This window comes from Anarhichas minor, unplaced genomic scaffold (assembly GCF_050575085.1).
Source record: "Anarhichas minor isolate MPS153535 unplaced genomic scaffold, ASM5057508v1 ptg000007l, whole genome shotgun sequence".
Taxonomy (NCBI): domain Eukaryota; kingdom Metazoa; phylum Chordata; class Actinopteri; order Perciformes; family Anarhichadidae; genus Anarhichas; species Anarhichas minor.
Genome location: NW_027466453.1, coordinates 17439622 through 17495122, shown reverse-complemented (window position 1 = coordinate 17495122; position 55501 = coordinate 17439622). Strand labels below are relative to the sequence as shown.

At 41.8% G+C, this 55501-nt stretch overlaps 1 protein-coding gene across 1 annotated transcript; it reads right to left on the bottom strand.

The window, feature by feature from the left end:
* Positions 1-6143: 6143 nt before the first annotated feature.
* mybpc2a (myosin binding protein Ca) lies at positions 6144-39464 on the bottom strand. Its single transcript, XM_076086719.1, has 30 exons — positions 39359-39464; positions 38457-38492; positions 38250-38258; positions 38091-38111; positions 30565-30648; positions 30274-30422; positions 29237-29354; positions 28953-29001; positions 25982-26038; positions 25735-25904; positions 25352-25484; positions 21884-22008; positions 19535-19640; positions 18690-18859; positions 17485-17650; positions 16914-17020; positions 16796-16825; positions 16009-16148; positions 15674-15833; positions 15065-15169; positions 14722-14910; positions 14448-14582; positions 14024-14191; positions 13733-13821; positions 11949-12144; positions 10798-10937; positions 9553-9712; positions 8104-8240; positions 6455-6641; positions 6144-6178 (listed from the first exon to the last, which is right to left on the bottom strand). The coding sequence occupies exons 1-30, from the start codon at positions 39462-39464 to the stop codon at positions 6144-6146; spliced, it is 3477 nt and encodes a 1158-aa protein (XP_075942834.1).
* Between the last annotated feature and the right edge of the window lie 16037 nt (positions 39465-55501).

The following is a 55501-nucleotide window of genomic DNA, read 5'->3' as shown; positions in this document are numbered from 1 at the left end:
ACATAATTTTGATAATATATTTCTGCTACTAGATTACACTGGACATTTAAGCTCAATTTCAACCATTTATTACTTGTAGTTAACTATTTCATCACTGTTAACGAACTACAGTATTTTAACCATTACTTTCTGCTCACTCGCTAAGTCGGCCTCGTTTACACACACTCTCAATTGCAACACTGGTCAGGTGTTAAAGCTGAGCAGGATCATTTTAAAATAATATTTTCCATTTGTTCAAATTATTTGAGCTCTACCACAATCTCTCAGAGTAGGTTAACCCCTGCTGGTAACTGCGGTAGAACCTGGTTGCGAATCACTGGTGTATAGCATCACATCATCTGAGCCTTTCCTGACTGCGAGACAATCCACATTGGAAGAATACAAACGCTCTATGATATGTGATCACAGATTGGGTCACTGTTTATATACTCTGAACCAATCTGTGATCATACATCATGACAGGTTGGGTCACGTTATATTCACAAAGTTTCACCGTGCATTTGCCTCGTGCAGCTGTGTGTATGGAGTGTGGAGACATCGTGATGGAGCAGTGTTTGTACCCGAGGCTGCATCTGCCATTTGAAATGGCCTCATAGTCCTTGTCTGTTACATGACCATGCAGATCAATCATTAGACATTTATAATGCCAGTGCATGACTGACCATAGTTGCTACAGATCCACCGTCATGTCCCACAGTGGGCAACTGAGACCGGGCTGAAGGCCTTCTTAGAAAAAGAGAAATTACAACTAATTACATTATTTGGTATGTTGGTTCTGTTGTCAGCCATCTTTCTTTTTCATTCTGGAGTTGTGTAAAGCTCAATGTTTCGCTTCTTTGAGACTGCTGTTATTCAGGAGTTAAATGTTTGGTCGTTTTTGTAGTTTTGCATCATCTAGCAACCTTTCTTTTAGGTTTTAGGTCTTCACCACTTTTTTGTCTCCATCAGTGCAGTTTGTCAGTGTTTTGCATATGTTTTCAAGATTCTCCAGACCGTTTCCTTTCACACTTTGCAGATGGATTTACATACACAATATGTGGCTCATTTGTGTGTGCCAACATATTAAACACCTACACATGCATGTGTATGTGTGTGTGTGTGTGTGTGTGTGTGCACCCACACACGTTGCTAATGAGAACCTTCTGTCGGCTATATTTATTCCCTAAAACGGTATTCTCACCGCTACCTAGCAACTTCAAACTACAAAGGGTTAACTTACTTCAATTCCTGAATCCAGTCCTAACTCTAACATTCTTCTCTGCCCTTTTCTATCATATTAATCAATTCTGAACAAAATTTCCAATTCAGCAGACATGTTCATTACAGTGAGAGCAATCAATATACCAGATGAGACATTTTTGAGAGCAGCCTGTGAAGACTAAGGAGCAGTGAGGAACGAGGAGCTCTATCTCAAATCTACTGGGGAGACTTTGGTAAAAATAGTCTGACATCTTACCAGTGTATTACTGTGAAGGTTGTGACATGTCGCCATTCTCTCTCACTTTTCTTGAAGTGTCCAGTTTGGTTCATTCTTGTAAGATAAGATGAGTGTAGATTTCGTCTCCCCATCACTTAATTTTGTAGGAATTTCTATATGGCCATTATGGAAAGGAGGAATTATTACAGCACCCAGTAACCATTCACGAAAATATCATATATTTTTTTCAGTATCTGCTGAGACAAAACAAAATAGAAAACCGATGGATTGCTTTCTTCTGGTGAAGGAGTTTTAGTGTGTCATTGTGTGGACTGTCATTACGAAGAGGGAACTGATACAGAAGGCAAAGCCGTGGATTTACAAGTCAAACTCTCACCTTTGATCACGATCTCTGACCAGTCAACAAGACAAGAGAATGGATACAAGTGGTTAATATGAGTTGCCTTCCTTGGAGTCTGGGCTCAGTCTTTAAGGACTCCCTCAGATTTCCTTGAGAAAAGATCTCGGTGAAGAACTTCTGCTCTTTGACTGTGATTATGGCATCTTATCTGGATGCCTCACTGTAAGGTGTTCTGGATGTGTCCAAACGAGTGGAGATTCCTGAAAATACACAGTACACATTAAAGGGATTATGTGCCCCATCTGGCCTGAGAATGACTTGAGATACACGGGGACCACCAGGAGTTTGAGGACGTGGCTGGGGAGAAGGGTGTCTGGGCTAAATTGGTTAGCTTGCATCCCTCGTGACCTGGACCATGTTAAGTGTTGGGAAACTGTTTGATACACAAAAAAAAAGGAAGTGAAAGAAATGCTAACTCATTTCCAGGTTTTGGGGCTCACTCCTGCAGTACTCGTGTCAAAGTTGAATAAAGCGGTAACACACGCAAATTGTAAGCATATGTTGACTGCTTGAATTTACTGTATATTGAATTTCATAAATTTTCAAAACAGTTGAAAAAGTCAAATTTCTTCTTTAATTTGACTACAACTTCTGTTTTTGTTCTATACCAAAAAGTCTATGTCAACAGTATATATGGAATCTACAAAAATATTCACAAATCCACACAAAATTAATGATTTACGACTATATTTACTGTGATTTGCTGACTTGCAAAACATAGACTTTGTGCCTCTTACTTCCACCTTAACTCTAAACCCTACGACCCTAACCAGCCCTGTATGAAGAAAAGAGACCCAGCCCAGATGTCCTCACTTCGGATGATTCTCATATAGACATAAGCTCAGTGTAGACAAAGCTGTCTGCTTCTGTCAGCCACATGCGGTCATGAAGTTGTCATTATTCTTGTGAAATGTGAGGGCAGCTCTCTCCTTTACACCTCCACCCCCCAGATACATTGTGCTCATTATATGGGTTGTGAGCTCAGGGAGGGTTTGGGCTCTTTAATCATTGAACACGATGACACGGGGCATAAGTCACACTGGTATTCAATAGAGCATAGCATGGGCAACAGAGGAAGACAAAAAGCCCATGTGCTTACAGTACGGTGGTCAGGAGGTGGATGGACATTGTGTGTGGTGCAGAAAAACAGGTGGACGGTCCTATATGATATATACGTGTGTTCTCCCTCTCTTTCATTTAGTTCTTATACAGTAATTACATGGATGAGACTCACTGCAAGGCTCTTTCGCTCCAGTGCTCTTCCTCTCTCTCTCCAAGTCTGTGATTTCATGTATAATTACTTGCATAATTATAGTTCCCTCAATCCTACTGTTTCAGGAGGTCTGTTTCTGTCTCTCTGGTATCTCTTTCTTTTTCCTTCAACACGCAGCCATAACAGTGCTCACACCCTACCGATACTGCCTCCCTCTTGCCTGGTGGAAAGGCTTGTCTTGTCACTCTCTTTTGTTTCGTCTTCGTCGTCTGAGGCAGGCCTGTTCTAATATTGGAAAGACAGCAAAGCAGATACAGTGTGCAGGAAGAAGCCGACTGTGTACTCCTGGGCTGTCATGTTTCCTCATGAATTATTCATTCAGACATCACAAATTTAAAGAGCCTTAAGGTGTGTCATTGGGAATGAGGGGGAAAACAAAATGCTCTATTTTTTTCTTGCTTACTACTTAAAGCTTTCTGTGTGAGAAGCATTGTAAACCTGCACCTTCTCATGTTTTTGAAAGTTTCATAAGGCTCGCGGATGAAGCCAGTAGATACAATTAGTTTGATTGCTTAGCAACTGAACATCACTTTTTGAGAGCGGGAGCAGAGGGTAAACCTCAGGTGGAGTATCGAGGTTACACGCTGTTTGTCAGAAGAATCTGTTTTTCCCAAAACTTCCACGCAAAGTAGCATGCGGTGTATCTTCAGCGCCGCTTTCATGTGTCAATCAGCGGAGTAACACACCACACTGTGTCTCAGGTTAACTAACAATGAAATCATATCAACACCACACATATTCCACACACACACACGCGCTGGCAGAGTCATTTACTGCTCGACAGGGGTTCAAAATTTAAGCTTTGCGCTGCACTGCAGGTCTACTGTGCGACCAATCGTGGCCTACTTTCAGGTATCTGGAGGATTTTCCCTGCTTCATCTGGGCTTTTATGCCCTCGCCCTGTTTCAACTCATCTCTAACAACATGCTGCAACGTAAAAGGAGGAAATGCAATCTATTGTGCTTAGAGGTGCTGATTGTTTTAAAGTGAGTGCCAAGAGTCAGGATTAGGCTGGCATGTTTTGGAAGGCGTCAGGTTTGCAGCTTTTGTCAGAGACGCATCGGTAATGTAATAGTTCTTAATAACCTGCCACTCACGATTACCCCTGAGACCCTGGTGATGGTCATCGTGGTCTTTGTCACTGTGCTCTAACCCCCTCTGCTGGACAGACAGGAGACCAGGACCTGATGCAGTCAGTGGTGGGACAGGCCTGGAGAGTAAAGTACCCTCACATCTCCAGAGGAGGGTGATGTATTTATTCTGCAGTGAGCAACTCCACAAACTTTTTTTGTTTTGTTGCCATGTTGATCTTTCTTCCTCTGTCAGATGGTGGAATTAGGGGTGTGTATGTAGGGGAGGGCGGGGTCACTTGTGACGGTGGTCTGGGTTGCAGCACATCGGTGAGGCTTTAATTTGGTGTGCGAGGCGAGCCGCGGCGGACTCTCCCAGCAGAGACGGTGCCGTGTTTGTTTTGCGGGTGTGTAAATTAGCGGTAATTCGTTTGCTCAATAATGACGTGGGAGAGCTAATTAGGGCAGTGTTGATGGGTGCATTAATTAGTCTCTAGTGTGTGATGCTAATGAGACCCTGATTCAGAGTTTGTGTTTGCATGTGCATGAGTGTAAGCCATGTATCTGTAGAGGCCTACCACTATAGGTCATGCCATGAAGAATGGAGTAAGGCAGCATGTGGGAATGGGTGAAGAGTGCCTTTCTCATTTATTTTCAAACTCATGGTGTCCTCGCTTCTCCCTCTTTTCCGGCTTGTTCCCCGGAAATTGTTCTCAGCGCTCCATCTTGAAGGACGTCCCAAATCCTAAAATGCATCTTGGGGAGCCAGGTGGCTTGCCGGAGGAGTTGCAAGCAAGGAAACACCGGTGAATCTTTTCTTGAAATTCTGTTCAGCACCTCATCTATCTATCTATCTATATAAATGTAAATAGTAAATATTCAAGTTGTAATGATCACTGTTATGCTCATCTGACAGATCATTATGTACAGCAGTATAACAAAACAATGGACAGATGATGCAGCTGTGCCACGCTTCATATTTAATTGACCGCTCATTAAAATGATGAGGCTCTGTGGCAACGATGTCTTCCTTGCCTCCTCCGTTTGCATCTCCCATGGGCCGGATCATTGTTCACACAACAAGCAAGCCAAAAAAAGCCGCCGGCGTTGTCAGCTACATCGTCTGCGAGTCGGCATTGAAGTGTTGGTCATTTGCTCTTTACTCTTTATGTCGTTAAATAGCACTAGGAACGACATTGATTTAAGACCACATGGAACACGATTGAACATGACTCGTAGCCTGTTGCTCTTTTGCTCGTAGTGTGAGCACAGCATAAGACACGAGGAGAGGAGGCAAGAAGGAATCAAGGATATTCAAAACTGGGAAGTGAGAAAGGTCCTGTGTCTCTGACTCAACGTGTGTGTGTGTGTGTGTGTAAGCATGAAGGACGCTGCAGGTCTATATCTATATCTGTGTATAAGAACCCCTTTAATCCTGGTGGCTCCATGATGTCGGCCATGCCTTGCTGAATAGTGATCCCTCCATTCAACCATCACAGGGCTGCTCTCTCACACCGAGCACCAGGAGGTGTGCAGCCGGTCGGTCACACTGCAGAGGTTTCAGTGCTACAGCTGCATCACAATCATAAATTCATCCCACCCTATAAAAACATCCCGGACACACAACAGACAACACAGGGAGCCGTAATGGATGGAAGGCTGTTTTATAAGTGCGTTCAGTGACAGGTCCACTTCACAGATAAGAAGGATCCATCTGTGTGTGGTCACAGCGGGGCAGTGCTACTACACTACTCCCAGTCAGGACGTGACAAGGTGGCAGCTTGCTGTAAGAATTCATGGCATATTACTGATGTGGCATTCGTCACAGCAGCGGTGAGAGGCAAGCGTATAGGAAGAGGGGGGGTTGATCTATTTTAATCATATTTATTCATGACTATCCCATTATACATAATCCATTACTATTCCTGTTCGACTGTATCCTCTGCTGTTTCGCGCTGTCGCTCATTTCTTCGCCTCCACTCCTTTCTCTTGTACAACTGGGGAGAAAAAGAGAAATTTAAATCAGCATGAGAGGCCAGTAGATCATCCTGTTTAAAGAAACTACAGCACTCAGAGTCATCTGTGGCTCCGAAACTTTAACTGACATATTCAATAAGGTGATTTATTTTTAGCGCAAGCGGCTACAATTTCAACTGAAGTTTCAGAAGAAGAGATCAGTCAAAGGACTGAGGAGATGGAGATTTGTCACGCTGAGCTTTATTAAAGAGTCGCTGCTTTGAAAACTGGTGTTATGGAAGAGAAGATCAGCATACCTCGAACCTCCAGCTTGCACTCCACCTCATCTTCCCCGAGATCATTGATGGCCCTGCAGGAGTATTTGCCCCCATCAAACGTGCTTGGCCTGCGGATATTCAGAGTCAACACGCCCTGGTTGTTCTGCATCAGGAACTTGGGGTCTTCACCGATGATCATGTTGTTCTTCATCCAAATGATCTTTGGCTGAAGCACAGCGTGTTGGAGGAGGAGGAGGAGGAGGCACATTTGGCGGGATAGAGGAGAGGAGAGGAGAGGAGAGGAGAGGAGAGGAGAGGAGAGGAGGAGGGAGCGAGGCATGTTGGGAGGGTAGGAGAGCAGAGGGAGAGGTGAAATTAGGTCAACATTTCGGCTTGACAAATCTTTGCTGATTCCGAGGGATGAAAAATAAAAGTGTGAAAGATCTTTTTGCTCCAGCTTCTGTTCTTGCGTCAGACATAAAAATACATTCCTGCTGCAAAGGCATCAAAATCCTGTCTGACTGTTCTACACTGGCTGCTTGACACTCAAGACTTGTATGCTCCCTCTAGAAACACAAAGCATGAGATCTATCAGCAGCCAACACAGCTAGGATGGTGGTGCTGCAGCGCTGTAATGTATAGTTTACTCATTTGCAAGTTACAGTCGGGACATTGCCTATATTCCACAGATTTCTATGCTAAATGACAGTCAATGCTGATAAAAGAGTAGGTTTTAGCTATGGCTGAAGCATTTTCTGCCTATAAAATTGTTGTGATGGGGGTGGCGGGAGTATATTAGGGTTGTCCGAGGAACCTGGCACGTATTATGCCAGTAACAGAAACGGAAGGAAGTTGTCAAGATGAGGGAGAAAAGTCAAATGAGTAACTGGCAATCAGTATCGCTAATGAAACAGCAGCTTGGCTCAGTGGATGGGATGGTCAGCTAAAGGAGGTGAGGTCATGGACTGTATATAACAAGTAGTCACAGTGACGTCACCCATCAGTTTGTTGGCTGCTGTTAAGAAGCTTCAAGTTCGCCATCTTGGCTTTTTGTAACCAAGTGACACGAGAGGGTGGAGCTAAGTACAACCGAACGCTGAATAAGAAATTTTCATGCTACAAAAATGTTACAATTTTACAAACAAGAAAACTTTCATGACACGAAAACACACTGTGAAAGGGTTAAAGTTAAAGACCAGACAACAACGTGGTGGCAACCTGTCAATCACAAGTTAGAAACATACCCGGCTTTATCGTCTATTTTACTCTAAATGGGTCCATAATTTACTATGTGAACATCATGCTGTATTATCATGCTGTACTGACTTGAACTCATGTTTACTGAGGTAATAAATCAAGAGAGAAGTAGAGTTATTCCCTCATAGACTTCCATACAATCAACCAGAGGAGTCGCCCCCTGATTGCCATTAGAAAGAGTGCAAGTTGAAGGAACTTCAGCATTGGCTTCACTTTTCAGACCGCTAAAGTCTCTATGAATTTCAGCACTAATTGTTAGAGGTAGCTTGAGTTTGTTGCAGAAACAACGCTGGGAGCGAATTAGAAGAGTATAGTGTGATGTGTAGTCCTGCTGCTGAACCTCAGCTTTGACAATCTCCAACTGAATAATATATAATTAAAAAAAGAGTTGCAGTGACACACACACTTGTTAATGGTAAATTAGTAAATACCTTGGGGTAGCCACGGACAGAGCAGCTGATGGCTGCAGCATAACCTGCAACCACACATCTGTCCACCAGGGGCGCTGTGAACTTGGGAGAGTGGTTCACATCCTTCTCTTTGAAAGGTGGACGGTTACGGGACAAACCTGGGCAGGTGGAGAAGTGTAACATGCCTCAATTTATTTCTTACTTTGAAATCGCACACACAGCGAGGTTCAGACCAGTGTGAGCTTCAGGGCCATTTTGATTAAAACTCTCCAGTACAGAATGCTTTATTCACCAAACACTTCTAGTCACCCTGCCTTCATTAGGGTGGCGTCGGAGGACGTTTCTAGTTTCCTTACATGAGGTAAATTTGTTCCATGGTATTACAAATGCATATTCAACCCTTTAACCCATTGATGGGTTGTGATGAAAGATTGTATTTGCTCAAGAATATTCTGAAAATAAGGTTCTCATTTCCCAATTTTGTACATCCTTGGTACTTTCCATCGGAGATGCGAGTGGAGGATGCATGGAAGAGTCGCAAGGACAGAGGAGTCGAGGCAGGTGTTTAACAAATGAGACGTAGTAAAATGTCATTTTAAAGCGACGTCAATTAAGTATGAAGATGCAACAGTGGCATCAGCTGTCCATTGTTCTGTTACTGCTGGATTTCATGATCTCGATCTCGATCCTCGAGATGAGGAGGCACACAATTGAGAAATGAGAAAGTCCCATGGTGTCCTGTTTTGATGGACATGTCTCCATTTAACCCCTTACCAAATCATTTGGCTCGTTGGTGTCACCCTTTTAAGGTCAAATCTGTTGAAGGATTTGTGTAAAACATCCAGCGAGATGCTTCATCAGTGACCAACTGTTGTGTCTTTCCACTGCTTTGGGATTGTTTTGCCTTTTATTACCACATGCTGACACACGAGCAAAAATTTCAATTTGCAGATTACTAACTTGTGTTTCATTATGATGTCAGGTGGGTACTATAATCAATGATCCTCACAATTTTTATAGGCCAGACTAGTGCCTGGAACACAAAAGAGTTGTGTCTGGTTGGCTGCCACATTTTCTGGTGGAGTAAGCAAAGGCAACAACAGCATTTGGCTGGTGGCAGGTGTTCATTTCCCAGCCTAGTTGCTTTCATAATCCACGGCCAGTATTAAATGTTATGTAACACTCTGTCAAAGAATATTTCTGTTAAATATAATCAGCGTCAATTAATCTTCATAAAAATGATGTCCAAGTAACTAATCACAGCCAAAAACAGTTCTAAAGTTATTCCTGTGTTCTATAGTTGAAAATCATATTAGTTTGTGCTTTTATTAATATTTGCTTGTGTAATCCTGACCACAATACCTTTCTCTTTTCTGCAATATAATGCTTGTTTTATGTTTGAACTGAAGCCCACATCAGAAGCAATGCTCTCACGTTACAGAGTGCGTTGCCCTGTGGGGATTACCTTACCTTCTTTGTTAACGATGGCGGTGTTCTTGCTGATGCCAGGCTCGACGCTGAGGCCACAGATGTTTTCGCTGAACACTCGAAAGAAATACTCGTTCCCCATGACCAGGTCAGACACAGTGCAGCTGGGCCTGCGGTTTTGCTCCAGGACCGTGAACCAATCCTGATGTGAGAGAGAGAGACAGGCAGACAGACAGACAGACAGACAGGGGAGAAGCAGAGGTTGAAAGAGGCTTATAGCTGAGGTTGAGAACTATATAAGCTGAAAAATGTCCTATCCCCAGCATCCTTGTTCTTCTGGTCCAACTTCCTGTCCATTCATACAACATAATGACCATGACGGTAGAGTGAGGCTTTGCAGTTTGTGACTAATCTTCTAGCAGCCGTGACTCGACCAATCATGGAGGTACACTGGACGCTTTCTGCCCCAAAACACTACACCAATCTGTGCCACAAAAACATGATCCACACTCATTCCTGTCTTCACTGAAGATTGCAGTTTTAAAGGGTAACTTTGGTATTTTTCGACCTGGATTTACTCACGATTTTATCTCTACCTGACTAATGACAGTAACAACTTGGTCCAGTAATGAGGGAGAACGCTGTAGCTACTTAAGGGCTGCAACGTAATCCATTGGGGCAAGCCGGCACCGTCATTCACGTCCACTAGAAGTTCTTCTTTTTGCCACGACAGGCTCCGATTGCTTTCATAAGTGTGCGACATTTCTCACACTCAAGAAGGAATCTCATTCTGAAATCTCGGCTGAGTTTGTTGGAGTAAAAAAAGCATGGCTTAGAGATTTTCAATGTCATGGCTGAATATTTAGACGATTTCAACAATGTGGATGAGGTCTTAGATGGCCGTCCGTCACCTATTTATCTGAGCCACAGTATTCAGATATTGACATTTCACAATTAGACTTCTCCTTGAGCGGATCTTGGCCACCTTATCAAACAGACCGTTTTATTTCTCTGTAGGTTTCTTTACATAATGTCGGACATTTATAACACAAATCTGAGCCTACCAGTGTCAAAAACAAGCACTTTTAGTGAAAGTAATGTTACACTGACAACCTTTAACACCCTTTAACATAAACGTATCCGTTTTATTACCTGGATTATTGTATTATTCTTGTTAATGCTAAATGTAGTAAACGAGCATGTCATGCTGAGCAGATACTCGTGACAACAAACCATCAGAAAAACCTTTCTGTACGCTCCTGTACTCTTCTTCCCTGCCATGCGTACCTTAGTCTTCATGTCAGCCTTCTGAATAGTGTAGCCGATAATCTCGCAGTTGCCGTCGTCTTTGGGCGGCTTCCACTCCAGCGCAGCATTGAAACCCCAGACATCTGCGACATGCACAGCAACGGGAGGACCGGGCTTTTCTGGTGGGTTTGTGAGACGAGACAGAGATAGAGTAGGAGGATGTTGTTATATAGCTGGTTGAGATAACTAACATGTCTTCCCTTCCTGTGTAGATGTAGGCAAGCTTTTAGATGGACAGATTCATAAACTGGAGCAGGAAAGTCCCACAGAGAGAAAGAAATCAACATTCGCAGGGGTCGAGACTTGGCAAAAGATTGACAGATTAGCAGAGCAAAAGACAAAGGTTCAAGGAAAGGTGGGGGTGCATACATTACTAGAAAAAACTGTGTTGGTATAGAACTGCCAAACGGAGAAATAGTACAGAGCAGCAGTGTGTTTATCATCGATCTTTCTGTGTGGCCTGCGCTGTACAGAACTACTGTACAACATAGTAATGTACTTGTCATTAATCTTGCTCTGCGCGCTCTCCTCTGTGGAGTACAGTACAAGAATTGAGCAGCGCTGCTGTTTCTGCCCGTTAATCCTTCCTGTTCTGTGTTCGGTGACAGATCAGCTGAGAGGGTGCTGATCAGAAGAGCTGCAGCCTCTCATTAGCTCAACCTTCCTAGCAGAGGAAGTGACAGAGTAGCCCTCAAAATCCAAGCCTAATCCCAGTCTACACGCACATAATCCCAGTGGAGCCCCGCCAAATAATCCGCCCGACACCCTGACCCGGGGAGACGAGCCCTGAGATGAGGAATGAGCCGGCGGCCGCGGTGGCACTGCAGGAGCCAGGATTAAACCAGAGAGAGGAATCAGAGCTTTGATGATTTGCTACTTTGAGCCACAGATCCCTGGGAGTATGAAATGAGGAATTATCATCAAATTAAAAAAAAAAAAAAAAAAAAAAAACTCTTGAGATTTAGGCTCAAGCCATCATCCCCTTCCAAACAGGTTATTAATCGTGTAACTTGTGAAGTATGAACCGCACACGCACGGTGTTCTGATCTAAATGGGGGAACAGGCAGCACGAGTGTGCGTCCACAGGTGAAGCTGAGATTGGTGTCGATTGGTGCCGTGACGGGACTGACCTACAACCTGGATGTGCACGTCAGCGCTGGCCGACATGTTCTCAATCTGAACGGACAGTGTGTACTTCCCGGAGTGGGCTCTCTCTACCGAGCGGATGAAGAGGATGGTGTCCACTTCACTGGTACGAGTTCCCACTGTGTTGTCCTCCAGGAGAACGCCATCTTTGGACCAGGTCACGACAGGGCGAGGCTTACCCTGCAGACAGAGTTATCAAAAGGAAGCAAATAAAGTACTGGAGGAAATATTTAATGGGGAACAAAACTTTTGAAATAACAGAATAACATGGTGCAATACGTTTGTCAGTTGGCTTGTGATTATTGAGGTAACAATGATATGATATATGATATATACTACCCCATGGTGGTAGTATCCATGGTGCCCTCTTACTACTGCTATTTTCCACATATTACTGTTTGTTTACTTCTTTATTGTATTCATAGCTAATTCTTTGTGCCCCAATTTATTTAGTTTTCTACAGATTTTTCATTGATCTATTAGAGAAACTTATTTTGAAGTTTTGAACAGTATAACATATGATCCAATCTCAGAGAACTTTTCCAAACGCGTCTGCCTTTTTTAGTCATTTGCGACGATGCCTTTCATGTTTTGGCAGTGAAATAGTTTGGGGCATGCTTTTCCAGGTAAACATGTCTCAGCTTTAGTTACACCACGTATCGCCTCAGTGTGAAAACAGCAGTTGGAACATTCTTCGTCCAGCTCTTGGATAAGATGACAGAGCTGTGGCTGCTCTTTTCTCCCAGGAGAGCATCATGTAGCCACGTCCTCCGTCTCAGAACAGGCTTTTCATCTGCTTCTTCAAAAGCAAGAAGAGCAATGGCTCCCTTTTTCTTGTCTGTTTGTATTTGTAACAATGCTTTCCCCTTTATGGTTAGCTTCTTTTCACCAATGTCATGTTGCAGGTTATTTTTAAGAAGCTGTAATGCTCCCTGTGTCCTCTCTTTTACTACAAAGTTGAATGATCTGATTTGCATTTCACAAGAAGAAAAAATACCCCATCACATTGCAGCCATGTGGGAATCTTAAGCATTTGGTTATTTCACCGATCCAAAAGTGCTTTTGATATACAGAAATGAGCAACCATATATCAAAACAGGTTGTCTGCTGCTGATATCTCTTGCCTGTGCTTTTGGTCCATTTGACTTTATATACTTCAAATAACCCATTTTGTGTGGATTATGGTGTGGCTTTTTAAGGTTTATGTCCAAACTCTACTGTCTTTTTTTAGAGTTAGGTGTGATTAGTTGTAATCAGAGCAAAACCAGGTTTAAAATGAGTAGATACAGATTCATAATCAAGCAGAACTGTTGCACAAACAAAAACAAATCTCTGTTTAGTAAAACCAAGTTTAAACCAAAAAAAATATGGAGATGCTTGCTTAGCCAAATCAAAATAAATACATTTGCATGGCATGTCATGCATGTCACTTCCTGTTTTGTTGTTTTGGGCTCAGCCTGTTTTGGCTGTTGGGTTTAATTTAGATCTTTCTTGATTTTAAGATAGTTTCAAAGTTTGGTGCAATGTGATTTAAAGTTAAACCATGATCAGGTTTAAAAAAGGATCTTTGTTGGTGCAACCAGGACTTTGTTATAAATGCTTCAGAGTCTGAAATAGCCATTTAGTAAAAGTTTGATGTGGAGGCAAAGTTAGTAATCTTGAAGCAACTCGAAATTTGTCACTCTTGGCGTAACTAGTTTTGCTCTGCTTTTGAAAATCGAATCCCCTAAAACAAGAAAAGCCGGAGCTCGGCTAGACTCAGACGAACCTGAAAGGGGATGACCAAGTTCACCTTCTCGCCCACAAGCTTGATGAGTTTGGTCCTCAGATGGCGAGGCACACGGATCTTTGGATTCTCTGGGTGGTGGTAACATGAGAGACGGAGAAGGAAAATATAAGTAGAATTTGAGTGGGTGGTGTGGGGGACTGTACATATGTAACCAAAGCTGGAAAATGTTAGCGCTTCATCATCATGTGTGTTTGTTAGAGCAGAGTGGTCCGTTTCAAACTACGAACGTTCAGTTGAATTTCTGTAAAACACGACAGCTTCTTCTCTTACCCACGATCTCTTTGATAGTGACGGCCTGGGAGAGAGTGGCGGGGGGGCTGCGCCCAGCGATGTTGACCGCCACAACTCTAAACAGCATCTTCTCCCCCACTGGGAGATCCTTCACCCTGTACTGGTTCATCTCCATTGGTTCTTTGTTGACTTGCACCCACTGATCACCTGAGGAATGAGCCGTCAAGGAACAGATGTACATTTTGAATAACTCCGTTCTGGAGAACTTGATTGGTTGATGTCTTATTAGTGGAAAACTCAACCCTGCTTTGAAAAATATAACAGTGTATTTTTGCTGCGTAATATTCCCTCATGACAAAAACAACAGTTTTAAAACAACATGTTAATGTAATCGCACAAATTAAACTTCCACTGTGTGTAAAGGTCTTTAGTATGAAGTTCCAAACAATTTGCATATATTTACTTTCTTCTTTGCAGTACTCAATGATGTAACCGTCCATGCCGCCTGCTCCGATTTTCTCTGGAGGATGCCACTTGAGTGCACAGGTAGTGTCTGTCACATCATCCACCATGAGACGAGTGGGCTCGCTAGTGGGGGCTGAGAGAGACAGGAGCTAATTAATACGTTAATACCCAGTGTAAATGGGATGGGAGGTAGGTTAAGCTGCCTCAAAATGAGCATTGTGTGAAAAGCCTCTGTTAATTAACCATTCTACTAATGATAAATGGCAACGCACCAATGGGCATGAAGGGCTTTGAGGTTGCGCTGGGCTGAGAGATGCCAATGCCGTTGACCGAAAACACTCTCATCTCATAAAGTACGCCTTCAATCATCCTCTTAGCCTCATATGTGGTGGACTCATGAACATCAAAGTTGAGCTTGGTCCATCTGGGTGCGCTGACCTTCTTCCTCTCCATCAGGTACCCTGGAGGAACAACATACAGGAGTCATTAAAAAAATCTGTGTTCTTTAGAAAGGAGTTCAAATGTGATAAACAGAGTAGATACTGAACTGCTGTTTTCTCCGGGGAGGGAGACACAAGATCTGAACATTAGCCGCCGTGTAAGTTTCAGGGGTACCTTTAATGGGAACTCCGCCATCAAATGCAGGAGGGTCCCATGTGATCGTGCCAGAGTCCTCGCCAACTGATGTGCATATGACGTTCTCAGGAGGGTTGGGCACATCTGCAGAGGCAGGTTACAGATGTAAATGGGAAGAGATGAAAGATAAAACAGAGGGAGAAAAAAGAGAAGGCATGAGTATTACAGAAGTGAGATTTACAGTAAGTATTGCATTCAAACATCACATCCTTAGCTTTGCTTTGACCCTAATTTAATTACTCAGATTTTCACAACACTGGTCATATCCACTTCCCAGTCAAATCATTTTGTAGTTAAGGTGTCATATAAGTAATTTCGCAGAAGCAAAGATTTAGCCAGTTACAACAAATCATGGGTAATTTTACACTACTGCTTACCGTAGAGAACGGCATAGTTTTTGTAGATATTTTATTTTGTGTTTACAACATTCCAGCCATTAGTTACTATCAGACGGCGACCTCCAGGTCTGAAAAGTGAAGCCAACGCATAAGTACCTTAAACCTACTTTTCAGCCCGAGGAGCAGGAAAAGTAGAATAGGAGCAACAAAAGAGAGGTGAAAAGGGTAAAAGTGAGCAAAAGCCACTGACCCACAATCTTGACCATGAGTTCAACCTTGTCCTCTCCGACGGAGTTAGTTACGATGATGGAGTAGCTGCCCTCATCGTCTTTCACCGCCTCCTCAATTACCAAGCTGCTCGAGGTCTTCGTCGACTCTACGCGGACCCTTCCCTCGGCCTCGGACACCACCTACCACACGGTGCGGGACAGACACAACAAAACAGATGTTCATGTTTCATTCTTCCTTAATGCTGTTCAGTGACTAACGTCTGGATGCTCTGATTGACGACAAAAGGTAGAGTATCTGACGCGTGTGTGAGTATGTATGAGGTGAATGGTGAGAATCCTCTCTATTCCTCCTCACTTTGTTTCCTTTCATCCAGCACACAGTGGGCGCCGGCTCTCCTGTGATCTCGACGTCAAGGCAAAGTTTGTTTCCAGCCACTACGGTGATGGTGTTCATGTTGCCGATGCTGCTGGTGTCCAGGTGTATTTTGGGAGGGTCTTTCATTGTGAGCATTAGAGGAGAAGACAGGGAGAGGTAGGTCATTCAGTTGGGAAGCATAACATACTGTACAACCTGTTCTCACTTTCAACTCATCTGATACTGCCACTTGGTCAGTGTAAAACCAAGTCAATGTTGATTTATTTTACTGCCATTTTGTTACAGAAAGAAACTTAACTAACGTCATTGACGTAACAACCGTACCTATTTGATGTAACAAACATACTTATTTTCAACACCAACCCAGTCGTTGGTTAGTTGATTGGTTGGTTTCCATATATTCAACTAGTTCCTGTGTTTCTGTGAGCACCCTTGAGCAGCAGTACTTGTTTCCTGCACATTTCTACTTTTTTAAAGAGTCATAGTGCAAATATGCTTTTACTTTGAAATCTGCAACATTCCTATTTAAAACATATTTTTAACACGCCTGGTTAGCAGGGCATAGCAGTTTTCATACAGGATTAGCATTAAAGCTAGAAAGTAAATAAAGTAAGAAAAGTGACCTCAATCACATTGGCACTAGGCGTCCTACTTATATCCAACTTCAGATGAATATTGGAGCTCTACTACACCAGCACCCTCACATTGATCCAGCATACTGTAAATATGATGAATGTGATTAAAAAAATTAAAAAACAACACTTACCTTCTCTGGGAACATATTCAATCTTGATTTCTGAGGGGTAGAATATATGAATTAGTCTTATTCAGATATGGTCAGCTCATCAAATGCTTCATGTTTTGGTTTTGCGCGGCGCTCTCACCCAGGAAGTTGAGTTTTGCGGAGAGAGAAATCGCGTAGCCATCGGGGACAAACGAATAATCTCCAGCGTCCGAAGACGTCACGTCGTCAATCATCAGCTTGTGGGTCCTGGGGGGGCATGTTACCAGATGTTGCCAGATGTTACCAAGGAGACAACACTCGTTGTGACCGGCAATTATGCATTAGGCTGTTGCCGTAGCAACATACTCCATGAGGCAATATCGCAGAGTGAGAAACGCACTAAATGTCTTTCACCTTGTGTGACCGCTGTTGTCTTGGCGTATCTCCTGCTCTGATGGAGGGATTACTGAGAGAAACCCCAGACCCCAGGGGTGTGTACGATGTGCAGATGAGTGTGTGTGTGTGTGTGTGTGTGTGTGTGTGTGTGTGTGTGTGTGTGTGTGTGTGTGTGTGTGAAGAGTGCAGCCTTTCCCTTAAAAAATGGGCAGACAGTGCTTCTTGTGATAGCTATATGATTATGAGTCTGTGTGTGTGTGTGAGTGTGCACATGATGGCTCAGACAGTGAGCTCCAAACAACAGCCTTTTTGACATTCAGACATTGATTTAATACCTTCCAATGTGTGTAATTTTGATGCGATCGCTGGGCTGGACTTCCACGCCGTCCTTGAACCATTTCCCCTTCACATTTTCATCAGAAACTTCACATTTGAACACGGCCTGTTCAGCAGCCTTCACCGTCAGGTCAGCGATGCTCTGCAGAATCTCCAGCTCCTTATCTGTGGCAAATACATCAACATAGATCAGTATCAGTAATGCAGGTATTTGTTCACGCAGACAATTCATCCTACAGGTGTTAGGTGGAAATGTGGATCTATAGGTTAGAAATGAAAATTTAGCAAGGTTTTATTTCCTCTTTATCAATAAAAAGGAATAGTTTGAGGAATTATCATTATATTGTGTTTAAAGTAATAATCTCGAAGACTTTAATTTAAATAAGTGTCTGTTTAGTAACTTATCTATCGTCAATGGGGGAACACAATGGTGACTGAACCGATGGCCCGCTGATGATAGCCCTTACATTTGCAGTATTACGAACTGCGTGAATGTGGCAACATTTCTGTGAAAATGACATATTGCTGGTAGATTACTTGGCCGGGGGGCAGTAACTTCCTGAAATCTAGCTGTTCCTACTGTTCAGTCTTCATGCTAAGCTAACCAGCAGCTGGTTATTGCTTCATATTTAACAAACACGCATAGCTGGAAACTGAATTATTACCCAAAGTTTTGAACCATTTGAATGTTACATTTAATACAATGAATTGAATACATTGTGGGACATGATAATAATGAGGTCTTCCTCCAACATCTTGGTGTGCACCTTATTCAGGGAAGTCTCTGTGGCGATCTCTGTTGTAACACTATATGTTTATATTGACAGACATTTTTTCTCACGCTCTAATCAATTTGAGAGACTCGTCTGGCTCTTACTGTAGCGACTGAGACAGCCTGATGTCTGACGGGTAAGACAGGACCCAACCACCAATTTGGGAGGTGTAGAAGAAAATTAGCATGACGAATAATGTGATGAACTACTGATAACAGGGGTAATGAAGTAATATCAATCATGACATGCGTAATGGCTAATTTGTCGCGTCCCATGCTTGTCAGGATGGAAAACATCAACATGTGCTGATGTGTAAATTGTCTTTAAGCCGAATCTGAAATACTTGTTAACAAACTTGATACAGCAGCTGATGACTCGCAGGTCGCTGCTGCTGCTGTTATGTATTCTGACTGTAACAGAGGAACCAGTACCTTCAACCTGAAGTTCTGCCTTCGACTCTCCGCCATTGGTGAACGCATGATACATTCCAATATCCTCCTTTGTAGCTTCATTTATGATCAAAATGTGTCTCGTCCCATCCTTTTTAAACCTGTACTTTGAACCTGCCGTTTCTTTGTTCAGCTCAACTCCATCCTTCATCCTGAAGAGACAAACACACACACACACACACACACACACACACACACACACACACACACACGCTTCAGTGGCACTTAAACACACAGAGGGAGGAAGAGTTGATTGACATGTCTGCAATGTTCTACATGGCTAGAGCCTTCAGGGATCACAAGGTTTTGGCACATTTTTAAAACGGTGCAGAAGATGAACATTTTCGCAGATGTACTTTTGGGTTTTAGGTGCTGAGTATTACAATAAAAAAGTTATAAGAAATGTACAAGTAATTTAATTTGTGAATGGAATCATTAAGTCCTGCTGAGAACAAGCCCTTATTCAGTGAAGACTGCATACTAGCTCTTCTGTTTCTCTATTTTTTCATGTTATGTAAAAGTTTACACAGCTAGAAACTAGATTCTCGTGGGCCTGTCAAATGCAGAAGACTCTAACACTCCAACATAAATGTAATAAACTACTGGGCCGGAGAAAACAACGAATAAATATATTACCTGAGCTGAAAATACTACTATATACGTTTTGCCAACAATTCCCATCAGACTTTTGATTGTTGATTTACAATAATAATCTACAAGCCATTTTTTGAATTGACTATGTGTATTCATCTATACAGGATTTTTGTAAATTTTTGTAAATATTAAATGATTAATGCATTTCCTAATGAACTATTTTACCGGCTCACCATTTGACGCTGGCTCCCTCCTCGGACACCTCCACCTCAAACTCCACCTTCTCTCCCACCACGCTTTGAACGTCCTCCAGCAGCTTGGTGATGGTGATCGGAGGCTCTAAAGACAAACACAACAATTTGAGTCGAACTCTGAAACAGCAGAGGGACACTGAGTCATAAACAGAGTAGATCTAGAGGAAATCACCAGAGTAATACTGAGCATGAACATCAGAGGAGGATGAAACAAGTGTGGAGGATGAATAGAGCTGGTGTTCCAGTAGAGTGAGTAAGGCTTTTATTTTGTACAGTGCAATGAGAACATCAATGATTGTTGGAGCCCGGCTAAATTCTAGCACATGCAAAATGATTTCCAATAAAGTATAGGCTGACTATACAGTCAATCAAGCACAACACAGAAGAACTTTACATTACTAAACATGTTTTCATTCAGAGTTATTGATTTCAAACATAAAATCCAGATTTAGCCACTACAGCTATAGCTTTACTTGATAGTCTTTCTTGATTTAAACATCAACTGTAATTTGTGTATGTTTGTATCTTCCCTCCTCTGTGGATGGGTGGTAGGTGGCATATGTTCTCCATAAGTAGGACAGACTAACACACAGAGCACAATGTACTCCTGAAATCTTTATCAATGCCACCAAACACAGCCGTCTTGCAGAGGTGGAAGGTACCCCCGAGTCTCCTGAGGTGGTGGGAGTCGCATTGTGTAACCACATGGTGCGATGCTTGATGCTCTGCTAGCCTCAGCTATTTGTCATCGTCAGCATCCACTCCCCCCTCCGGGCATCTCAATTCTCTTCAACCCTTAGCTGAAGAGCCCAAAAATTCTTTGAACCACAGAAACATGTACAATGTGACTGCGGGCCTCGCAAAACGTTCATCAAAGGAGTTTGACGTCTTCAGCGTAATTTGCGGTTTATCTGTGTAAAAAACGGAGAGAAATACTTTTCCCTTTGTTAATATGTGGAGGAGACACAACTAGAAAAACTATGAAGAAACGCGGACTTCACAAATGACTTATAGCAAAGCAAATAATGTGAGGCGAAAATGATCCTATAGCTTTCTGTCTGAAAACAGCCTGCTCACCAAATAGTGTATGAATAACACCCCAATGTCTGAAGTCATATTATCGCTGCAGGAAGTGCTCTGAAAGTCAGTTGACATGGTAGAAAGAGCGCGTAGGGAGCTCGGGATGGATGGATAGATGGGTCAAACAAACACAGGACTTGTACCCAGGAGGCCGCTGTTCGTGTGAAACATTATTATTTACATTGACTAATTAGCTGGCGTACGGAATTTAATTTATGTTAAACTATTGATCTTTTCCGCAACATAACCAAGTAGTTTTGTTTAAAACTGCAACAGTGCATCTGTATGTGACGAGTTGGGAATGAGAACGGGGTGTTGAATGCATAGGCATGACACACTGACTTTAGTAATGAAGATGAATCAACAGCAAGGTGCTGATGTAGTTGGTGTAGATGTTTGCAAACAGCGACATGAATGATGTTTTTCATCGACACAAACATTCTTTGTGTCGATAAAAAAAAGTGAACACACGCACGCACAGACAGACACGCACGACTGTAGCTGCACGTCTGTGGTGAGGAGCTTACCCTTTCGTTTGGCCTCTGATAATGTAAAAGCAGGATGGGCAGCAGCGAGCACACAAATAAAGCATGGGATTAATGTAGAAGCAGTTGACCCAATTACATCTATTAAAACCTCTCACACACACACACACACACACACACACACACACACAAAGGACAGAGACTGAGATATACAGTAAGCACCAGAGTAGACTAAGACAAATAATATAATATAGCATAATATAATATAATGCTTTTTGTCTATTTAAACCAAGACAAGTGATAGTGGTACATTATTATTATTATCATTATTATCAACAATACAAGAAACATTGAATAATCGTACTTGAACGTTTTGGTATGAAATATAAAATGTACCTTATATCACCACATTATGTTAATATTTAAATTGAACATCAATCAAAGCGACCTTCACAAAACTCACATGTCAGTCAACCTCTGATAAATATGACAGCACAATAATATGTACAGCACAACAGCAGCGATACATGACAATAACAAAAGAGGAATTTCACTCATTAAGGATGAGTGAGCAGACAACAGGGTGCAGCATGCTACTGTGTGGCATGAAAGCATTGCAATAAACAGATGACAAACAGACACACGAAGGGAACAGAGCTGTCAAGCCTCTCTACACTCAAATGACAGCATTTGCTACACCGAGCAGAAATAAACCCTCTTCCTGCTGAAAGAAGGATTCCTCCAAAGACGGTGACTCATATACCTTTGACAAAAACCTCCGTGAAGCACTTCTCCTCGCCGACCACGCACTCGTACGCTGCGTCATCAGACAGGTTGAACTTGTTGATAGTGAGTGTCCGCTTGTTGCCCACGCTCTCAAACACATACCTGGATGATGGAGGAAGATTATACGAGGAGGATCAAGAACAGATGAGGGGAGAGAGAGAGACAAAGAAAAAGAGTGAAAATAATGAATAAGTGCTTTCAGCAGAATCATACGCCGAGAGGCCTGAAGACGAGGAGAGTGACTCAGAGACACAGACCGCAAACAAAGAGTCCACACATTCTTGTGCAGACCTTCAGTATATGCTCACACACACACACACACACACACACACACACACACACACACACACTCACACTCACATTGTGGTTGCTTTACAGACATGGTGACAAAAATCAAAGAACTACCTACAGCAGGGGTATTCAATTCAAATTCAGCGAGGACCATTTAGAGAGAATTTCCTCATACAAAGGTCCGGAACATCACAATAACGTCTAACTTACTTGATTTAGTCCCATATATATATATTGAAGTACCCGAGCAGTTGTGTTAACGTCTGTATGTAGTCAACAGCTGGTTGTCAAATCAAATAAAGAAAGCTAAATTGAACAATATCTCAACCATATTTATTGTCAGTTTTCAAATTGAACTGGATGAATTATAAATAATACACATAATAAATCAATGTTCTTCTCTCGTTTCAAGTGAAATAAGGGCCAAGGATAAAAATGAATTTAACTGAATTGTCCTGCAGCTTTAGATTCAGTTCATTTAGGTGTGAAGTGATGTCAACCAAGAAAAACATATTATATATTTTTTTCACCTTCTAAAAAGAGAAATTTGTGTGCTGGGACTCTACCTGTGGTTATTAAACCACTTGCTTCAGCTCTACTCCTCTCTGTTGACATCATTCTTGGACAGTGAATTTATGTGTTGGGATTCTGACTATATTGGGCTCTTAGATTGTGTCTTCATTTCGGATGTGAGTGGGTACGTTTGCTAAAAAGACTTGTGCTTTGTCTCGTAATGGCGCTTCACATTACCGCTTTTAATAATCGTCACGGTCTCTGAACATGTGAGACATCCTGGTTTTGAACTGCCCGAGTGAAGAGTGAAGGTCTGTCGCTCGTCTCTCCTGTGTGTGTAAATCTCACTCGAGTTGGGAGGCCTTTCGGAATACACATATTTGATTGGCTGAGCAGCATCACGTGATGGGATTTACAACGTTTGTAATTGGTCGGTGTGTTTCCTGGACCGCTGAATGTGTGCCGTAAAGGCTAGAAAAACTGAGCCGGTTAAAATAGAAGCGCTCCGTCAAAAGAAAGAAAAGAAATGCTTCATGTTTGTGCCTCCTGGTTGTCCTCAGTGTTCCCTGTCTGCCTGTAGGTTGGTTTGTGTGGCTGCTCTCCTTGCAGGTACTGAAGGTGGGCGTGGCAGAGGCTCATCAGTAAACAGGAAACACCTGGGCTCATCAGTCAAAACGAGTTGATTGGGTTGGTTGTGTGCATCTCCCTTTTGTTTATCACCCAGGCTACTAAGTAACACATGATTTGTATGTGAACAGACAACTCTACTGTTTTATCTTATTAAAGTATGAATCCTACAAAGGACAATATAAAACAAAATGTATATTCTTTTCTATATCATTGAGATGGCACATTAAACAAATCTACTTTTCTACTTCTGACATCCTGTCTAATCTCAACATTGAGTGGTAAAATACCAGAGTTTAACTGGGCACATAACGATCTTTTCTTTTTAGATCAATTATATAATCTCACCATATTCACATACATCCTTCTACGTGAGCAGTCTCGGCTTTATATTTAAACCACACCAGTGGTTTGTTTGAAATGAAGATCAACTGGAAACCCGTCAACTCTGCAAACCTAAAGCATTTTATTCCTTAGCTCTCGATGGTCACAGTGCACAGCCTGGGTGAAGAAAAAGTCCCCTCTCTCATAGTAACTGTTTAATCAAACAGGAAGAGGAGTGCCTTACTTTCAATGAACAGCATTAAGCGACTCAAAATGGCAGATGGTGGAGCCATTGAAAAAATACCACTCGCAACAGCTGCACCCTCTTGAATAAAACAGCAAAAGAAGCCTTTGAAGGAGAGGAAAGAGCAAAGTGGAGGGCGAGAGACACGGAGGAGAGCTCAGCCGGCTAAAGAGGCTCAAAACTAACATTTATATCTGATGTGAATCAGAAAGTTTGTTCCTAAAGATTTTTAATAAAAACAATTGTGACTCATCTCAGTGGGTTTGCATCCATGTGCAATGCCGATGTGGAATGAGTTTCCTGAACAGCTAAGCTGTGTGTTGCTTTGGAAACTCTCTGTAACATTGCTATCAACCCAACACTCCAGTGAACATGTGCATATGACAACATATTGTTGCTGATACAGCTTCACATGAAACACACATGAAGTGTGAACTGCACCAGCATAACTTGACTGTGAAACAACTTTTAACTTGGATAAAGTGCAAAAATAATGTTACAGCTGAAGCATCTAAGTGTTAATTAATACAAAAAACTTTCATTTAAGTTGCACTCATCAGTATTTTCATATTAACATTGGGGAAAGGGTCGCTTGTAGGAACCCACAGATAAGCAACAACCAAGTGCAGTTCCAACGATCTCCAGAGTGTTTTACTGTCTCCTAGTTTCTGTCATTTATAGGCCCAATCCTAGTGTCCTCCTTGAAGCCTTGAACCCTGAACCCTCAGGGACTTATTGACGTCACCTGTTAAATGGTTGAGTGTGAGAGGCTGCAAAGGCTTGAAACGCTGTAAATACTAACGAGACAGCACTTTGCTGCGACATATCACGTTATCATGTCAACATCATAAAATGTCATGTGCAGTTGTGGTTATTTATTTCATACTTTTTACTCCCTGATTTGAACGTCTTCCAGGCTTGCCTTCACGAGGCCAGAAGGAATTGTCAAACAAGCGTTTCCCCGCTTCCACTGGTCCACTGGTAACCTCATATTGCTAAACATGATGAATGTCACCTGTGTGTAAATGAGTGCATGTTCATGATAATTGTAAATTGGTATATAATATTAAATAGCAACATTTCAGTTGATCATGTTCATTTAATTGTGGGAAGCCAACGTTGTGATAAAATGTGCAGCCCTAAGCTCCAACCAGCCTCACTGCTATTTGCCTAATTTTGTTTTTTGTTTTTCTGGCTGCAGCAACTACAACAATGTCAGTGTTCATAGAAGACACATGTCTATATTTGTAGAATTGTTAGTACAGCTAACACTTTTTTAGGGCTTCATGAAGCTGCAAGAGTCTCAAGTTGCTGTCAAAGTCCTCAGAATTTAAATGTTAGTTTTACTGTTCAAAACTTTTTACTGCAATTTTGGTCACTTGGTGTACTCGTATACTCCTTCAACATACACATACTGTTCAGTGCACAGAGTGGTAATTTGCTTACTTGGCCGATGGTTTGATTTCCTTTCCGTTTTTGAGCCACTTGATTGGGGCGTTGGGGTCAGTCAGTTCCACTGTGAGGTGGATCTTCTTTCCCTTGTCCACTGAGTAGGCTGCTTCCAGCTTCTTCTGGAAAGCTGAAAAAGAATCCAGTTAGTAGAGTTCATCTACTGCTTTAACAGCCAAATAATCCATAAGTGCCAACCAGCAAGAAGCATATGCTAACACACATTCCACCTGTTGTCCGTCCCCCCTCCTCCCCAGAGGCCTTTAAACGACGCTGGTATTTACAGCATGCTGCATTAAACAGCTCTTGTTTCCTGCCTCACTCTTAGCGCACAGTCTTTATTTGCCTCGTAACACCTCTCCCGTTTCTTCGCTCCTCACCGTCACTTATCTTTGGCTCCACCTTTTTCATCTTCTTCAGCATCTTTAACAAGCCCCTCAGGTCTGTGATGCCATACTCAAAGGCGATCTTCTCATAGTCACAGGGCTTGGCCGCCTTAAGGATTTCCCACACGTCCACACTCACTTCTTCTACCTTTTTCTTCTTCTCCCTGAGAAAAATAACCACATTTTAGAGATCCAAATGTAAGTTATCGTGTTTGTCTGTGGCTGAAGTAGATGGCCGTACCTTTTCTTGAGCAGGCCACTGAAGTCTAGATCACCAGCATCCTCACCTGCATCGCCGCTGGAATTAAAGGAATAGAGAACTAAGGCGATAATCTCGGTGTGTTAATAAACCTGAGCTATTTACAACACTGCTGAATTGGGTAGCAAAAAAAGAGCATTAGGAAATATACATTCATTATAATACGTCCCCTTTAATCCCACATTACACAGAGCTATAAATACACATGAATTACAAGACGGTTATAAAGCAAACAAAGAAAGCATGAGCAAATACAACAGCACATGGTGGAGTTCTAATGAATTGAATTAGTGGCTGTAGTTAAAGCTTACCCTTTTTTCATCCTGTGTTCAGATAGTTGCAAAAATAGGATGAGTGAGAACATAGAGCAGAGCGTTTGATGTGGACTACAAACCATCATGCCCTGAATTCAAGCGACAGACAGAAATCACAATAGATGAGCACATGTAAGCAGGAGACGTGATACAAATAAGCTGTAAGCAAAATACTCATGTTCAAACACAAACATTGTATATTCTATATCAGCACAAGTGAGCGAATGATGTGAAGCATGGATAAAGATGTCGTTGCTATATTGGAAGTCTGAGAAATATTCATCAGTGAAGAACACACTCGAGATTCAACACAAAACTTTTCATGCAGAATCATATGCTGAGAACTTTACAGAGGGGTATAAACCCTTCACATGCACATCTCCAAGTAATGAGAAGAATTCACAAGGTCTGGTGTCATCAGTCACCCTCTTGTGCTCAACAAGGTAACAAGTACTGTGTGTGGCACGCGCCAATAAATGTCTACAGGCTCGAGTGCTTGTTGTTTTTTTTTCCTCTGCAGTTTTTCCGGCTTTCTTGAGGCTCAATGAACCCATCGGAGAGCAAGATAAATGCCAATAAATTCTAAGCAATTCCGAGTGATCATGTTTGTCGTATGGATGAACGGTTCATCCAAGGATAACATCCATCCATGTTGTCCTTGCCAATCCTGTAAGCAAGTAAATTCTCCCAGGGGGATAATGCCCTCGTTCTCAGGGAACACGTGATCACCAGGTCGGGTGAGCATGAAAATGATCCTAGCCGTCTACTGCGGCCACAACTACTAGATTTTAACCTACTTTTGAGAGATTCTTGAGTGCTGCATCAGACAACATGAGATAACTTATACACTAAATTTGTTTAACTGCAATATTTTCCTGAATCCACACTGAAGTTCGCATTTTCCAAAGCTGTTGTGTTGGAGTTCACATGAAAATGGGGATCAGGGGATTACTATAATGAGCTCTCTTTCATGGTGCGAGCGTGTGCACTGAGAGCAAAGCACAACACGCTCATCTCTCTCGCTCATACATATTATTAGAAACACTTCATCGAAGCTGCCGCTGCAGGAACTCGATGCTCACCATGAAAACAAAAACTGAAATGCAAACATTGTTTTTTCCTCCAAGTGTCAGTGACGCAAACTGATGCCGATGCAGAGTGATAAACAAACGCACCGTGATTTAGATATGCGTTGATGCAAAGCTTAAAGGAGCAATATTTGATATCCAGAACATTAATATAGCCACAAACAACTATTGTCTAAGTAAAGATAGTGTGGAGTAATGTCTACCTGAGCAGAGAATCACTGTCCCTCTGTGTGTCTTGTAATCCAAGTGTCTGTGTTCTTTTTCTCGGTGGTCAAGCCGGTCGCGGGTGCATGTGACTCCCTCCCTTTAGAACTGTCCTCGCTGTTTTCTCACTGCCCTCCCTTCCTATTCTTGCCTATTCTTGTCAGCACTGTTGCCATTGTCATCGCTGCTAGCACTGTTAGTGCAGCTAGCACTGCTACACCAAACGTCCCGGTATGTCCGGGATTGTCCCAGTTTCAACTTGGGTGTCCCGAGTCCCGACAAATACTGTTGAACATAAAATGTCCCTGTTTTCAGTGTACAGTATGTATTGCACTGAATATTTTCTGTCTCCCTGTGAAGGCTTTTTAGCTGGACAACCAGTCAGCGAAGCGACAATACGATGAAGAGAAAAAAGCCTGATATTTCAGACATCAAACACACAATTAAAAACATAAGGAGTGAATGGGAGTGAGTATCCTAAAGAATGGAGGCAGACCACATGTATTTTCTGGTATAATACATGTTTATAGAAACACACAGATGAGGATCCCTTACTTACCTTTTGGAGGTTGAGCTGCATGACCTCCACGCAACAAGGTGTTAAGAACATTCATTGCCTTCCCAGCAACATACTTAAGTTTTAACAAACTTTTCACTTTTCATTCATCACACCAACATCCCCCCTTCGCCCTCTCTCTCCTTCATATCAGCATTCTGCCAATAAGCACACTAACATCCTGTATGATGTCGCCTTTTTGCCTGTTGTGTCTCTCATCGTACCTGTGCCTTTCTGCTAACGAGGGAAGGAAATTATATATTTAAACACAGATTACAAATATGGAGACTCAAGATCTCACTGCTGATTTACGATCACACAGGACACATACAGTAAACAACCTGAACCTGAACAGCTGAAATAAATAATAAAAAACTCGTTAAAAAAAGCTACACAGTCACAGGATACACAGCTACACTTCACACGAGCAGAGGCAGAGACAGAAATAGACAGTGAGGGAAAGAGGAAATACATAAGAAATAATAAAACTCCCTTGAGAAACTGTCACCGAGACATGTGACGAAATACATGAGATGCTAAACCATGAGGGACTCCAGGTGAACCAAAACACCAAGGCAGCAGCCGCATTGAGACGTGACAGAGCGGGAGAGAAAGCAGACAGACGGACTTGTACAAAGTCGGCCACAACTGAGGGATAGGCAGACACACAGACGGAGACACTCGTTGAGACTGACAGATGCCCACAGGCAGCGATCTACAGAGGAGCATATGGGAGACAGTGTGACGGCGGGTGACATGTTGAGTAGACCCTCGCCGACACTGACACTCACGATCGCTTAAACGACTCCAAGATGTTGTCCTGCTGCTCTTCTTGTGCAGCTGAAAGCAGACAGAAGGAGAGAGACTGGTGAGAGCCCTGCTAGGTTAGTTCATTACACAGCAGGCTTGAGTGGCAAAGGAATAATGGACTGATGACCTCGCTAGGCCACTAAATGATAGGCCCTAATGTGTATCACACTCACTGAGTTATTGGCTGACAAAGCCGGTTACATAGTACTGGTGGATACGCTGAATGGAAGATGACAATAATGAGATTTTCTGTCTCCAGACCTACCCTGCACGGAGACTTCGAATGTGCAGGTGTCGCACTTGTCTTTGGCGGTGACCTCGCAGCGGTAGCTACCTGCGTCTCCATCCACTACTTTGATGATGCTCATCTGGTAAGTGTAGATCTGACAGAGAGAGAGAGAGAGAGAGAGAGAGGGATGATGTGCTAACTAAATGAGCACACACACACACACACACACACACACACGTACATGCACAGATCTGCAGTACGTGCTCACAAACACGTGCTTAGAATATACAGATAACACAGTTTTACCAATATAGGTTTGCCATCTGGATGATTTTATCTTTAATTAAGCCACATTTCCACGAAGAACTTCCTGGTAATTCTAGTCCCTTTCTAGACTACTTTTCAAGGATCTAAAAGGTTCCTTCAGCCCGTTGTGTTCTGTATCCAAACACCTGCGATGATGAAGCAAATGTGTAGGTATGGAAAGGCAACATGGCATGTAAACACTCTGCAGCCTGCAGTTCAGTGTGCCCGCCTGTTTCATTTTAATAAACTAAAAAAATGAACCTTAGATTTTGTCTCACTGCGATGAAATTTACTGCTGCAGAGTATTCGCTGATGCATGTTGTAATTAATGAAATGTAAAATAGTATGCACACCTACAGTCCTTCACTCTCACAAATGAATTTAAAAGTTGAGAGTAACCGTGAGACGCAGGCTCCCTGAGGCTGTACCGAGGCACAGGGTTTAAGTACAGTATGAGGATGATGAGAATTTCATTAGTTTGAACGTATTTGGTAATAGACCAAAGTATTTGGTAAGTTAAAGCTGATGGTAGTACTAGATGTAAAGTTAAGAGGATCACCAAAGTCAGGAAGCTTCATCCTCTGGGGACCATGAATATCTCCAGCACTAACAACTTCATGGAAATCTCTCCACTAGCTGTTGAGATACTTTAGTCTGGACCAAAGTGGTCGGCGAACTCACATCGCCATCCTCAGAGCAACACTGTTAGCTCGGCTGATAATCTCTCTAACAATGAATGTACAAAGGTTATATTAACACATACACACCTTGGTGTTCCTGTCGTAGACCTCTTTCAACTGCACGTGCTTCCCAGCTTTGCTGGCCAGGTCAAGCCACTTCCCCTTCAGCCATTTCATGGTCGGCTTCCTCGTCAGGCTTGAGGAGTCGACTTTAGCCACAAATGTGACGTCCTTGCCTGCAACGAACAAGAATGAGACGCAGTAATTAATTCAAATAGATTAGCTGAATTTATTCCAACAGGAATTTGGCACTAAGTGGGCGACTCCTTTCATTTTGGATATAATTCAGGACTTTTATGGCGAATCCTCTTGCCAGACCTTTTGTTGCTGTGACACTCTCCGGCCTCTCCACGAATATGCCGCTCAGCTCGGGCAGCTGATAGTCCTCCCCTGGTACATTCTCTGTGAAGAGTGGTTAGTGGATGAATCACAGAGGGCATATTAAAGCTGGAAATCATGATCTGGACACAACAAACAGATTGTAGACAACAACAGACGACCAAGCAAACCACCAAAGCAGCATTGTTCTTAATGGTAATTCTCAAGTCTCAAACCACTGAACTCCATCCTCTGAGCTCAGGCATCTATACTGTCTGTGCGGTTAATAAGTACTAAAACTGAGCAACAGACTTTCCTTGAGTCAAAACCATTCAGCGAGTAATTCACTTTGCTGTTACACTGCATAAAGCATTTGGGACCCTCTGATAAATGACAGGCGACCAAGGAGCCCCCTGTAACAGACCGGCCCCAGGGAATAAAGAAACTCCTCAGATCACCTCTGAAGGCATCACATTAAGTTTGACTCTCTGCAATCTTCTGCCACCCTGACAGAACATAAGCTGAGGCTGTACACTCTTATCTTAACGATAAAATACGAGAGGCTCTTTTATCCGTTCACTTGTTTCTTTTGCAAGTAAATTGATGTAACCTCTGTAAGGTGTTTGCTTGTCAGTTGATACGCTTGCAGAGACGCCAACGTATTAATTTCTCTTACCATCAGGAGGCAACTCTGCGCCAGAGGGGGGGGGGAGAAAGAGAGAGAGAGAGCGGGGAACACGTCAGTCTGTACAGTATCTGTGCTGTGCTGTTGAACACAAGTGTTAATTGGCCCAATGATGCTCTTGACTTCAGGTGAGGAACACTCATACATTAAATCAACGTGCTCTCACACTCCAAAAAACACTTCTTTCTTTCTCTGAGTCGAATTAATAAATCCTGTTTTTTTTCTATTCCAAAAAAAAACCCAACACACACAACTGTTAATGAGTTAAGTCTTCAGCAATCAAGTTCAAAAATCACTTTAATTGTGCTGAAGTCGGGAGGATGTTAACTGTACATAATCTGCATTGTTTCTCTCACTTCCTGGGTCGGACATACTCTCTTTGTTACAAGAAGAGATGGTTTATGGAGAAGCAGCAGGTACAGAGAGAGAGGCACATCGGACCACCAATCAAATAGAGTGAGTAGGGCCCCGGGTGGACGTCCATTGGACGAGAGCTGTTGCTGAGAGAATGGATCCAGGGTCACGTGTCAAGTAAGGTCATGCGCCTTCATAAATTCAAAGAGCCACACAGTCGGCCCCTCCCTCTCTCTCTCTCTCTCTCTCTCTCTCTCTCTCTCTCTCTCACTCTCTCTCTCTCTCTCTCTCTCTCTCTCTCTCTCTCTCTCTCTCTGCTTTTATGGGCTCAGTTAATTTGATCTTTTAATCACAAGTGCCCCTGAGGACAGATCCAAGTTCAGATGTTCAGGATGATTTAAAAGGTTTTGGTTAGAATGCTAAGTGGGTGAAGCTGATCCTGGAATGGCACCCAGGGGACACTTTGAATGTTTACACTCTTACACTGTTACATTGGACAGTTGCTGTGTTTGGGATGAGGGTTACATAGTGAACTAACTCCAGACACTGTCCTGGACCCAGGGAAGTTTGGGATTTTAGACAATAGCCTACAGGGATTACTTGACTAGAAAGAAACCCTGATAAAGCATTCAGTAACGCTTTATTTTATGGGCCCGGTATTCCCTCATAACCTCATTATCATTTCTAGCAACTAGTTTAGTTTCAGACTGTCTTCTCTAGAAGATCAACATATGTTCCAGTTCAAGAAAACCCCGAAGTGAGTCTCGAAAATCAGATTAAATTATTACAGCGGCAAAGGAAGAGTTTGGGGTCGATAGACGGCTCAACAAATTAGTGGACTTTAATGCGGGAGACTGCTGTTTGTTTCCTGTTCCAGCGTTGGTTTCTTTAAACCCAGCTGCGTAGCCACGGGTGTGTGCCTGTGCCATGTAAATTTCAAGCTGGTACACCCACCACAATCATAAAAAAATTATGAAAAGCAGTGCTTTCCATAAGCGCCAGCTGCCAGCCAAACAGTCGACTAATCACATTATGTCCAGCCGGCTACTTTATTACATCATTTTTTCATTCCAATAAAAATGTTTTGATTAACAAGTTGTGATTCACTATGCGTGTACATGTAATGATCACTAGCCTCCACTTCAAAACAATGCTGATAAAGAAACCTATGTCAATCTGTCTTTATCTGTGCCCACACACTCTATAGGAATGTGTGTGTGTGTGTGTGTGTGGTGTGTGTGTGTGTGTGTGTGTGTGTGTGTGTATATGGTGTGTGTGCGTGTGTGTGTGTGTGCGTGTGGTTGGGTCCTGCTGAGTAGAGAGCAAAGAATTGTTTTCAGTGTTTCTGATCATCAGTAATTGGCATGGTTTGATATATTAACGATTTGTGCGCTAAAATGCACAAGATGCATAATTCTCCTTTACGATAATTCACTAAGTGTTAAAGCAGGAAAACTCATTAAAATAAGCAATGATTAAGATCAGTGTATAAGATGAAATAGTGGCATTTAAACATTAAATCCCACAGGCCAGCCTAAGTTATAGTTTATAGCTATGTGGCTGTTTTAACCTAATCTCAACCATGACAATCCTTCATATGTCGAATTACATACTCAGATGTGAGCTTTACTGACTAAAACGATTCAATTGGAATTGATTATTTAGTTGTTTACCAACTGAACACAGTCTGTATTTTACTTATGATTGTCTAGGAACCTCCTCAGATAATTATTAGGAAATGATTAGGAATGTATGGACCCCTAGAATAAAAGGTTATCAAATATTCTATTACTTCACTAAAGTAGTAACATATCAATCCATCCCATCAATTAAAATGTGTCTACTATACACAGAATAAATAGCACTGTATTATTTAACTGTATTACTTATTCTGCATATCATCCATTTATGCTCAGAGCACCTCCTGATAAAAACACACAGCATCTCAAACTCACTCTCATGTTACACATACAGCATATAAAGAAATGAACAACTGCATTACCAGTGTGGTTACCATTGCACTATAAATCAGCATACTGTAGTATGTCCACATATCACACACACACACACACACACACACACACACACACACACACACACACACAAAAATATGATATATACCCAGAATAAATACAGGATATATCACTTTTTATAAACCAGACCTCAATAGTTAATTTCACATCGAAAACACTCTCAAAACGTTCTCTCGGATGCTTTGGTGGAAGCAATCATTTAATCACTTTGTTTTTATTGCTGCTGTCATGGACTTCTCTGTTATATTTGTATTTTATTGTTTCATCTGACAGTTTATCTGATGTGACTTGAGCTGCTTTAAAGTTGTGTCTTTGCATAGTTGTCATCCTATTCTTGTACGTCCCTTCATTTGCTGTGATGCACTTTGTCACTTTTGTTTGCAACATAAATAAAGATATATTTTGTGATTATTATTACATATTACATGTCCAGAAATCTTCGAGGCTGTATCTCTGCAAACTGCAACACAATCACAAGATATAATGAATCCATCTGCTGTGTGAAAACATTTGATCTTGAACACATCTGATGGCCATCACCAGAGCAGTCCCAGGCTTCTGGGAGGGACGTTGTCAGTCTGTCACACTCGCTAACAGATACGCATGTCCACTAACACACAGTGCTTAATACAAAACAAGCACATCAACAGAAAACACAAGCAGGCTGGACAATAGTGAGTTGTGTCTTTTCTTTACCATCCCTGGGCTCATTGTTCACTGAATGAAAAGAAACAGTTGGTACATGGAAATTAGTCGTGTGGACAGCAGAAAGGTTAAAACACTTCCCACAGAAGTGTGTGTGTGTGTGTGTGTGTGTGTGTGTGTGTGTGTGTGTGTGTGTATCAAATTATGAATGAAAGAGCTGTTCTTCAAAGATTGGATTAAAGACAGATGGCGCGAGGAATGAGTATAAAAACCTTCCCGTTCGTTGTCTATTAGTCAATGTTGGGTTTTTTAATGAGTTTTTGGTTAGATGCCTGAAATAAGATAGTGGGTTAACACCAGCTGAAGAGATTTGATCGTTTTGTTCAACGATGTAAAAAAGCGTCAGTAAAAACCCTTCTTGTGAATTTTCAAGCTTTTACAAAATGGCAAAATGAGACGACTAAACGTCAACACCAGTCCACCTACACTCAATTCCGATACTTCCGCTTGTACACTTCCATGTAGTACACTATGTACACTTTGTACGTACTTGCTTAGTGCATACATTTGGACAAGGTAGTTTCGTCTCAAATGTAAAATCACTATTGTGGCTAAGCCAGCAGCGGTATCGCTAGCAGCGGTATCGCTAGCAGCGTTATCGTTTGAGATACCAAATCATTACAGACTGCTACACTTACCCAGTAAACAATATTGATGGCTTCTATCAGACAACAGTATAATGGTACTCAACTAACATTTCTATAGTGTGGTATTCACTGGACCAACCGCTGCTGAAACATCTTCCACTACGTAGCCAAAATGGCGACCGTTGATGGCGGGAGGTGTCCAGCGTTCCACATTCAACTTTTTGACCATAATGAGTGCACCATCCAGGAACCCTTAGTGCACTGCATCTTGAGTGTGAACACACTTATGCACTCAAAATAGCAGGTTTGAGTATAAGTATGCAAATTTAGACACAGCCTACTCACAGAGACAACTCCATTATCTTCAGACAGGCTGGAGCTCTACACACACTTACACACAGACAAACAAACTAATGGCAGAGCAAAGCTCTACAGCAGGCTGGACATTTGTTAATGAGGAATGCACAGGTTCAGAAAATGAACAGGACCAAATGAGTGCAGCAGATATAATAAGTATTTCATATGCAGACTGTACATAAAGACACACAAGTATGACAGAATAATGCTGAGCCATGTCTCTGTGAGTTATATTGGTCATTTTAGAGATGAATCATTGTGTTTGATTTAACAGATGAGTGAAGCCACAGAGAACACACTTATTTATCCAGGACAGAGCACACTCTCTACAGCAGGCTGCTTCTCCGCCACTGAACATGACATAACACCAGGATACATCGCATAATAATGTAAAAGGGAACAGCAGCCATTTTGACCAATAATTCCCAGGCAAAACAACATAATGAGCCCTTGAAAATCACTACAAATTAAGTTGTTTTCCTGTTATAAGTGGCTATTGAAAATGTAATAATACCTCTAAAAGTTGCACCTTTTGTTACTGTTTTATTCATCCAAACAAAGTCACTGTTCTCTTGAGGTATGAGCAGCTTATGACCCTTAACCTGGTTTATATTTTGGATTTTGAGAATGTCGGATGTTTATTGATATTTTTATACTTGCACCTTTATTAATATTTTATATTTTTACTCTTTATATTTACACCCTTTCCTACTTTGAACTGCAAATGCTGCACAACCATTTCCATCCAGATGAATAAAATTCCATCTTCTCGTATTGTATCTTTAGCCAGTTGGTTATTATCCAATACTTAATGTAGGATCCAGAGTCAGACTGGATCCAAATGATATGAAGGTAATTGGGTCAGGTGGGGTCCCATTGTACTGCCACGGTTTAATTCTGTTAATCGTCTGGCCTCACTACCGTCTATGTGGGTGCTGGCATTGTTGTGCAGTCCAATGTCCTAGAAGTGTAGAAAATAATTTGTAAAGAGTCGTGGATTTTATGAACACTCAGTTTCAGGTACGTTTTTTTTTAGGATTTAGGGTACAAGCTAGCTGTTTAGGGCTTCATTAAAATATAGCATGAGCTGTGAATAAGCTTTGTCAGTTTAAGTCAAATTGCCAGCGTTCCCTTCCAAGGCGGTGAGACGACTTAGTAAAGATGAGCAGCATTATTAGTACAACTCACTGCTCTACCTCGTCATTGCTCTTTAAAGTTTATACAATAATTCATCTCGAATGATATCGTCTGCACATAAAAGCTGAAACACACACAAACACGTGTACAACTATCTTGCTCGCACCCTCTGTTGCAGTTACTCCATAATATGAATTGACATTTTATCCAACGAGGTGAACTGAAACAGTGCATAAATAGACTCTATACATAAATGGACAACAAAGTATGTTTTACTCTCTCAGGGGACTCATTACTTATTACTGAATGCATGCCACTGGCAGAGGAAATCTCCATAAGCATGCATTATACACTGTAGTCTATACAATGTGCAGCGTTGCAGCTGCCACACAGTACATGATTCTACCTGATCTATACATACAGTACACATCCCTCACACATCATGTAGCTGCACTGCTGTGGGCTGCTACACCCACACACAATTAGTCCACGCGTTTGGCTGAATGCATTACACCCTCAACTATGGATTGGGTTTGAAAGGTCAGGATTTTCAGGCGCACGGGGAAGTGAAAGGAGAGGAGCGATCTGCCATTCTGAATACATCGCAGGATTCTTTCTCACACATATAAAACAGTTTCATCTTGCGACCCGCGGCAGGTTGAGCAACACATTGACACTCGGTGACTAACTGATCATGAAGTGACCGCGGAGAGAAACACGCAACAAACAACTGTCTGGCAAATGTCACACACAACTATCCCGTATTTCCATTCACAGCAGGGTGATTGTAACTGCTGTGTGATCCCACGTTTCACTGTAAAATACATGTTTGTGGTCTGTCATTTGTTGATACGGCAATTTCCAGGGAAAGATTATAGAATAATGAGAAAAAGCTCTTTTGGTTTAGTTAAATTTGTTGACTTTGAGATAAATTAAATTATTGCTGTTGTTGCAATAAAAGTCAGATATTTAAGGAATGATTAAAATATATTATAGGAGATTTATCCAGTTGTTCATGCATCAGTTTGATGCAAACATTATTTGGGTTGTAAAGCAAATGTAATATGTGGTAAATAAACAGTTATTTAAACAATGTGTTTTTACCTCCAGTGCATAAAATAATGTCTCAACGTAATGATCACTTTTCTTTTATTGCACTTTGTTGTAACCAAGAATTGGCCAAAGCTTAAATTAAGGTTTAAATAAGGAATGCTAACAATACTAACAATACACTTTTACAATGGCAGCTGTAGGACAAATGTGAAAGATTAATTAGCATGTACTGTATGTGAGTGAAGATTTAAGCATACCCAAGCTAAAATAGGAAAGTCAAATACACACACACACACACACACACACACACACACACACACACACACACACACACACACCGATACAGTATATACGTGATGCTTATCCATAAATTAAACACCTTCTATTTCGCTCCCAACACCAAATTGAATTAGCATCTCTGGTGCTCAAAATACACTCATGTCCTAAGCGCTAATAAAAGAATATTGTCGAAACTCTGAGCAGTGTGTGTGTGTGTGTGTGTGTGTGTGTGTGTGTGTGTGTGTGTGTGTGTGTAGCATCATGCATATCCCCACACTCAGTCCCATCACCACAGACGTTCACTGCTTCTGTGTTTGTTTCATTTGCAAGTCTTACCCTCCTCCTCCTCTGTCTCCTCTGAATGAGGGGAAACACATTATCTTGTGGATGAGGATGATGATGATAGGAACGATGATGAAAGTGAATGAGCTATAGACAGTTACATCTATGGGACACAGACAGACAAACACTGGATGCAATGAGTGTTTTTCTTACCCTTCGTGTCTGAAAAAGAGAGAAAGAAGAAGAATTTATTAGAAAATTAAACAATCTTTACCAGAAGCTTTTATTAAAATACCACTTTTCAGTGGTTATTGTAGTTTAACTGTATAATAGCTGATTACTTTATGCCTGACTCAGAAATAAAGTGGATTTCTGGAGCACAGTTTGTGGGCTCAGATTAGATGTCATGAAGGCATGTACCAGCAGGGGCTGCTGCAGCCTCATCGCCCTTGGCTGCTGCAATTAAACAAAAATTATGTAAAATAATTTGTACATCCTCATTATTTCATATCATGCAACACAGCCCAGTGTTTGGATAGTCACGGCTTCCAGAGCTGAGACTCGGTAAACTGTTTAAAGTGTTGCATCTTGTGGTCTGAACCCTCGGGAGACAGCGACTAATAATAGTTTATATACATAACTGAGGGCACTTGTTCTTCGCTCTATTCATGTTTAGAAATCAGGCACCTTTATAAACATTTCAGTGACATAAAGGCTCTAAAGTAACCGCAAAGGGAAACTACACACAGGCAACCTGCACCTCTTCTTGATTTCTGTAAGGTTTGCTTCTGGCAAAAGAGAGAATATTGGATTTCAGCAGGGGAACAGCGTATGCTCAAATGAGAAATGGTTTACAGAAACTGTGAGGCTGAGATAAATATAAGTACATTTTTCAGAGATCATGAAGAATAATTGGGCTTAAAAAATACTGAAACGGGCGGCCTCAAGACAAAACAATGCTTTTGATAGGATAAGTACATCAAAGTTCCAGGATTCCAGATCTAGGTTACTTTAGAAGCTCAAGGGCATCTAATGAGATGGCAGATTAGGCAGGAGTTTCTGTCTGCCAGACAAACTAAAGCACACAGCTGCACAGAAATAATTCAACTCCGGCAGCATTTACCTCTCAACCATCTATTTCAATCATTCCACAGGTCTGTGCCCTCATTAGGGCCACTGTTTAAATGTTCAAAAAAAGGTTTCCGTGCCTCACTCTGCCAGGGACGTTCTGCCGAGGCAGCAAAGCGTATATTAAAAGGTCCAAGCCACAGGAATGAGTGAGGACATCATCTTGACGTCTACCATCTCTCCAAACCACTTACAACAAGCCACAACTGCAGAGTGTCCTGTGAACAGTGGGTCTAATATATCAGGGTCAGGCATGGCCTTGGCACCCTGTGTTCCAAGATGGCAGGCTGTATCTGGCATACTGGTGGGAGGGGGGGTAACACTTCTATTTTGGATAAGGTTTGTTTTCCAGGCAGCAATCTGTTAATGCCGCTCTCAGCACCTACATCCAAGAGGGAACTCATGACGCATCAGACAGTAAAAACCTTCTTTCGATCAGAAAGCCGGTCACTGGATTTCAGGTACAGTTTTTCAGGTACAGTTTTCCCGTTGGTGTCAAAGCGTTTACAAGCAGGATTTGACTTCTGACCGGCATCACATAGCAGAAGACAGCAGTCACCCCGAGAGACAACGAGGCAATAACTAACTGTCATCAACTGCAAAGCTGGTCTGGATGTAAAAGTTCTAATTATCATTGTATGAATACCCAGTCAGTGCCTCATTTAATGTCAGTGGAGCGGCTGCAATTCCATATAAGATCTCAGACGAGACTTCTCACCAACAACAAATGAATATAACTAATATTTTGTTCACACGAGGAAAACACCTCGAAGAGCTTCAGGAGATTAGACTTGCTTATTTCTGACGGATGGTAAAAGAAATAGCCTAATTCATATTCTACCTGATAACTCTTTTCTTTAAATCCGAACTTAAAAAAATATGATGACTAAACATAATAGACAGCTATAACAAACAAAAGATCTTTGTATTCTTTTTACTTGTAATCATTTTTAGACCACCTATGTCACTGCTACCTCCTCTGCAGATGATCAAACAGGGATTTTGTAGATGTTATCAGGATCATCCTTTCATATCTAATTTAAACACTTTTCACTGCTCAGTTTTGCCTTTTTTTCCCCCGTTTAAATACAGTGTGAGGTTCTCTACGTCCCAAGTGAAAGATTTCATGAAATTGATCAGAGGAAATAAATGCTATAATGCAAAATCAAAAATACCACATGGAGAAAATATTTAAAGCCATTCAAGGCACATTTTATGGCAGTTCCAAGTAACAATGAAAGGTAAGTGAGTGTGAAAAAATGTATTTGAATATCCAGAATCCAGAATGTGTACACTTGTACAAAAGGATGGCAAAGGGATGAAAATAGGTAAAAGTCAAACAATGGTGAGTCCATCTTTCTCTGAACAGAGCACTTCTTCTCTGCTGTGTTAGAGAACATTTGTATTTTAGAATGTTTCCCTCAGAACCACAAATCTGAACCTGCTGTTGGTGCTAGAGGAGAAGTCAGAGGATCATCAAAGTCAGTAGGATTTATCCTCTGGGTAACATGAATGTTTATAAGTTCCACCACAACCCATCCAATCGTTATCAAGATATTTCAGTCTGGACAAAAGTGGTGGACCGACAGACCGACTGACTGATTTCCATCCATAAATCCACGTCGCTAGCGTTACTATAAATACCCAGTATGACGGGAAAGGATGGGAAGCATATGGTCTGGGTCAAAAAAGTGTTCCATACGAGTTCCATACTCATTTAATTTGGGCTGATAGGGAAAATCTACAGCATCTCAATTAGTGAAGGTGTGACATTGTTCTCTAATGAAGCTCCACTTTGTGATTTAGGTTGATAAGATGGGTGTAATTAAAAAAACAAAAAAACTATCCATAAGTGACCTGCTTCTCCTTCAGCCCACTTTATGAGGTCCTCTCTCTGTCCTCCTTTATCTGTCTGTCGGTCCTGTTTCGTGGGAAAAGCTGTGAGCAAACCGTTAAGTCACAACCAGGACAACGGCGCCCCTTAAACCCCCCGGCGCTGAGGGTAATGCACAGCTGATGAGCACGCTGTCTGTGCGGATCCATCTCCGCTCTCATTACCGGCCACGCTTCATCGACGGTCCTCTTCGGTCTAGATCATTTCACTCTACATCTGTCTGTCTCCCTGTCTTCCAGGTATCTGTTAAATGGATGATGTCTCTTGCGGTCTCCATTCCTTCTTCCTCTTCACTTAAGGCAAATCCCTACTCTCAGCACTTTTTCATCCCACCGTTTCTTTGTCCTACTTTAATCTGATTCCACTTTTCTTCTGAAGAGGGGAAAAAAAAAAGTTAAGCAAGATGGTGAGCCCAAGAGGTGAAAACTAAAATAGGGAGAGAGAAGAAGAATGAGCAAGGCCAGCAGGGGTCAGGGATGGCGTGAAGCCTCACGTTGAGAGCTTATGGATTGGGTTCTTAGAGAGATGAGACACTTATATTTAACAAATATCATGTGAGATGCGTGTTGAAATATGATTTTCCTTTCTCGTTTTTCGCTGACCCTGCCACAGCCAGGACTGCCTTTAAATACCCACGACTTCATGCTCTCTGCATCGTAATTCTAGACCGTTTTTATTTCCAAAAGCTTATCGCTAATATCATTTTAAACTCGAGGGCTTTAATGCTTTCAAATATGACTCTGGCGTAAACTGATTAAGGTCTAAGTAATAACACCGAAGATTTTTGTGTGTGAAATATGTATGCGTTGGTTTTCAAAGTGCAGAGCACTAAAACTGCCCTGGTTGGGGAATTGATTCTGACCAAGGATACTAAAAGATGTATGATGTCTTAAATGTTATGATTTAAGCGTTCACTAAATGGCATGGAATGTTTTATATATATATATATATCCATCCATCCATTATCCAAACCGCTTATCCTGTTCAGGGGCGCTGGAGCCGATCCCAGCTGACATTGGGCAAAGGCAGGGTACACCCTGGACAGGTCGCCAGTTCATCGCAGGGCACATATAGAGACAGACAAACATTCATGCGCACATTCACACCTACGGGCAATTTCGAGTCTCCAAATAACTTAAGCTGCATGTCTTTGGACTGTGGGAGGAAGCCGGAGAACCCGGAGGGAACCCACGCTGCAACGGGGAGAGCTACATTTTCTTTAACCCACAATAAACGCGTCCCAAACATCAATAACGTAACAAAATAACTTTTAACACTAACACTGGTCTCCTGGTTGAAAGTCCTGTGAGCTCTAAGATAATGAAAACACAGCAAACTTAGTTTCAAGTGATCATAAAATGAAAACGTAGTTATGAATATTATATTCCACTTTTGCTAATAGATCCCTGAAACACTACACAGTGGACATTTAACTGTAAAAGAAATATGGAAATACAAAAACCATCACCCCATCTGTCTTTCATTGGACTTTCTGTCGATGAGGATTGAGCTAGGTTAAGTCATGTACGCTCTTTTTCTCATGTGTCTCATGCTAACTAACCATCCATGATGTTATATACATATTCTGTGCAGCTAAATTCATATTCATTAACATATCCAGAATTATTACAATGAGAACCAACAATCTTTGTGATGTTTCTTGAGGATTATTTTATCACATGCTGGAAAACAAACATCAGCAACTCTTTATATTGAAAAACAAAGACTAGATTTACATTTCTGTGCTCATCCTCTCCCCAGTCTCTCTCTCTCTCTCTCTCTCTCTCTCTCTCTCTCTCTCTCTCTCTTCCCGTTTTGCTTTTGAAGGGTAACCTCTGTGGAATGCGCTTCGTTAATCTCTCTTGACATTTCCCTGTCTTCCTTTGCTGCGTTCCTCTCCTGCTTGTTCAGTCGGTTAAGCCAAAGGAGTCAGGCCAAGCCGAACATTAGGATCTTGAAATCTTTCTCTCTCATCGCTGAGCGAAGCCAAAAAAAGGGCACAATTCCTCGTGCGCATTTGTTTGCTTTAAAGTGTGTTTTGATGCTGAGTAGCTGGTTCTTTAAGAAGCGTCTAATGCTGCTGCTGAGGAATGCACCACTTAAGTGGTTTTGTTTCTACTGGAGCTTGATGTTGGAAGACTGCTGAATAATTAAGTCCTTTAATAAACGTGTCTACAAGCGGGCCCGGCACCGCCTCTCCTCTGGCTGAGCACACCGCCAACTGGTGGTAACTTATTCCCGCGGCTCATACTCTAAAAGGTTAAAGCAGCCTGGTGCCCTTTTACGCAGCACCCCATTGCACCCCTCTACACTGGACACATGTGCCAACCACAGGTGCAACGCTGAGCTCTTGTAACCGCCCTGTGGTGCGAGTGTAGCGGTATACATGCAGATCCAACAAGCAGCAGGTTGCAGTTTTTTTAAGGAGTCCGATGTGCTCTGGAGGCAAAATGTGCCGAGCCAAAGAACCAGAGGATATTTCATCCATGTTTCACTCGTGCCGTAAATATTTCCTTTAGATGGTAAAAGTTTATTTGTCAGCAGATGGCGACTCTGAAAAGCAGAACGAAGGGAAGCCCCAAGGTATAGATTGCAAAAAAAAGTCTGTTTCAACCAAGAAAATAAACATCTGCGCATCTTAACTGATCGTATTAAGCTTAAACAATCTCACATACACATCAGTCGGTGTTTACATTCTGTAAAAGTTTGTTCTCTCTTAGATCGTTTTCCACAAATACACAAAGTCTTGCATCAATATTCAGTGGCTCTTTTTCATGTTAAGTAAACTGAAAAAGAAAAGGAGTGGGGGGGGGGGGGGGGGGGGGGGTGTTCTTAAAGGACAACGCCACTGATTTTACGCATTAAGATTAGCGGGCCATAAAAATAGCTGTAATATGTCTTCGATTTCTCTGGAGCAAGGCAGTTGGTAAAAATAAACCCACTGGAGCCATCGGGGTTATCTCGACTTGGCTGTAAAGACAGAACATTTTTAAAAGAAAACCTGCTATCGAGTTGCATTGTGGGAAGTGTAGGGTCCGCATTTTCGGAGCTTAACTCGGGACTGCATTGGATTTCATCTTTCTTTAATACCTCGTACGAGTCCCAGACCTTTATGGAAGTGCAATACTAAATTGTTGGATTGCCCCTTTAAGTCCAACTCTCTTGGTACAAACAATTTATCCTCAAGCTGGTTATATTTTCTGATTTTAATTGTGGAATTTTGTTTCAAAATGAATAATGAAAACTGCCTCCACCCACTTAGATTGAATTCAGCATGCTCTGCTTCTGTGGGATGTTTTTAGTCACTAAGACTCCAATCCACTCCAATTTCTATGCTTATTTGGCAGCGCAATTCAACAGGGAATCCCCCGATGCCTTAAAAGCACCTTAATCCCACTTTAAAAGCAACTCATTTTATTATAATGCCCCATGATGACATGCGGCCAAGCTGCTGTACTTAAACCACACTGAGATGTGTTTATGTATTTGCATAATGTTCAAATATACATCACCAAAATGGAGACTATTGACAGTAGAGCATGAAGAGAAGATTAATATTCAAGGAATCTATTCATAAGGCAGAGTGTGTGGATGAGTATCAATGCTTTATTGGCACTTGGCATGGCATCCATGCAGGGGGCAGAGCGTGACTGATGGAGTTTCACTATTTTACGATGAGGATGAAGAGTGGTGCATGTCGGCAGAATCGGGGTACACTTGAGCCTCGGCCTACCACTTAATCATTTGCCAAGTTGATTTGACAGTCTTGATGATGTGACTCATTATCATGGACTGAATAGAGTGTCACCTCAGGAATTACGGGGCAGCTACGGGGAGCTCGGCTCCGCTGAAAGAGACATGAGCTCCAGAAGGCCTCATTTGGGAAATTTAGTGCGAGCTCTAAAACTTCTTAATGTTTGGTGCCACTGTGTTTTTTTTCTGTATAAATGTTTATATCCCTGGATATTTAGGGTCCTGAGATAAATAATAGGCTAGTAGCAAGGTTTATTCACACAATTTTCAATAATTTGTGTCTAATAAACACAATATTCCCGCAGAGCTGCTCTACTGCAGTGTTTACTGTCGGAGCTGCCAGTTTTAAACACACTGACCAGGAATGAAGTGTTTGCATATTTGGTTGACCTACTTTTTGTTTTTGGCTGGAATATTTTTTATATTTTAAATATTTTAAAGGATTTCATTTGTCGTCAACAAGTTTGAGTTTAGCTTCAACCCTCGCTTGTCTATTAGATCCTGTGTGGATTAAACTGTTTCTGCTGAGAAAAGATATACCCTCTATACCATTTTTCAAAGGATTTTTTGGGTTGAGGAGATAAAATGTGAGGAACTGTCTGACAAACAGCTCACTTATGAAAATATTTTGTTTCTTCACTCTCAAATGTGATAAATGTGACTATTTTCTTTCTCAGTAGTAAACGTAGTATCTGTGGATACTTATTTATAGACCAAACGATACATCAATTAATCCAGAACATAATAATCAATAATGTGGGAAAATGTGTATGTTACAGTTGTTAGGACACCAAACTGTCAAGGTTGTTCTGTTGTCTTTTTATGAATCTGATCTATTAAGTGGCATTTTCCTTTTGGTTTTATTGTTGCGGGAGGGATGAAACCCAGAATGTATTCTGATCAATGTCGAACTCAGGAGCATGCACTGAGCTCTGCAGAGACCTCTCTACAAAGAGAAAGGTCTCTAATAATGTTTGACCAACTGACTTGATAAACCTTTCAAGGTGTTGACATCCCTGTGTTGTTCAGTCTATGCGTGCTATAACGGTCACTAAGCCTGTTGTGGCGAAGGACTGAGGGATTAGACATGCAGGACTGTGGGGGGACTGTGAGGAATGGGATGGCTGTTTATATCACTGGGTTATGGTGATGATGATAAGAATTATGGCTTGTTTGGATTCCACCAGTCATGTCCCTCTCCCCCTCCTCCCCTCTTCCTCCTCCCTGCCACACGTGAGGAGGAAGATTTATGGATTAACAAGAAGGGAGGAGAAAGAAAAGGATTTGGTAATAGGGTTGGAAGAGGAATACAAGTGGTACGGAGCTGAAGATTAGATTTTATGGCAATGCTGTAAACTTTCCAGACGATTTTAATGAATTGTTATTATGTGATTAAAGCAGTCTCAACACGAGAAAACAATTGCGAAATGCAACTCTAATTTAGGGATGAGCAATCTGTGGTGTTCGGTAAACAAAGGCGGCTCTAAATACCGTATTAAGCTGTCATCCACTTCAGCTTTCCATTCATTTCCTTTTTGTCTTCCAGCTCGAGTCAGCAAGGACTGCGCTCCAAATAGGCCAAGGCCTCTCTCAAATCACAGAGGCAGCTTTTAGAAGAAGGCTGAGTATCCACTGCACAACACAGCACATGGGCTGTGTTTAGAGAGGCTTTGTTAATGATACATCATGGCTCCGTTCACTTTTCACACCGTCGTCGTAGGACCTTATAGCGCAGTCGCTTAACTCTGCATCTGTCGGTGATCCATCAAGCAGCGGGGTTAGACCTGTGGGAGCTCGATGATAGCCTCGGTATGAGGTAATGCTACACTGGACCAGTGGTAAGACGTGCGGTTTTTGGGGGGTTGGCAGGATGTTGGTCTCTTTCTAGCCTGCAGCCAGTAGGGTGGAGGTTTAACCTTCCACTGAACAACTGCTGCTCTCCAAAAACAAGATGGATACGTAGATGCTCAGTGGGCTCGATTTCCCGAACATATTTCAGGCGTCTCTATAGTGTTTCACAAGACTCAAACTAATAGTCAGACTACAGATAGACGTATACATTCATCTGTTGCAAACTATCTTGGGACTAACACAGTGCTGCAGGAATAAAACCCTGAGATGAGTCAGCATTTTTGTACTTCCAGTTCCCTAATCTCAAAGTCAGTGTGTTTTTTCTTTTTTTTTTAATGGGTTTTTGGTTAGATGCCTGATATAAAGTCTGTAGTTAACACAAGCTTAAATATGTTAACGTTTTGCTGCCCCATATGTCCAATACTGACGTCCTGAGATCCATAAAGGGAAGTCTATCATTTCTAACAGCGTCAGCAGAAGAATTAATTGAAAAAGACAAGGAACAGCAAGGCCCCACAAGGCCAGGAGGTCAGATCATTGAAGATATTCATATTGATACTAGTGTTATACAATAGCACCGATAGCTGGTTTAAATCAACGGGGATATGGGCTATATGAATACATTTAGGATTATATCAGCCTCTGATTCAAGTTGTAGAGTGAAACAATGTCAACATCATTTTGAAGTGTAATTTCTTTAGGGTTTTCAAACTCAGAAATTGCTTCCAAGTAATGAAATATACAACTAATTAGTGAAAAACTTTGTCCTGGTTAACAGCAGACTAATGGCACATGACTCTTAAAACATGTCTGGACCACTCGGATGTTGTGATCTTACCTAAGAGAAAATTCAAAATACGAGAAAATTATTGAATCCGGGAAGTTATCCTAAATCACTCCAACAAGCATCTTAACAAGAAATCTGTTCGTACGAGTGATTCTCGCATGAGGCCCAATGAGCGGCTCTATTCACACACGGCCTAAATCCGACATCAGACAGACTTTGCATCAGGGAGCTGGCAGGGTAAAGTCTGTTTAATATCCGGTTCAAATGATTCAGACATTTGTGTTCTCACGTACAGCTCCTTCTGGTAATGTCTAGATCATTTCAGTGTGGCTTTGGAAACATGGCTCTCAGCTCTGAGTTAGCCTGGAGGGTAGGGTGGCTGACTCTGAAGGCCCTAATCTAAGAGCAGAATTAGGACTTATGCTGTGTTCACACTGAACGCTACGCAAATTTTCCGTGCGAGTAGATTACATACAAAGTCAATGCAAAGATGCAAATGGCCGCAAGTAAACGTGTATTTGTGCCGGGTGCCAATAACGTGAATACGCGAAATTCGCCTCATTCAATGTATGTGTATAAACCATAGGGTACTAACAATGAAAACAACGATGCTGTATTTACACCTTAAATTAATCTAAAGTCAGACAGAAAAGACTTAAATCTAGCCAGACTGACTCTGATCTAAGAGCTGTTATCATTGAGATCAGGGACACATGTTGACCAATGTTCCCATGGTAACAGGCAATCAGCGACACCTCCTGAACAGCGGCACCGAACGACAAAAACAGGAAAACACGGCTCATAACTTGTTGTTTTCTAACAATGTAGTGGAGCAAATAATGAGAAGGGAAAGAGTTGTTGAGGCCTCAGTAACCTGTTGGAGATATACAGCAGCGAGGAGCCGTAGTCGTAGTCAAAGTCTATCTTTGTGAGTCCAGCCCTGCTCTGCCCTGCTCTGCCCTGTCCTAAGATGTTTGGGCAGAGATGTTGGTCCCTGGCAGTGTTACTTGTAATTAAAAATTGGACTGTTATTTCTGCCCACGCTCAGCAATGGAGCAGCGCCAGTGAACCACCATCCTGGCACCCTGCAACTATCAGCATCAGCACTGGTGCACAACGCTAATTACCAACTGGTTCCAAAGAACCCACTGGTTTATCACACAAAACGAGTCAGAGCTGTTGTGAGAGACACCGACAGCCTGCTGGGCTGTTTTTGTCTTTTTTTAATGGGTCAACTAGGGGCTAACAAAGTGGACACACACCCCCAGTCCCAGAGGCATCTTTCCCTTCGTTGATCCACGAGGCCACAGCTTCTACGCTTCAGAACTATTCTCGTGGCTGTTTATTGGGATGCCTGCTTCCCCCTGATCCCCGGGGCTTCTTGAGTACCGGGGCGGCTTTTTCCAGAGAGAGCAAGATGCACACATGGGGGGAGTCACATGAGCTGTGACCAGCTGATCGACAGGGGCAGAGGGGTGTGAGGAAGTTCAAAAGAGGGCCAGTGATTTGGGATGGGTGGAAACACAAGAACAAGAGGAGCTTGAGAGAAGCTATGCGGGGTGGGAATATGATACATGTGATGTCAGGACGCTGGATTGGTGACACATTGGTCAGATATAACAAGGATGGAATTACTGGGAATGAAACGGGAAAGCGCTCCAGAGGGCAAAGACTTCAGGTCCGTCCAAATCTTTCATGACTGTATTTCATAACACGTCAATACTGACGTGTGTCTCGAAAGTGAGCTTTTGAGGACCGAAGAAAAAACACTTTTTGTTTTTAGAAAAACATACTTTTTGATTTTATCCGGTGTAGTTTGAAATAGTTCTATAAGCAAAACAGGATCACTATCAGCCCATGACGGAGAATGTGACACCTCGACTGGAATCCACAAGAAGTAGAAAAAAGGAGTTGTGACTTTTTCCAAACAATAACAGCGATACGGGGAACTTCCTGCAGATCGGCGAGGGGAGATGGATGCCAGCGGAGGAGACAGCATAACAGAATGAGGGAGGCAATCAGGGTCAGATAGATTAGATGTCTGAGGTGCAGAGATACGATGCGAGGTAGTTACACCTGACTCGGCAGAGGTCCCTCTAACAAATCATCCCCCTCATCTCTCCGCTTTTTATCCATTACCTGCTCCTCTCCTGCCTTCATTCCCTCCTCTCCTCATGCATGCATTCGTTTGTCAGGTTTCAAGCCTGAACCGCTGATTTGCAGTGCTTTGAGGTCACCGTTGACGGAGGCAGTGGGGCATTTATCAGACTGACACTAACATTACGGCGTGCACTACAGCCTGTGCGGTTTAATGTCACATATCACGCTGTTGTATCAATATGGTTAGGTCATGCCATTCTGCTGGAATCTCACGTGTGTAGTTTACAGTGAAATGACAGGACTTGTCACTTTTCTATCTTTTTTTATCTTAGAACTACATTTTCATTCTTATGAACTAAAAAACCAAGAAAACTAAATGTAAAAATCAGCAATATGTCTTTGTAGCAGTAAAAGTTGGGTTCATTTTACAGCACTGGGTTTATACATTCTACGGTATAAACTATAATTATAAAATATAATAATAATATGAATGATTTAACAATTTAATCAAGCTTCCTTCTCTCGTCTGTCTCGTGTCCTACATAACCACCCTTAGAGACAAAACTGATTTTGGATATTTATGATAATAATATTGTTATATCTACTGTATTTTGTTTTGTTTCTTATGTTATGCTCAGTTTTTTGTGTCTCATTTCGTCGATATTCCTGTTTTCGTCGTTTTGTTACTACCCTTTGTTCTAATACAAAAAAAGAATAACTATGTTTCTGAATAAAAGACAGAACCTTGAACCTTACGTCAGACGGTACTGTAGGCGTGTATTCCTGCTTTCCTGCTTATTTGGATAAAAAAAACATATAATCCGACTGCAGCTGCAGAACATTGTCAGTAAAACAGAAAGACGCTGAGGTAGAGCCAATGAAGACATGTGTCACTAACTGATGAAAGCTAAAACTCATACAGAGTAACACATGTTTAACAGCTTCCATTCACACGTCAACTGCATATTAAGAGATCTATAAAGTACAAATAAAGCATCTTGTTATCATGTTAGTGTTGCTATATTAGGAGTGGATTTTAAACTAATTAAATACTACTAATCTTGTAAAAAACGAATTCAAGCATTTTATCAAGAATACGTTCGAATAATCGCAACAAATTTCTTTTTTTTAACTCATGTGAACGTTTCACTCCATCACCAGCTTACACTTGTGTTTTTGCTGAGAGAGTTTCCTGTTATAATCCTACAGGTTGCACCATCTTACCTGGCTGTGGCTCAGGCATGTCTTTGTCTGTTTACAGTGATTCCTCTCAAAGCGTCTTCCTCCCTTCTTGTCTGTGGATCTGCCTGCATTTCCTCCTTCATCCCTTTTTATCACCTCAACACCCCCCCCCCCCCCCCCCCCCCCCCCGCGCACCGCACCCTCACGCCCACCCACCCACCCACACACACACACACAGACCCCTCACGCCCCCACACACACACACCCCTCAAACACACACCACCACTGTCAGTGACTTCATCCTCCCCCACGACAAGTGGAACAAGGAGGGCAGAGAGTGACAGAAAGGCTGTCACTTGAAACCTTGGCAGGAGCTGCAGAGCTTTGAGGAGCAGAAGGAAGACACCATTAGGGGTAGAAGCCCTTCGGAGCAATAAAGAAAAGTCCGGCCCTCGAGGAAACCTGCCAGCTGATTAACTCGTTAGGCCCCATGGAGCCGGAACCAACTGACTGAGGCTAATCAGCACTGACTGACAATTTGATGGAGTGATGCAGCAGCGGCTGAAAGTGCTCAGATATGTTTTGAGTTTAACTCTGACATGTTAAATATCTCTTTAGTTGATGTGTCTATCTTTCTCTTTTTGCGGAAGGGAGGGAGAGCAGAGGAGGGTCTTTTATTTATCCTCATCTTGCAGGACTGAAAGATCAGACAGATGCATCAAAACAGTCGATCGGATGCAGATGACAACGTCTCTGCATCAGGGCCTTATCTTCTGGTTTGTCCGTTTTGAGAAACTGTAGATGTTTTATTGATAGTTAATACAGATTGAACATAATCTCTCTGAAGAGCAAACTATTTCTTCACTAGCTAACAGTCTCCTTCCCTTATCCTGCATCGGACCCAATGTTAGACATATCACAACTTTCATATTGTCCCGATCTAAAGAGGATGAAAGAGAATAGAATCGAGAGCAAGGCGGCAACAGCAGCCTTGCTGACGATCCCATTTGTTCTCAGTAGCTGTAGCTGTCAACAGCATGTCTTTTACGGGACCGAAAGCCCTCTGCAGGGACGTGAGGCTCAAGGTCAAAGACAGTAGAAGGAGGTCACTGACCTCATGAATTCCTGCAGAGGTATAGACTCCGGAACCCACTGACATGACTGTCGACACACACCTGTTTATGCTAAGAATTAGCCAAATGGTTCCCATGTGGTATGGACAAAATAAACAATATATTTAATATTGTACACATATGACTGTGGCCTTTATCAGTGTTAAATTATGCATTTAAGCAGCTTTTTACTTTCCTTTAATTCGCCTGTCAGCGATCCCTTTTTTGTTTCCTTGCTTCCCAAATTACCCAGGCTGCCGTAACCTTGGCTGTAACAATAAACATTCTCTGAGACTTTAATTTGGTCAGAAAGAGAGGCAGAGATTGAAGAGCGGCTATTTGAGGCAAGTGCAACTCGAGATTCAGATGTTCAAGGAGAACAAAATACCCTCAAGTAAGATTATGGAGCGCTGTTTGAACAGGACATAAAAGGTCCTCGAGTCTGTTTGACGTACTGTATATTCTAGCTTTACATTACACCACTTTTAAGCTGAAATATCTTTGATAAGTCTATTATACGCATTCACAGCTCACCTGTTGTGATTTACGTATACTCTGACTTTGAATAGGTTGAAACCATTGTGGATTTGAGGTGGATATAGGAGACTATAATTATAGGTGTCCTGCATGATCCAGTGATCTGCTGTAAAGGATGACATCAGAGTTATTTAACGCTTGCATTAGTTAAGCCTCTCTGAAGTACACGTTAAGCCAGCTGAAGCGGGTCCTCTCCATCTTAAAGGTGCCTTTCTCATCACTGAAACACCAGCGTAGAGATGAAAGCAGTCAGAGCTTTGTGTCAACATCGGTTCGTGTTTAGACCAAACTAAATTCAGCATTGAAAGAGATTAGTTTTAATAGATTGTGGTTGTTAAAAGAAAGAGAATATAACATAAAACACAAATCTAAATGATGCATCAGATTTGTGCAAAAACTAAGCAAGCTTTCTTTATAGCCGGTCTGATTTAGGCCAACTCCATGCAAAAGTAAAGGTTATTTATGTAGCACAGGTCGAGATTAAATAATTATCTTTGTTGTTGTTTTGCGTCTACCTGTAGTTTTGGTCTCTTTGAACTCTATTTGTGTCTCTTTGTAGTCGTTTTGTGTCTCTTTGCATTTATTTTGTGTCTCTTTCTAATTGTTATGTGTCTCTTTGTAGTTATTTTATGACTCTTTGTGGTTGTTTTGAGTCTTTTTGTAATTATTTTGGTCTCTTTGTAGTCTCTTTGTGTCTCTTTGTAGCCGTATTGTGTTTCTTTGGGGTCATCTTTAGTCTCTTCACAGTTGGCACGTGTCTCTTTGAGTGACATCTTGTAGGTGACGGCCAGGGGGCTGTGAGTCTGAGATCAATTGAACAGATGAGACAAAGAAACCACAAATTCCCTGCACCTTATAAGGACCTCTGTTTTATCAGCATTAAGCTTGGAAAATTATCAGCCATCCAATGTCATTAACACTTACAGGCAGTCATGTAAAATAGACAATTTTGTCATGTTATGGGGATTAAAAGTGAAGAGATGTATAATTAAATATTATCTGCATAGCATTGACTGGATCTACTATTAAACAAAGGTATTTTCACTGTACCCTTATCTCATGACATAATGTTTGATGTAATACAAAGAATTATAAGTGGTTTCTATCTACCCATCGATACGATCGGGTTACTGATGGTGTGTTAAAAATGTTGATGTAAAAATGTTTCATTGAGACGTTTCAGATGTGGCAGTCTCTGTAGCAAGTGTTATGTGTGACCTGAGTAGTTAATAAGTTTGTCCCTGTGGGGTCATTGTGGTACAGAAGAAAAGATAAAGTGGGATATATACGACAATGCTGGCTCACTGCTAATAAACCTTGCAAGGATGAGCCATTTGAGCAAAACTATTTATTATTAATCCCTGAAATTAAGGAAGACCTCTGACTATACACGCTGAAGAGTTTATTTATTATTATATTTTATACTTTATTCTAAAACATTTTGTTGACTTCCTTCCTCATTTTTCCCAATGCTCCATTTCTTAACAGCAGACAGACGGTACATGACAGTGTCTTCCCTCAAAGTCCTGTTGCCGTTTCTTATAAATATACATGCTTTCATATTTGACTAAGAATAGTAAGGTGACACCGTTGTTTGAGGCGGTGACAGAGAGTAATGTGCTGTCCCAGTAAAGGGGAATAGATACTGGGCCTTCATGGTTTCAAAGGCAGCGCCCGGGGGAGTTGCATGCCTCAGTCCCCATATGCTCGGTGCAGAGCCCCCCCACCTCCACACTGAACAGGAGCCCGGAGAGAGACAGACTGCTTCATGCAGACTGTAATGTGATAACAACGATGTGCCAAAAGCACGTCAAAAACAATTAGAGTCACAAACGATATCCATTCAAGTAACTTTATGTGGAAAATCAGAGAAAAACCTACTGCTTTATGTTGATCATCAGCCGTTGTCTTCTTGTACTTTTGTACTTTTGTTTATTATTATTGACGGGGTCTCAAGAGGAGATGGTTGTTGAACTTGACTGAGGAAATCGGTTTTTATATTGTAAGGTATAGATATAGCATTGGTAGCAAGGAACCGGGGAGAGGTGGTTTTTTTGCCCATGTTTTTGACCTCATTGAGGACATTCCTGTCTTTGTCACAAATGTTTGATATTTTTTTCAGAGAGCCCGATTGTTATTCTTGTCAGGACAGAAGTTACAGTGGAGAAGGTGCGACACCCTCCAACAAAGTCATTTTGAACATTAAGTCTTGACTTCTTGATACTCTCAACTTTAAAGGATTAAAAATGGATTCAAAACTTCTTCTCAGCACTTTGATCCATAAAATGTTGAAGTTTAAAATGATGGATGCCTTTCACTTGTGAGGTTTTCTTGCATGTCAGCAGAACTCCTAAGCCAGGAATAAGCATTGAGAAATAAAACACATCAATCACATCTGGCAGAAACCTGCTGCTGCTTCTCTTTTCTGGTTTGATTCTTCCAATTGTTGGGGCTCTTCTGGCCAAAACCCCAGATCAGTGGAGTCACAGATACGCTGCTCCTTGGTTGACCCTTGGACTGTTAAACAGGGGGTTGGCAACTGCAAACATTTGTTAAACTAGTAACTGGAGCCGGGATCCAGTTTACGGCCCAGAGACGTAAAACAGCAATCCATGAATTCTGGTCTGGATGTGCAACATATTGGAGCCTGTTCTCACTGAACCCGTTGAGCTCAGGGAACGCTGCAAACAAACAAGCGCTGAGTTACTGCCGTGTAACGAGGAGAAGACGTGTCTGTGCAACACTTATCGGGGTGAGAGGAGTTTCTGAGCTGATTCATAGCTTGCAAAAAAAAAAGTGATTTTCTACAGAAGAACCTGGATATTGCTACCGATGGACAGTAAACCTTCACACCAAGTCAAAGTTTTTCAAGCATTATTTTTTAGAAAATTCACACAAAATACCAGTTTTAGTGTTTGTGTAGATATTATTTTTGAAATTGCAAGTTTCTGAGAAGTAAAAATGCAGCTATAAAAGCCAATGTTGTTGATGTAACATTTAACTTTTTATGTAACTTGAACTTGTTATCTTGAAGTCACTGAAAATTGAGAAATACAAAAAACGTTGCCGTAAAATATGTTTATTTATGCAAGTTTAGAATGATTAAATGTTGCCTTTGTGT

Excerpts from the sequence above, each read along its gene's own strand:
- mybpc2a (XM_076086719.1), bottom strand. The coding sequence starts at position 39,464 with ATGCCAGATACAGCCTGCCATCTTGGAACACAGGGTGCCAAGGCCATG. Across the intron at positions 30,649-38,090 it reads GGAGACAGAGGAGGAGGAGG|AGAATGTACCAGGGGAGGAC; the intron begins GTAAGACTTGCA and ends CACTCTTCACAG. Across the intron at positions 12,145-13,732 it reads ACTTGGTCATCCCCTTTCAG|GGTAAGCCTCGCCCTGTCGT; the intron begins GTTCGTCTGAGT and ends CTCTGTCTGCAG.